Below are 63,994 nucleotides of genomic sequence, written 5' to 3' on the forward strand. Positions count from 1 at the left end.
GAGCAACGTAGGTGTTTGAAGGCATAGCACTGGCAGTGTAGCTTTGGCTCTGGAACTCCATCATTGTAGCTACATCTGTTGATGCAGAATTTCAGTCTCTGGCTCTCTATACCAATCTCTCCCTTTTCAAGGCATTGTTGCCTGTGTGGTGGCAACAGCCAATAAATGTTCATCCCTGAAAAATATATTCCTGCATTACAAAAGTAACATCCTATTATACCTCTACCCTCCCAGAGCCATGTACTAGCAATGTGCTAGTCCAAAAATGGTAAAGGGACAGAACAATCAGTATGTAACTCCTGCAGAACCAAGAATTACTGAGAGTTTCAGGTGTGTGTTGACACACCAAACCACTGAAATGACCAAAAGTCCAGAGGAAAATTGATCACCAAGCCTCTTCTGGTGGCAGATCAGAATTCTTTCATTTGGTTTCAGGTCTAACTATGGTTTAGGTAACCATGGAGCCTGAACAGACAGGCCAAAATAAAGCTGGTTCAAGTCACTTTGAAGTATGCTGTTTAAAAGACACATGCATATTAAGAGGCAAGAAGCTGTGCCAAAGCTGTGCTCTAGTCCTTAGGACTGAAGGGTGGCTTTGGTGTGGCTTCCGGCCTCTTAGGACACATGCAGCATTTAAACAACATACCTCCAAAGTGACCCAAAGCAGCTTTATATTGACATATCTGTTCAGGCCCCATGGTTACCTAAACCATAGATAGACCTGAAACTCATAGAAGAATTCTGATTTGATATGTTGTTGTGAAATGAACTGCTCTAGTGTTTGTATTGCTGCAGTGCTTTGATACTACTTACTAGTTGTTGTTGTTGTTTGTCTTCCTGGAAGTAGATAATGATTCCTTTCTAATGTCTCTCTTCTTTTATTTGGTAAAAAATTGCTTTAAACCTGCAAAGTCCACTATTGATTTTAAGATACACTAGTGGTGTGCTGTCCAGAGATCTGCAGGAGCTTGCATACATTCTGAGAGCATGCTTGCACTGAGGATCCTTTGAACCTTGCTTGACACAAGTCCAAAAAGATTGGTCCCAACAACTTGTATTCACACAGAGTAGTTTTTCAGAGTGTTTTTTTTGGGGGGGGGGGGTTGTGTTGTGTTTTGGTTTTTTGGCTACATGGTCATGATCTAGAAGAGTTTATTCCTGACTTTTCGCTGGCATCTTCGGAGATTGCTGGCATGGACGTTTTTCAGAGATTTGTTGTTGTCATTAACCAAATCATAATTAAGAAGAATCACAATCCACATCATGTCTCCAATGGCAAACATAAAATATTACAGCAGAGTATCTAATAGGTAATCTATTAGATTGTCTGTGACAAACAGCCCAATATGTACTAAGCAAATAATACAACCAAATGAACAAAATGCAGCTCCATTAGCCAGTCTTTTGCTTAAAGTATGGATAATTAACTCAAAGAGCAGAGACTGTGAGGTTTCTCAGTGCCAGGCTGTTTCTGCAGAGCTTAGTAGGTTGGGTGAGTCCCACACTCTCAGCCCCAGGAAACCCCGTGATAGGTTTATTTTAGGGTCATCATAAGTCAGAAATTACTTGAAGACACACAACAACAATAACAGGAACCATATTCATAGTAAGTGCTAACTTGAGTGATATTTACCACTGTTCTCCACAATAAAAAATAAACCCTTAAGGACAGCAAAACTTGGTATTTAAAATATTTAATATTGTTTTAAAACCCCACAAGATTCTATAAAGGCAACTGTTCGGAGCTTTCAAAACACACAAACAGTACTCGGAAGGGAAACCTGAGCCTGTGATCTGAAAACCATCGGGAAAAAGCAGGTAAGGCAAGCTATCATTTAAAACACAGAGGGATGCACATTACCTACTCAATTTTACCTGCCAGGTGGCCAGTTTACGAAGTGGTTGATGCAAGGAAGCCACGGCACTTGATAAAGTTCTCAGACTAGGCAGCACATTAGAATGTGTGGCACATTTGCATTAACAGAGATGATGAGGCAATCACTCAGCCTATTAAAATATTTTCTGTTATACAACTATTTGATACAAGGCTGATCTGTTACAGAGGGGGAAACCCAGAAGAAGCAATGATTGTGGTACAGCTTAATTTCACAAGTCAGGAACTAAAATAAGCCTTTTGGCATGGTTGCATCAGTAAGGACTTTTTTTTGCAAGAAATCAGAGTTCTGGGTAGTTGTGGTAGTAGCATTTGGCTTTGATTTACTCTCTCCTCATAGTAGTGGCAGTTTCACCAATGAAAAGGTTGTGGGTGAGGCAAAACCATGCTGGTGCAGTATAGTGAGTGTTGGATTGATTTAGGAGACTAGGGGTATAAATACACTATAGAAATGATGCAGTGGCACCATTTTAATTTGGCTTTCCCAAGTGTTGGGAACCCTTTTCTCCGCAGGGAAACAAAAAAAAACATTCTCTCCACCCCTAATCCACAGATAACCTAAAATGCTGTGTCTACAGGACGACTGGTGGCAATTTTTACAAGATCATGTCCACCACTCACTCCATTCTTGACTTCTCCTGTCTCACTTGTTTAGTTTGCATTGGTGAAGAGAAAGGATGGACGGAGGTTCCAGATGGCTCATAGCACTACCAGTCCAAAGATTCCAAATATTAACCCCTCATTCAGGAGAGTGCTGTTTGCTTATGGCTTCCACCCCGAATTTTATTCTTGTAAAAACCCTGTGAGGTAGGCTGAGCAATCGTCTTTTCTGTCTGCAGTTATAGGATGCTCTAAAGGGCCTCTTCTCTTAGCCATCCAGCCTTTATGGGTTGGTCGCCATCTACATCATCCTTTCAGTAAGGACATACGTGCAGAATGCCTTGCTAATTTTGATGTCTTTCATTGGTATCAACTCACTTTCTTTGCAGTCCTAACTCAATCATGTGCTGGTTGTAGGAGGTTAGGATTAGGCACAAGCCTTTTCTGGTGGCAGATTTCAGAGGTATGGCAGCAGGGAAGCGCTGCCTAAAATCTGCTTCCAAAAGAGCAAAAACAAAATAAAACACCTGTATAGAAGAGGAGTAGAAGAAGGAAAGAGATTGGCTTTGCTAGGTACAAGTTTCTTCCAGTCCAGAGATACAGCCACAATAATGGCACGATGTTAAAACCAAGGTAAGGATAGTCCTGGGAGGGATTTTGATGTAGCACTGGTTCAGATGACTTTTGGCCCAACTAACTGTTGGTCATCTTGGCTATTTAGGATTGCATTTGTTGTGCCTTTGTTTCTTTGCCTTTGCCTTGTCGTATTCCTGCCTGGCAATTGTGTCCAAACCAGCAGTGAGAATACTATTGTGCTGAACATATTAATAAAGAAATAGGATGGTAGATGTGTTTTGAGTTGAAATAAATAAATCTCTGTTATTAAATACAACAAATTATTAAAGTTTTGCTACTCAACAATTGTTGCATGACCAATTCTGTTTTGACCTGAAATAACTTGGATTAAGCTTTCGCTAAGGAAAAATGTATATCTGCTTCTATTATTTAACATAGAAGGAGTCTAAAGGTGGTGTATATGGCAACAGTGCCAGTTTTGAGAAAAATAACTGACGCAAACACCCTAGGGTGTTTTTTATACATTCTTCTCATAGTTATAGGGGACTTGGAGGGAATAATAAACACATTTTTGCTCTTGTTAAGGCATTGCCCAAAACACAATAACCCCAGATTGTTGAGTCTACATCACACTGTAAACATGCCCTATTAGCAAACAATACATTGAATAACTGTCTTTGTGTGACCTTCAGAAAGTAACACAGTGGCTCAGATTACTTATTATCATGGTGTGACTCTTTACCTTCATCACTCCCATCTTAACCAGAAGGCATTGACTTATTTGAGGAAAAAGGTGCAAAATTCATAATGGTCACCTTCACTGCAAAGATTTAAAAGCAAAGACAACAAAGTATGAGGCTGCTATTGAAAGGTTTTTCAAGCCAAGGAAGGTACCTCTATTTCTGCTCCATATCCATATTACAACCTTAACTGTACAATTTTCATCTGTGTATGTGACTCCATGAATTTCATAGGTTTTCTTAGGCAAGGAATACTCAGAGGCGGTTTTGCAAGTTTCTTCCTCTCAAATATAGCTTATAGCACCTGGTGTTTGTTGGCGGTCTCCCATCCAAGTACTAACCAGGGCTGAACCTGCATAGCTACCAAAATCAGACCAGATCTGGTGCCTTTAGGGTATTTAGGCCTCATTTTGTCTGCAAGGATGACTAATTACTATAGTTTGTTTTGTTTTGTTTGTTGTTTGTGGGGGAAGTCTGGCATCACATTTCTGTACAGTATTCTGCTGCTACTCACACCTTGCAAAGTATTTTGGGGAATTACTCAATGCAGAATTACAAATTATTGCTCTGTACAAAAACCACTTTTGTTACCAAAAAAGTAAGATTTGTGGGGGGTTTTGTACAATGTGAATACTGGGAGAAACTGTGCAGAAATGTTGCTGCTGCAGGCTTTCCCAAATGTTAGGATCCCCTTTTCTCTGCTGGGAAACAAAGAAGTACATTCTTTCCATTCCTAATCTACAGATTCTTGACTTCTCCTGTCTTGCTTGAAGATGGAGGGAGATTCCAGGTGGCTCGTAGTGCTACTATTCCAAAGGCACTGTGGAGCTATTTCATCTTTCCCTTTTAAACAGATTCTTCTTATTTTAGGAGGCAGTAGAAACTGCAGATAAGTACATGAGAATTGCAACTGAGGATCAAATGAAAGATACTGATGTTTCTAGACATCCATGAACATGACAGGACAATTGCAAAATTAGAGCTTCTTCAAGAAGCACCCTGTTAGGAATTACCAACTCACACCATCTGCAATTCAGTCATACATACTACATATACCCATTTGTCTTTTGGGGTGACCTTGGGCAAGTCAGATGCTCTCAGTCTCCTGGGAAGGCAATGGTAAACCTCCTCTTAACAATTCGTACCAAGAAAACCCCATGATAGGTTCGCCTTAGGGTCACCAAAAGTTGGAAATGACTTAAAGTTATACAACAACTACTACAGCAACGTTGTCTTTTGCTTGGTGAAATCTATCAGTCACACCTCCCAGTATGATGTTCTCACTTACAGGATAAAGGGTAGGCTTGTTGTTTTGGCCACATCGGCTCAACACAGTCATTCTACTTGGAGATGTCCATAAACCTCACTAGTCCTATCTAGTATTATGCTGTTTACATTTATTGTGTCTAGTACTGTGTCACTGATAGCATACATGATGGACGGCTCTCTTGGATGTACTATTTGGAAAGGTATCCCCACATCACTGGGATTTCTGTCCATGAAAATACAATACGGCAGATACTTTAAATTTATATGGTGTGGGTGGATAGGTTTAAAAATTCACAGGATGGAGTCAGGCTGGAATAAGATTCCTCATTTGTCTTTGGACTCACCATGGGAACTTGTTATGGATCCAAAGAAAAGATATAATTAGACAACCTCTAAAGGCCATTAGAACTGAAAAGTAAAGATTTGAAAGCAAGGGCAAAATCTTTGGGAGGCTACAGGGCTCAGCCTTTCCCTTTCCCCTCCAGATTTCCATATGAAGCAAGAAGCTCCCCTGAGGATGCCAGTACTAGGCAGCACTTGAAGGTCCGTGTGATGGCTGCAACGGACCCTTCTGTTGTTGCCTGTTGTTGTGTACCTTGAAATAATTTCAGACTTATGGCGACCCTAAGTTGAACTTATCACAGGGTTTTCTTGGCAAGTTTCATGAGAGAGGGTTTGTTATTGCCATGCCCTGAGGTTGAGAGAGTGTGACTTGCCCCGGGTCACCCAGTAGGTTTACATGGCCAAGCCACGAACCCTGGTCTCCAGAGCCATTGTCCAGTGCTCAAACCGCTACACCACTTCTCTCCCCTTAATTGCAACATTTGGGATGCCCCATGCTATATTTGTTTTCCTCTCTACTTCTATGAGAGGATTCACAACACAAAAAGAACAGCAGTAAACTCACATGTTTTAAATTTAACTTCTGAAACTTTGGAAGGACTGGCAACATTATTATGATCCTGGGGAGGCTTTGTAGGATGGTGGTAGTGCATTTTTCCTAAATGTCTTCAGAGTGCTCTAAAAATCTCCAAGAGGTAAAACCAGACAAGCGTTATGATGGATTTGAAACTTGAAATCCACATCGTAAGTATTAACAAAACAATCCTAGATCAACTAGTTAAAAAAAAAAATCCTAGAAGCAAGCTTACATATCTCTCAAACTTCAGAGCCATAAACATTTTAATAGTTTACTTGCCCGAGCTGATTTTCACCCAACTTCTGTCTGCTGCTTTCTAGAAAAAGCAGGAAGTTAGAATAGGGACTGTGTTAATTCAGGCAAGCTTAGAGGTTGCAATAAATGCTGTGCTCCAAGGGCAAAAGATACTTCCAGGCCTTTTAACACTAGCGCTCAAAGGGCATCATGCAGTTGCTTCTCTTTCCCTGCTTAACAAAAACATTTGGGGTAAGAAAAACAGTGGGAAGCACAGTGGGAAAACACAGAAGCTGATAGCCGCCCTCTCAAATTCCACATTTGAAGTGGGGCAATTGCACAAGGCAATTGGAAGAAACCCAAATGCAATGAGCAAAAACAAGGGGGGGGGGAAATCTACTAACCAGATTGTCAGATATTTTATGTCAAGCGGTATGGATTTGGGAGACAGCATGGCATGGTGGTTTGAATGGTAGTTTTGAGACAGATGGGCTGAAAGGGGCATGGCGGCAGTGATACTAGGGTTATGGGCTGTGCACCAACTGCACGGTCCTTAACCCTAGTATGTGCGGGCAGTGTCCTGATGGCGGCCTCCCATACACACAGGGACCACCATCTTTATGTAAGCGACACACAGCATCTGCCTGTCGCTGCGCGTCGCTTACATCATAAGTGTGCCATTGCCTCACTCATGACATCTGCCCAGAAGCTCTAAAAGAATTTTTTTTCCTGGTTCTTTTTACTCCAGAGGGACACCATGCGGTTTGGCGACTGTAGCGTCCATCTGGAGGGAAATAGGCCACCAGCAGGCCACCCTTTTGGGGTGGTCTGTCCCGGGCCATAGACTACAAATCTGGAGATCAGGGTTCAGTTCGCTGCTCAGCCATGAAATCGCCACTGGATGACCATGGGTAAGTCATATGGTCTCAGCCTCAGGGAAAGGAAATGGCAAAACCTCCTCTGAACAAATCTTGCCAAGAAGACACAATGAAAGGTTTGCCTTAGGGCCGCCATAAGTCAGAAATGATTTGAAGGCACACAACTTCAACAAAGTGTGGTTTTGGTTGAACAGTGGGCCCTTGGCACCCGCTGGAGTTTCATTCCAGGACTCCCCCCCCCCCCCAATGGATATCAAAATCCGTGCATGTTCAAGTCCCATGAAATATAATGGATAGTAAAATTGTGTTCCTTATATAAAATGGCAAAATTGTGGTTTGCTTTTCAGTTCCATGCTTGGCCATGGAAACCCACTGGGTGAGCTTTGGTAAGTCACACCCTCTCTGTCCCAGAAAACCCCAAGATACATTCTCCTTAAGGTTGCCATAAGTCAGAAATGGTTTGAAGCGACACAACAATATACAACTTGTTATGTTCAAAGCTCATTATTTACAGAATAAGGTGTTCCTGACATGTTACTTTTTGGAGTTTTTTTTAAAAAGGATTTAAAAATGCAAAAGTGTCCAAAATTCCCCCTCAAGTGACTCTCCAAAAGCAGCAATTGAGAGTAATAAGTAAATACTGATCATTGGACTGAAAAGTAAGGTATGGTATAGACCGCCCCAAAGGGGCGGCCTGCCAGCAGCTTATTTTCCTCCGGGGGGGAGCCACAGCCACCAAACCACATGGCTTCCCTCTGGAGTAAAAAACCCCCAGTATTTCCAGGTTCTTTTTACGGCGCCGGAGTGACATCATGAATGTGCCACTGGTGCATGCACAACATAAGCGACACATGGTGCCGTGCGGATGCTGCTCAATTCTTATGTCACAATGGCAGCGCCTGTGTACATGGGATGTTGCCATTACTATGCCGCCAGTCCGTGCTAGGGTTAGGGACCATGCGGTTGGTGCATGGTCCCTAATCCTAAAATTGGCACCAGCACGCAGCATTTGGCTCATCTGTTCCGGGCCTAACATTCTTACCTGTCATTATCTATTATTACACTGTTAGAGCTTTCTAACCCAAAAGTTACATAGGTTTAACAATGTTGGTTTTTTTAAAATAATAAATAATAATTTGATGACTTGTAATGGTGTTACTTTTCAGTTCAATGAATAACATTTACTATTACTCCTAATTGCTGTGTTGGTAGCTTCTGAGAGTGAGTTTTCAGTACAGGACCATAAGTGTCCATAATATCACAGTTTAGGGATGAGAAAAAGCTTCAGAAAGGACTGAACATTCAAAAATGCATGGAAAGAAAGTTAAAGGGTTAGAACCACACTAACAACCAAGAGACAAAAAGCCCTAAGATGCCTGTTGGAACAACATCCAGAGATCAAATTAGCTGTGGAGAGATGTCTCATAGCTGCATGGGGAAATACTAATGCATGGAGCAGCTCAGCAGGGTGGGGTGGACTTGTAGGGGTCAGGAATCTTATTAGTCAGGCAACCACAGATGAAGTAAAAGCGCCAGGAAACAGGCTTTAGGGACTTGAGCAGAGCGTTCTTTGGAAACAAATCTTATCCCATATTCTACTTATGGTCTCTCATTGATCCTCTGTGGATAAGCTAAGGTACAGGCCTGGTTTTGAGGAGTTTAGGAGGAGGATGATTTCTGAGCCTTTTCCAAAAAGGCTATCTTCAAATCTCCCTTAGATGAGGTGTTCAGAGGAAAATCTCCATCCAGTGATCAGTATCAGTATCTTAGGATACTGATACTGAGCAAGAGATGGGCTTTATTGAGTATTGTGGCTCTGAGCTACAAAAGTATATCTGAGTGTTTGTTTTCTTAAGTACCTTGATTTTGACTTGGAAATGTAGTGATAAATAGTAGGATTGTATACTCACACTGTTTTTCCAGTCTTCACAAGAAAGGAATAGAAAAGGATGTGTCTGACCCCCTCCCCCTCTCATTATTTGGTAGGTCACTCATGAGGAGATCTGCAAAATGTATGGGAAGATTAGATGGAGATCTCTGCACCAGCAAGTAAGCAAATGTTTGTGTGTGAGGAGGGAATGTGCACAAAGGTGACACAATACTGGTGGGATGGGAGGGGGAGAGTAAAACCAGTACAGACAAATGTGACAAACTGGCGGGGGGAGGAAGAGGGAAGGGTAGCCCAATCTAAACCCTCAACGCCAATCTCACAGCTGGACATTTCCGGAAATAAAAGATAAATAAAATAGTTTTATTTTTTCCTTCTCCATCATAGCATATTAGTGAGTTTGCCAGGGGGAAATATGTAGCTGGTTAGGCCAATGCCATCTCCATCATATGTCCGTATTCATACATTTAAAATTCCCTCGCTCACTCACTGGGGCAGCAAAGGGGGAAAGGAGATGGGATGGGGAAGCATCCAATCAGGACTAGATTGAAAGGCAGATAATAAGAACTATTGGTTGATAGGTTGATGGATGCTGGTAAGGCAAAAAATAGCGGAGCATCTTAGTGAGTTTGCCAGGGGGAAATATGTGGCTGGTTAGGCCAATGTATCTATTAGTGTGTGGCATTAATGGGTTGCTGCAGGATCATTGCAGAGCAGGAAAATGCAAGGTGAGGATGCTTATTTTGGTCAGAGTAGACAATTCCATAATCCTTCAGGGGAGAACAAGCCCATCGAGAACAAGATAAGCACCATTTCATCTAATCAGATAACAGCATTAACAGCAGTCTTGTTTGGATTAAGCTGCAGGTTATTGGCCCTCATCCAGTGCATTGTCACAGCAAAGCATTCATCTAGCATGTTCATCTCACCTAGGGTTGCCATAATTGTCCACTAAAACCCGGGTCAAAATGTGGAACAGAATCTAGACCATACTGTAGGACATTTAAGAAAAATGGAGGACCTTAAAGGTCCTACATTTTGGGCTGAGTTTTGTCCTGCCATTGTCCTACAGTTTTGTCTAGAATTTACCCTACATTTTGTCCCAGGTTTTAGTGGACAATTATGGCAACCCTAATCTCACCTGATGAAGAGGAGACACATTCCAATCCAGAACTTCAAATGACCCAATTTAATAGTTTCATGGAGATCAAGGCTAGGGAACAACTCCAAAAACCAGAGGTTGCCTTCAGGGGTTCGTCAGCCAGTCTATGAGCGTCTTCTGTTGTTATCTTGAACCAGTGTCTGGAGATAAAAAAGCCAGTTAATGCCTGAAAAGCTGCCATATGGAAATGAACTTTGTGTTGCAACTTGAGAACCTACAGCATGGAATCAAGAATTGGTCTGTAGCCCAGAGCTACATACAGTGCAACTCAGGATCCTGTTGTACACAACTCAGCTGGGCTTTGCAGCCTGAGAAAGTGTTCATAGAATCACTGAATCGTAGAGTTGGAAGAGACCCTCCTCTATACACACACCAAGTTCACCTTGCATGTGGGATTGTTGTTGGTGTGTATTTATCCTCTGGAGCACCTGCAGGGGCACATGTGAGTTGGTGCCTTTGAGGGGAGGAAGGGGGACTGTTGGGGGTAGTTTGGAATGGTAACTTGAGTGGCAGGGAATGGTTTAAGCTGCTTTCCTCTCACCACCATTCATCTGCTTAGCCTGGTCATCTTCTCAAGATGCTTTGTTTTAGAGCAGGGCATAGCTGGGGAACCCTTCAAATGTTAGTGAGTTCCCAGACAAAGTTCATCAACTTTGGGACTGAAGGATCTCCATTTCCGCATTAAATTAAATGAGAAGGATGTTGTGGCCTCATCCACACTGCAAAATTAATGCAGTTTGACATTGCTTTAACTTCCATGGCTCAATACTGTGGAATGCTGAGATTTGTAGTTTTGTAAGAGATTTAGCCTTCTCTGTCAGAGAGGTCTGGCGTCAGAGCAAATTACAGATGCCAGAATTCCATAGAGATGGAGCCATGGCAGGTAAAGTGATGACAAACTGCATTAATTCTGCAGTGTGGCAGCAGCCTATGTGTAACACGGCGATTTGCCCATCAGAACTGAATAACATACTGGGCATTTGACCACTCCTTAAATAGCATCACAAGCTGTCCAGCACCAATTCAGAGAGAAGCACATTCAGGATTACCTTCTCACAGCCAGTGTTTTGTCATGTTCTGAACAGACAGTGGCTAGCTAAGACATGCCTTGGTAATATTAGCTCCCTTGAGACCGAGCGTACATGATTATTTTTTATTTCTTAGGCAGCGTTAAAGGCAATTATTCAGGACCTCAGCTGGGAACTAACTCTTTTGTTTTCTCTTGATAGAACTTTTTTTTTTGCCAACCTGTTGCTAGATACAGTCCCTGTCAGTGATCCATTGACTCATGCTGATGATAAAAATAGAGGGACCTCCTCTCTAGCGCAGGCATTGTGATTATTGTGTGCTTTCAAGTAATCATTTTATTAAGGTTGTACCCGTTGTATCTGGCATATCTTGCCTGACACTTCCTGCACTTAAAGAGGAATATAAAAGAGAATGAAAGCACACTTACAAAAATAATAATCCCCAAACACATGTTAGAGAGCTATTTTACAAAATGCCCTTCCAAATGTTAGAATTTCATTTCAGTACTAAAAGATCAACATACCCTCTGTAAACATATTAATGTGTGTGTGTGTGTTAAGGCAGAAAGTTAATTCAGAGCTCTTAGGACAGCCTCTGCGGCATAAATAGCTCAAGCAAAGTGGAATAGTTTAAAAATTCAGGACCAACATCTGGGAGGAAGTCATCAGTCGCCTCCTTAACCAACATCAGCCACTTGAAGCGATCGCCTCCCTCTGTCTTAAGGCAGGGCTGGCCCTCAACACAGGCCCCTGGTGTCTGGTGGCACTATTTTAAATTGTTTTAATTAGTTTCAAGTTGTCTAATTTTTTTAACTGATAAGTTATTTAATATTTATATATTTATTTTAAAAATGTATATCCCACACTTTATCCAAAGAGTTCAGGGCAGTTTACAGTAAAATCAAATTAAAACAATAAAAAAATCACAAAAGTTTTTTTTAATAAAAATATATTAAATAGTTTCTCAGTCAATTTAAAACCAATTAAAACAATCTTGGAGAATATAACCACAAAACATCTGCAGCCTGGATAAAATCAGTTTGACTTTAAATTTTAAAAGCCAGGTTTTAGCTTGGTGCTGAAATGATTCCCGCATCAAACCTCTGAGGGAAGAAAATCCTATAACTGAGGTGCCACTGCAGAAAAGTCCCTCTCCCATGTCTTTCCACAATACGTTTCCCCTATGAGGCACAATATATTTTTAGCCTTTTAAAATGATGGTTATTATTTATTCTTTTAAATTGATTTTAACATAAGCTGCCCTGAGATCTTTAGATACAGAAAGGAATATAAACATTTTAATTAATAAATATAAATAATTATCCATAAAGGGGACACAAACTGCTCTGGGTTTTAATCTATCCTTTAAAACAGCTACTCAAGGTGCTGGACCCTCTCTCCAAAATATATTTAGCAACTTGGGCAGTTCTTTTAAAGTCTGAATTCACTGCTGCACTGACACAAGCCACCAGCTGCCACTGAGAATGGCAATGATAGAAGTGGCACAGTCTTTTATCCCACTTGGCAGTGGTGGTGAACCAGCAGCCCAAATGGCAAAGCTGAAAGATGTTGGGCCCAGGGTGACCAGACATTCTCCTTTTCCAGGATATCTACTATATTTCAACCTTCCATCCAGGAGGGATTCCAAAATGTCCTCCATTTTGTGCATATTTGACCCTTGATACGGATCATTTTTTAACACATACACATACCAACAAAAGAGATATCTTTGGTGTTCCTCTGGCATATCCACATTATGTACACTTGAGTACATAATAAAAATACAGTTTATGTAACACAGCTGTAAATAAACCATATGAAATTAATTTCTATTTATATTAGTGTTTTTAGCTTTTATTTGGTAATGGCCTAGATTTTTCTTGAATGTCCTACATTTTACGGTGCCTTCTTTGTGGTTATGAAATCTGGCCGCAGCTCCACTGGTGCATCTGCCCATCCATTCACATTCGCTTGGGCTGGTTGCCCAGGGATCAGTGTTCCTGTTGAGGCTGTGATGCCCATAGAGGTCAGGGCCTGGTGTTGGCAATAATGCCAATATGCTGGTCTATACCTCCATGTTGCATTGCCTTCTAGGCTGGCCAGTAGTATTTGCAGCTCCCTTAGCATTCCCACATCTGGACGAAGTGGGTGTCAGAGCGCTCACCTTGCTTTTGGGGCCCATTGTGGTGCTCCAACCACCTCTGCTCTTCAGCAAAGAAGCCTAGACTGCTTGAAACCTACCATAAACAGAGCTAAGTGGATGAATTGGGAGCTGGGAGAGCTGTAGGTGAGAGGCCTTGTATGAGTGGCATGGGTATAGTCGGCCCTCCTTATCCACAGAGTCTTTATGCACAGATTCGACCACCCGCAGCTTGAAAATATTTTATAAACACATAAATTCCAGAAAACAAACCTTGATTTTGCCATTTTATATAAGGGGCACTATTTGACAACCCCATTGTATTTAATAGGACTTGAGCATCCATGGATTTTGGTATCCACAGGGGGTTCTTGGAACAACTATATATGGGGGTGGGTGGGTGAGTGAGTGAGTGCAGATGGATAAAAATAGATAAACATGTTAATAGATCTCTGGATATGATTCTGTCACAGACAGTTGACTGCAAAGAGTTGCTCAGTCTGTTTGCTCTCGGCTTCTTTAGCAAAGGACCATTTCAGGGTTGCTTGGCGCCTCTCTGTTTTCGATCCTTTAGTAATGGGGATGGATTAATTTGGAATCATGGGCCACTGAGCTGAGAGCTCAGGTGTGAAAGGAATCCCAGCTGGCTGCTGCTGACTAGACAGCAACTGAAGGCACACTTCTTTGATTAGGCTCCCAGGAACAGAGTAATTAACAGAACCAGCTTGCCTTCCACTGCCTCATTAGCTGCAATACTGATGTTACTTTTAAAAGCTGCAGGGAGTGGGGGCAAGGGAGTTAACCTCCCACATGGGTAGCTGTAGGAAATTTGAACTTCATGATAGGAAGACTGTGGGCGTCAGCGTTTTCAGATTTCACCAGACAAGTCTGCCTGGTCACCGACATTAAAGTTCGGATACTTAAGAGATTATCAGATTGGGGGGGAGGGATCTGGGAGTAAAAGCCATACTTCTGGCAAAGTTGTGCGATCACGCTGAAGATTTTCAGACACATCGTGCTCATCCAGGACCTAACCCATGAAGATCTGGGAATGCTCTAACAACCAACCATTCACGGTGAAAGTCACATCGTGCTTATCCAGGACTTAATCCATGAAGATCCGGGAATGCTCCAGCAACAAACCATTCCCAGGGAAGTCCCGGGAATGATTTGTTGTTGGAGCATTCCTGGATCTTCGTGGATTAAGTCCTGGATAAGTGCAACGCCATCTAAAGATCTTCAGCGCGATCACGTGACTTTGCTGGGAGTATGCCTTTTCTTCCCCGATTTCCCCCCACCCCGTCTGATAATCTCTTATGGCATTGTGTGTATCCAGGCACTTCCAAAGATAGCATTGCAGGCTTTCACTGGGCTATTAGAAGGATTAAAAGGTTGGACAAAGACTTTTTAAAAAAGCCTTGAAACAGACTATTTCTGTTTTAAGAGCTAGGCCTAAATCCAGTTATTAATTCCAACCAGAGTAGCGCCATTCAATCAGTGGAAACTTGGTAAGTCAACACTTGAGTAAATTCCACTGTTTTAAGTCCTAGCAATTGAATTTAGGCCTTCAATTTCAGTAACCATTCTGTTTCTGTGCCTGCAATAAAAAGATGTTATAGCACTCCTGTGTCTGTGATAACATTTTTTAAAATCTTTAAATCACACTTGTCCCAGACAGTCCTTCAAAAAGTGGTTGTCCTGTCTGGACACCTTACTTGAAGAGAATAGTTTAACTAATGAGAGCAAAGCAGTCCTTATTCTATTCGTTTAGGGTCACTTCCTAGTGCTCCAAGCTCAAATTTCTAACCTCTAGGGTTGATCTTGGAAGCTAAGCAGGGTCAGCCCTGATTAGTACTTGGATGGGATGAAATACCAGGTGCTGTAGGCTACATTTCAGAGGAAAGAACTGGCAAAACCACCTCTGAATATTCCTTGCCTAAATAAACCCTAGGAAATTAATGGAGTCACCATAAATTGACAGGTGACTTTGAAGGTACGCATACACACACAAGTTTCGTATAGGTCCATAACACACTGTAGAAATAATCCAGTTTGAGACTGCTTTAACTACCCTGGTTCAGTGCTAGGGAATTCTGGGAGCTGTAATTTTGTGATACAATTAGCCTTCTCTATCAGAGAGCTCTGGTGCCACAATAAACTACAAACTATAAACTCTCTCTCTTTTAACTCAGATGAACATCTTACTTGACTATCCTGACTTCCCCTGGTAGCAGTGGCTACTGTCTCTCACATGAACTGGGATAGTGAATCCACTCTATTTGCTTGTTTGTTTTAACCATCTGAGGTGCTGGACTCATTTGGGGTCCAGAGTTCAGCACTTTGGACTGTTTAAAGATCAAAATGAAACCCAGAACAGATTCACCATTCCACTAACTTGAATGGCACCAGCCACTACCGGGCTTCCAGAATTTAGTACCTTCTTTTCTTGAATATAGCTCAAAAGGTTCTCCAGCTGGCTTAGAAAGTGAATAGTGGCCATGCTGGTTGAGCTATTTTGGGAGTTACCATTCAAAGATACATTTTCTAAGAACCCCCCCCCCCCCCCCCCCTCTCCAAAAAAGTCCCCAAAACAAAATCCAGCCCACACCCTCTAATAAAAATCTGCCCCCCCCCCCAGCCCAGTTCTTTTGCCAAGTCCCTTTGCTACCTATCCATTGACAACCTTAGGTAGTCCTCAGAGACAGAAAAGGCTTGGCAGAGCTGGACCAGCCACTTGGCTGGCTTCCCCCATTAAGCTGAGAGATGCCAGTCAGTCCTAGACGCTGTTGTAGATCTGTTCCCTTGCAGTCTTGATCCCGCACATGTTTACTCAGAAGCCACAAGACTTGTTCCCAAGACTTACTCCCAAGCAAAGCATGGAAAATATACTTTTAAAGACTAGAGTTCCCAGAATCCCCCCCCCCAGCTTTGCTCCCAAGCACACAATATTTCAGACCTAGGTGCAATTGTGGCCTATTACACTACCAGGGTAGAAGATGCAAGTTGACCATCAAGAAGTAGCTAATAACAAGTGTGTGTTCTACTTAAATGCCAAATGGCAGTTAACTTAGCCATGTGTTTCTCTGTAAACCTGACATATTGTCCATGTTCATAAATTACATTTCTGTTTTTGTGAAGGACCAACTCCCAACAATGTGGGATCTTTTGCCCTCTTTTGCCAATGTGAGATCTTTTGCCATCTTGTTCCTCTTTCCAGCCCTCTGATAGGGGACATCTCTTATTGAGTCAATTATTGTTAGTCGATTATATGTTATTATGCCTTGTATTGTATTTTGTATTATTTATATTTTTTTCTTTTTTCTTTTTTTACCTTGGTACTATGTTATGTTTGTAATTTGAATTTATTTAATATTGCTTTGTTTGGAGTTGTGTTGGGGGCTGGCGAAGGGATTAATTATGAGTTTTATTTGAATTGTAATGTATTTTTTCTTTTGATTTTCATTGATTTGTACTGACTTATATTGTACTTTTTATAGCTGTAACCCGCCCGGATTCTACATGATTGGGCGGAATATAAATAAATCATCATCATCATCATCATCATCATCATCATCATTATTAAAAAGGACAACTGCCAGTGCTAAATAAAGGACCTTTTTTTATAAAGGAACCCCGGAAACCGTACCTGTTTCCAAATCCCAAATAGCTTACTCTAACTACTTTTTGAAACAGTGTTGGAGCTCTGATTTAAGGCAGTCTGCCCTAATGTGGCATTCTCCAAAACTGCAACTCAGATCAGCCCCAGTTAAGGTAGCTGCTGGTGATAGCAGTTGTGGTCCAGCACATTTGGAAGTCACCATGTTGGGGTGAGGCTAAACTCAAGTTGGTAAAGAATTTTATTTGGTCAAGGCTGTCTGTAAAATTAACAGACATAATTATAGGTTTGCTGTAGTCTGCAAAACCACAGCTCCAGGCACATCGAAATTTAATGCAGCCACCACAAGCCCAGGGATCATCTGAATCAGCACAAAAAGATCCTTTTTCCATCTAACATGAAGCTCCCTTATCTACCTCTGTTGAAAGTCTGAGTGTAGGGAGGAAGAGAAAAACATCCCAGCTAGATAATGGTGCTGACCTGTCCCAGCAGTTATAACCCTTGTTGGGATTCATGTGTTTATTTTTATGTCAGCTTATCTTTTTAAAGTTTTATATCTTCAGACTGAATTGATATTTTCAGTATTTTCAACTTTATCTGAAAGGATATTTCAGTGCCATACACATAAATATTAACCATTCAGGATTATTTTTAAAAGCCTAAAAAGCAAAGATAAGTACAATAAAGTCAAGAGGTATAAAATTTATTTTATTTATTTATTGGATTTATATCCCGCCTTTCTCCCATAGCTGGATTCAAAGAGATTGGGAAAAACCTCTTTCAACCAGTTTAAAAATGCAAGCTCAACAAACTCAAAATGCTCAGCCATTTAGTAAAATAGCCAGATTCCTGCTGGGATCTTACATCTTCATAAGTAGATGTACATCTGCAGGAATTAGAATTGCAGAGCTGCGTAACATCTGTATTGCGTAGAGGTCGGCTGTTGTATTACTACGCAATAGAGCCAGCAAAGTGTCTGATGAGCATCAGTGTGCACAGCATTGATGTGTGATGCTGATGATGTGCATTGCAGATCAATGTACATTGTAAACTGATATGCCTCTTGGACTGTTGCACATTAAGCTGAAGTCCCATTACACAACTTCGCCATTCAGTAAAGGGTTTCTTAGCACCTCTTCTATATAGCTTTGTTGTTACTGCTGTATTTTTTCAAGCTGCTTCCAACTTATATAGACCCTTAGGTGAACCTATCATGGGGGTTCTTGGAAAGATTTGTTCACAGAGGGTTGCCATTCCCATCTTCTGGGCTGAGAGAGTGTGACTTGCCAAAACTCACCCATGGGTTTACATGGCCAAATTGGTATTCCAACCCAGGTCTCCAGAGTCCTAGTCCAATGCTTAAAGCATTACACCACACTTGCTATGCAGCTAGGTACACATAAAGTTATACAACATAATGGGTCATATAGGTTTCTGGCTGATGGTTTTAACTTGTCACTGAGAAGTGTACATTTCCAGCAGGCAATCCTCTTGCAGGAGTTGGTCCCACACGCACCGAATGTCTTTAATACTTTTTATTCTCTCACAAATCATGTTCTGCTGATAAAAAATGGCTATATGATATGAAAAAGAGAATTGCATGAGAATTATCTTAACTAAAACATCTCTCTCTCTACTTGCAAAATATTTATTAGTGTAGCCACAGTTGGCTTTGCTTGTTTTTCTGTTGCTATCTGTCCTGGGGCTTTTTCACACCACACACTTATTGCACTGAGATTCCACTTTAACTGCCATGATTTGATCCTATGGTATCCTGGGACTGGTAGATTAGGGAGGAGTAGTTGGAATCCTCAGCCAAGTAATGCCTCTGGTACCTCTGACCAAACTACAAATTCCAGGATCCCATAGGATGCAGCCATGCCATTTAAAATAGAATCGAAGTGCTGTGTAATGTGAAAGGATTCTGATCAGTCTCACCATTCATTTGTAGGGAGCCATCAATTCTGTTTTCTCCCACATTCAAAATCTTAAAATTGCAAGCCTCACTTATGAAAAAATTGGCTGCTCTAGGTAACTTTTTATCAAAAGTGCCTAAAGTAAAATGCTCATCTATCCACACTAGCCAAAACTGAATCGAACCAGCTGTCACTAACCTGGAGGAGACTACGTGTTACATACTACAGTATTAAATCAAAAGCTGGTCAGAAAATAAAACAACCTAATTCAGCACTACAAACATGATTACTCAAGACTCTAAAAGATGGATGACTAAGAGCTTCGGATGGGTCAATCTGGCTTTCTCCTTCATTTGATGTTTTTCTTCACTGTCTCAAACACTTTCTGTTTCATTTATGAAGAAAAAGGTGATCTTGGGAATGTCTGACAAAGAAAATGAACAAAATCCTCATGCTTACAGGGAGGCCTGGGAGTCGGCTGCTCCCTTAGCATCTATTTGACCAACACACATCTCTGACAGAAGGAAGCAAACCTTTTCTTGGTGGGCTAAGTATCACTCACTACTACAGGTCAAGATACTCCTAAATGATTTGATGGGAGCTCTGTGTGTGTGAACAGTGAGCACTGTAGGCCAAAATTACTCAAAATGATGGTCCATGGACCAGTGCTGGTCTGCAAGTTGCTGGTCCATGCTTGAATTTCCAGGTAAGAAAGAAAGGAACCGCTGGTAATAATATGGCACAGATATAGTACCGGCCTCTGGCACACCGGTGGGAGGGGGAATGCCTGTGATCCACTTCAGATTGCTTGAAAACATTATGTGTCCCAGCCTCTCATACATGCCTTAAAGCAGGTTTCCAACAACCTGGTGCCCTCCATACATTTTGGGCTACAACTCTCATAGTTTCCTACTACCAAGCATGCTGTATCATGAGACCTGAGTTCCAAACATTTGGAAGACACCAAGAAGCTTTGGAGAAGACTACCTTACAGTGCAGAAGGAAGTACAGTTCGTTTCAATGGGTCTTGACTTACTCCTGGTTAAGTACAACTGTAAATGGTTTAGGATGACATCAAAACACACACACACACACACAACCCATGACATTTTCCACTTATGGATGTACAGAGAGCAAGGGGAAAGTCTATGCACTCCATCGTGTAATGAGGTTCATGCACATATTTACTCTACTGCATGTTCAAACAGTATCTACAACCAGCCCACGCATAGCTGTGGTTAAGGAGAAGAACTTCCAGGGAAGGCAGTGTGACCTCCAGGTAGAATGGGGCCTCCATCCCTGCCTTTTTTTAGAAAGTATACATTCCAAAGGCTGCAAATGACTGTAAAACAGAAGCTTTTATCTAAAGCCTTTGTACAATTATGTTTATGGAGCCATGAAGTAGGTTTTAAAGTGAAGCTGGTTTTAATTCCTTGAGGACTTTTTTAAAAACAAACTTTTAAAACTGTTTGCCCTCTATAGAACAGCATTTCAAGTCAGAAACACAGGCTTCTTTCTTCTACATCAATCAGATGTCACATTTTGCAACCAGTTACTGGGCCAGCACTCAGAAATAACAATATTATAAGGTTAGGAACAGGAAAGAGGCAGAAGATCCTTCAAAGGCCATACTAGGGATTCCTTTGAGTTTCAAGTCCGCCGCAGCAAGAGTAGCCAAATATCCTGCTTCACAGGTGAGAGTCCCCTCTTTGATGCACTTAGAGAGTGGTCCTCTATTTAGAAGGTGCCCTCTTTTTGAAGGGTGCTCAGAATATAAGTCTTCTGTTTGAATATATCTTCTGTTTGAAGATCTGTCTGGTCTATGCCAAGTTTGGCTTAAAGAGAAAGAACCACAAAATGGAAGAACAAGTAGCTACCCATCAACAGCTTAAGCATCCATGCATCAGTGTGAGCAGAAACACATGTCACCATTCACTATGGTGAGATTATATATATATATAGTGCTGTAATTGTTTTCAGATCTACATTTAAACATTAGAAATGGCTTGCATAAACTTCATGAAAATTAGTGTCTTCATTTGTTTTTTCTCTTTTCTATTTTTTTTTACTTTCCTCTTTTTTAAGAGATGAATTCTAAGTGATTTCCCTCAATGCTCACAAGGTAAAGTTTAAAATGCTTTTTAAAAGCTGTGATGTGCAATAAGAAATATTTTGTTCCATTACTCTCTCTGAACACAATCAACCAGCGCACAGGAAACACCTCATGTACATTAATTTGAGGGATTTAATAACAGTGATAAGGATAAGGGTGAAACTAGCAATCTTGTGTTGTTTTTCCCATGTACATCTCCATCCCCCACCCCCCACCAGAAAATCTCAGTTCCAGAGAGGTGGATTAATGTAGCAACATTAATGTTCTTCTAAAGTTGTTTAAATTAGGTTAGTGGTTGGGAACCCCCAGCCCTGGGGCAGAATCCGGCCTGTCAGGGTCTCCAGTAAGGCCCACAGAATTCCCCATAAAAATCTGGGAACAAGGCAGGGCAATTGCATAGTAAAAGCCTTGTCTGGTAGCACTCAAAATAAACAAGGCTGTCTGATGACTGACGTTGCCTGTGGAAGAGGTTTTGTGGTTTATGAAATGTACTGATGAATGCTTTATAAGTAAGTAGTAGCAAAAATGGCCAAACGTGAGCCCATCTAATAACCACACGCAAGTTAATTATATGAGAACAGCTAACATGATTCACAAACAATTACTGAACTGCAACTTTACAAATATCATGTCTTCTTTTCCTGCTGACTCTAAAAATTAATATTTCATCAATACTTATTCACGGCTCATATAGAAATTCAAAATTTTGGCCCCAAAACCTTCCCTCAACTTATACATGAGGTTGACTTGTATACACGTATATACACTAATTCCAAAAATATGGTTCTCTTAACTTGATCATCCTTTCTTATTCTCATTCAGGAGTATGGGTGAATATGGGGCTGTACAAAATTCACCGCAGACGCAGCTACTTGTGAGGAATAATGTCTTAGGACTAAGCATGGAGAATCCTGTTTAGTCCACCCTGGAAATGAAATGCAAACTGTACTGTAAATCAGTTGTTTGCATTGTCCACCAGACTTTTTGAATGCATGCACCTATGTTTATCAGGAGCAATGTGTGCTATTTTCTGGACTCTGTCTTAGGGTCGGGTCTGGTTAGTACTTGGATGTTAGACTGCAAGACCCAGTAGCCCTTGTCAACACAGTCAAGGGTGAGAAATGTTGGGAGGTGCATTCCTGCAACATCTGGAGAGATGAATGACTCCTGCCTGTTTTAATGTTTCTTTGCTTGTACTGATATTGAGTATCAAATATGTATGTGTGGTAAAATCATGGTATCAGAAAGGTCAGTCATAGAGGATGACACACAAGAAAACCCTGCCTACTTACTAGTCAGTATACGTTGATAAAAGGGAACAGAAATTTGAAGTAGAAGCAGAAGCATGGAACCAAGCAAATGACAAAGAGAAAAGGCTCAGAAGCAGCGTAGATCCAAGCCATCACACAATAAAGCCAGAATATCCTTCATTTTAACATGACACCTTTGGATCCACCATAGCATAGCCATGTTGTGCCTTTGAGCATACATTTTAGCAGCACTTCATGCATTCTTTTAGTAAATTGGGATAGAATCATTAGCTATTTTGAAGTAAGTTTCTAATTTATTTGGGGTTTTAAATTTGATTTATTATTCTCATGAGGTGCTGATTTATCAGAGGTAGAAGAGGAAAGGGTGTGGAAATGGCAGAAGGCCACTGTGCTTCCAACCTTGTTTTGACCCTCCAATCTTTTATTTTCCATTTAATTTGACTGTGTCCACAAGCAGGCATCATCATATGACCCAATTATTTTCCATATCAGAGAGACCCAGTATCTTTAAACACAGACTAAGCCCACATTCTGTTTTCCTCTTTAAACATAACATAGTCTCTACCAATACAGATTTGTAGTAACAAGAGGTTCTTGCCCCCATCAGCTGCTGCTATGCAGCTCATAACAATCACCACAGCTAGGAAACAACATTTTGGTACAGTGCAGATCCCAGACACCTAAACACTCTTTATGGATTTAAAAATAAAACAAAAATGCAAAATATCTCCCCTCCTCCCCAACAATAAACGTGTGTGTGTGTGTGTGTGTATGCAGGCAAAGGCAAAATGTGTCAGAGATCTTCATACAAAAGTCAATCTGTCTCACCTCTTATGTATACAGATATAGCTATAGCATCATACAGTGCATACGTCTTGGAAGAAAAGGATATAATTTGATTTTTTTTAAAACTGATTTTAAAAAATATTATCAGCATCAATATGAACAAACATCTTTTCAAAGCTCCAAACCCAAATGTAATTTAAATTTAAGAACGCAAAGACTGTTTTTAATTCTTTAACATGAATAATCATTGGAAAAGTTCCTAAGTGAGTTTGGCCATGGACACACACACCCTGATCTAATTAGATTTCAACACAGACTCCTTTAGGTTTAAGTAGATCTGCGGTTGTGTTGTGCACACAGCTGAAGCTCTCCTCACTGCTTTCTTCTTTCTCTAACCTATCGGGTTGTTGTCCAAAGTACCTTGAGGGCACCAGATCCCATCTGTTCTCAGATGCTAAGCAAGGTCTGGTTAGTGCTTAGATGAGGAATAAATACCTGGTACTGTAGGATGCATCTCAGAGAAAGACAATGGCAAATCACCTCGGAGTCTTTCTTACCTAAGAAAACCCTGCAAAATTAATGAGGTAACCATAAGTTGACAGGTGACTTGAAGGCACTTCTGCTACAACTGCCCATGCCTGCAGTAGCAACCATGGAGATGGAAGAAGGCAACACTCAAGAAGGATTTGGAACAGCAAATCCACTTTTGATAAGATTCCACTGCAATTCCCATCACTTACTCCAACATGGAATGGAGGGGTGCCATCTTGTCTTTTACCTCAGCCTTTTGATGGATTTTGACTGAAATAGGCAATCTTGGGCCAATTCTCACTGTAACACAACTTAACTCAATTCTTGAATAAAGGATAAATCATCAAAGGACTTTGCCGCCTTGAGTCCCTATATTGGGAGAAAAGAGAGATATAAAATATGAGAAGAAGATGATGATGATGATGATGATGATGATGATGATGATGGTGATGGTGATGGTGATGATGATATATCACAGAATCCCCATTCTTGCCACAGTCATGTTAATGAAATGAAATGAAATGCATACATACCAGTTTGGGAGCACTCCCTATTGCATGTCTCTACAATAGCGTAAGCAGACTGTTGCTGGTTGTGTATGCTCTCTTCTGCCCTTACCCTTAACCCTGACTTCATGTCCTATACCCTACCCAGTCTGCTGTTTTTGTGTGTATATATTGTTTTTAATGCAATTCCAGAGTTATGCTAATATGATTTAACAACAACAACAACAAAATCCAGCCAAAATAATTAAAAGAAAAGTAAGTTTTTTAAAAGGCTGTACTGAAATAGTGAGGGAGGGCCATTGACACCAAATGACTATCCAGTCCTGGAACTGTGGCAGGAGTAAGTTATCACACCTGAAGACTAACACTATACCAGCAAGATTGGGAGCTCATTGACACTTTTTCTTTGTCAATGGCAAGGTGGACTCTAACAATGATTCAAGGTCAAGGCAGAGACAAAACGGATACGACATAGTGCAAAAGGTATCACAATTTTGATGGCAGTTTAAAAGCCGTATGTGATAAAGCCCTAAGTGTAATTTAGATAACTGGAAGATCCCCAGACATCAGTGCAAAGCTTTTGATCCAGAGGAATTTTTCCACTGGCTGAACTTGGAAGAAGAGGATTTTGGCTCATTCCCTCCTTCTTATGGTAGGCCAGAATTCTGTATCACCTGCTTAGCTACCAAACCACTTTGGTTACCACCATCACAAGCGCAGTTGGTGGGGAAACAAGAGAGGGACTTCTTGGTGGTTGTCCCCAGATTCTGGAACTCCCTTCTCGGGGAGGCCAAAACAGGCCCCTTCTTGTTCTCCTTGTGACAATCTTTTTGTTTAGACAAGCATTTAAAACAATTTTTTTAAAAAGAAAGTATTGGGGATGGTGTATTGTTTTAAAGTGTATGGTGTTTTCAGTGATTTTATCTTTTTAAAGCTGTATCCGATGTTGACATGAATGATCTTTTTAATACTGTAATAGTTTAATACCATTCTAATTGTCAATTTTGTACGTTTTTGACTGTACTGTGCTTTTTAGACTGTAAGCTGCTTTGGGTCCAAATCCTGGGGGGAAAGTGGGATTTGAATAAACAAATAAATAACATAGTGGAGTAGTATCTCCCAGCCTGATCCCTGCCTTCATTGTCACTTACTGGACTGCAGCTGCTGCAAGCAATAGGGATCTGTTCCCATATCAATTGAGAAGCAGCAGACCAACATTTCCACCTCTTTTGATGAGCAATCTCTGGTGTGATGGTTAGAAGCAGGGTCCCTGTTGCAATTCCCCCAGGTACTGGAGGGGTAAATGCATATCTACCAGTAAACAAGGACTGGAGGACTTTCACAGTCCCTACATAACCCCTAGACAAATAAAAAATGCATAATTCTAGTGAATTCCAGCTGTGGTGTCCTGTGTCTCCTGCAAATCTCCTCCAGAAGCACTGGAGGTGCCAAGGGAATTGGCAAAGTCTACTCTTCCACCCACATTTCCCACCAGTGTGTGTGGGACACTCTTAGAAGGGCTCCGTTTGGGGAATGCTCTTGCTAGTCGAAAAAGAAGTTGGATTCACCCCAGTGTGATTCACCAAGTAGAATCATAGAATCATAGAATCATAGAGTTGGAAGAGACCACTAGGGCCATCCAGTCCAACCCCCTGCCATGCAGGAAATCCAAATCAAAGCATCCCTGACAGATGGCCATCCAGCCTCTGTTTAAAGACCTCCAAGGAAGGAGACTCTATCACCCTCCGAGGGAGTGCATTCCATTGTCGAACAGCCCTAACTGTCAGGAAGTTCCTCCTAATGTTCAGGTGGAATCTCTTTTCCTGCAGCTTGCATCCATTGTTCCGGGTCCTGTTCTCTGGAGCAGCAGAAAACAAGCTTGCTCCCTCTTCAATATGACATCCCTTCAAATATTTAAACAGGGCGATCATATCACCTCTTAACCTTCTTTTCTCCAGGCTAAACATCCCCAGCTCCCTAAGTCGTTCCTCATAGGGCATGGTTTCCAGACCTTTCACCATTTTTGTCGCCCTCCTTTGGACACGCTCCAGTTTCTCAATGTCCTTTCTGAATTGTGGCGCCCAGAAGTAGTCAGTGCACAGTTTGTTTTGCGAAATCTCTGTATGACAAAGAGAGCATTGACTGAAAATCAGCTGTTTTGGCTGGTGATTTAAATCAGCGTTTTCAAATGATGTTCAGCAGTAGGACTCTGGGTCCCATCAAAGCTCAGCAGCTACTTCATGATGAAACTAAAAGCAGAATTAAGGCATCTTTTTCCTGTTGAGAGCTGTTAACCTACACAGGGGGGAAAGGCAATTAGGCACATGACTCAATGGTGGTGATGTCAACTTCTTAAATGGGAGAGACGGGATACAAATAAATTATTATTATTATTATTATTATTATTATTATTATTATTATTATTATTGTCAAATTCAAAAGTAGGTGGTTTTCAAGGTTGCAGGATATTTATCACCCTCCCTTTCTTTCTTAGTGTACCCCTAAAGATAAATTAAGCCATGCTGGTGCACTAAACTATGCCCAGTTCAAGAGGATCTATAATGGGATGGGCAACTATGGTGGAACCGGGGGCCAATTCCTCCCTCCTTAGGGCTGCACCACTCCTAAAAGCTCTGTTTTCTCCTGAAATCCCTCTCAAAATGGCAAAGGAAGTAACCTTGATCGCATCCCTCCTTGTTGCCATTTTGAGAGGGACTACAGAAGAAAAATGGAGTTATTTGGGACAAGTATAGAATTCTGGGATGCTTGTGGAAGGCATTTTTGCATATTTTCATCCATTTGGAGAGCTTTCTGTGTGATCTGGGGGCAAATATTGCCTAAAAATCATGCTATTTTTTTTTAATTGGGAGGTTGGGAGATTTGGGGGGCTGGTAGAGGGCTTCAGAGGCTACAAAAGTGGGGTGCAGGGACTGCATCCTATGCCCAACTCATTCTATAGAATTACACACACACACACACACACACACACACACACACACACACACACAAAGACTGTATTATCCTAAATATCAAATTGGGTGTTGTTGTTGTTGTTGCTAGAGGTTCTTCATATCTGGGATAGACCAGTACAGATGAGCACATATGCTTTTTATTTCCTCTAATGCTGGTAACTGTCCAAAAAGATCTGCATTACTGTAAATAATGTACACTGTAATTAAATAAATTGGTCATCACTAACTCTGCATAAAGGCTCACTACATTTCGCATTCATCTGTGTTCAGTCTGGCAGCTAATGTTATTTATTCTTTTCATTGGAAGTGAATGGTATAATTTTCCAAATTCAGACTCACAAATGCTTATAATAAAAGGCACATTAGATGTAGGGATGCTGGGGGATGCTGGTACAGATTACTGGGGCCAGTAGCCCAGAAGGGCCCAATTATGTTGCGTCAGCTTTTGTCTTGCTTGGAAGTGTCACTATCTGCTGATTGTTTTTGACACCAATGGTAAAAGTGGGGCATTACAAAGAAAATAATAATAATCTACATCCATTGTAAAGATGTTTAGTGAGTGTACCAGAGGCTCAAAATTGCCACCAGACTGATCAGGAAAGGAAGCCACACTTCGTGGGAGTTGCTCCCACATAGTCATAGTGCATAAACTGTAATAGAAGCGTCATTGGGTAATAACGGAAACTCCTGTTATTACCCAGTTATGTGTCCATTACAGTTTATGCATGGGACACGAATGGGAAAAGTGTGCAGGGGTGTGATAATATTCCCCCCTGATTGCGTATTACAATGTGTGATGAAGTCCACTGGTTAGATCTCCCATATCCAGAATTCTGAAATCTGAAAGATTCCAAAATCCCCAAACGGTCCACATCGGTGAGATAGTGACACTTTTGTTTTCTGATGGCTCAATGTACGGTGGGCCCTTGGTATCTACTGGAGTTTGGTTCCAGGACCCCCTGTGGATACCAAAATGTGTGGATGCTGAAGTCTCATTGAATACAATGATAGCAAAATTGTGTCCTTTATATAAAATGGCAAAATCAAGGTTTGATTACTGAAACTTATATATTTAAAAATATTTTCTATGGATGCTTGAATCCATGGATATGGAGGGCTGACTGTACACAAATTTTGTTTCATGTACAAAATTATTAAAAGTAATGTATTAAAAAGTACATTTGGGATATGTGTATAGTCATTTATATTTTGTTTATGCAAAACATAAATGCATTTCATGTTTAGAACTGGGTTTTGTCTCCAAGGTATCTTATTATATATATGCAAATGTTTCAAAATCTGAAAAAATCTGAAATCCAAAACAGTTCTGGTCCCAAGCATTTTGGAGAAGGGAGGCTCATCTTGTACCTTCCATCTCTTAAAGGTACTGTTCATCCAATATGACTCTGAAAACAAGGCAGAAAGTTTGATCATATGCCATGTGAGGGGAAGACCTGGGACTAAGATGGACTTCTAACCCTGTGCAGGTGAGCCTGTGTGCATTTTATTTCTCTATAAACATCTGGGCTTTGGAATCTAAATAAATAAATAATCTTAATATGGAAAGGCTGTCTTTTAGAACTGAGTTAATGTGAAACTCAGACCAATTCATTATTTCTCACATGTTATTGCTCATTTTTAAAAAAAATTGTAGAAACCAGCGAAGTGGAGAAAAATGCTCTGCTGGAATGTTAAAAGCGAAGGTGGAAATCTTAAAAACGTAGAGTAGGACTCTTCTTCCTCCTCTCCTCTTCCTTCTTCCAATATGAAAAACATGTGTGAATAGCTCCTGCACAACTTTGTAGACTGAAAATTCTGATGTCATCACAGTGTCTATTCCAGTGGCTTTAGGAAAGGATGTGTAACGGCCGCAGATTGCATCAAAATAGTTTCCCTCTCAACCTTGCTTTTGTGAAGAGAAACCAAGGAGGAGGTGTTGCTTGGATCACTGGCTCCTCTGTCATTTTATTTTGCTTGCGCTATTGCTCGATCAGACGACTGGTAAACAACGTAATGGGAGTCACACACAAGTAGCAGAATGCTAAGTCTTTTAACCAAAATTTACCCAGCCTGACCCAAACAAGAGGAGTCTGAAGGGGAGTCTGGGTGTAAAGAAGCAGCTTTAAATGTAGCCAAACAAGATCCTCGAAGCCTCCCAGGGGAGCATTTGTGCCCATTTCCTGCCACACCTCCAACAGATACTAGAGTTTAAATCATGTATTTCCTGCTGACTGTAGGGAGAAACTGGATTTTATACATATTTCTTTGGACATGTATGTATGCAGTAGATGTTTTGGAATATGATTGTTGAGCCACTTCCAAGATTCACTTGTTATCCTAAGATATGTATCTTTTGCCTTGTTTTGCATCTGGAAACAGGCCAGGGATAAAAAGAGGCACAGATGCAAACTATAAAAAGGCAGACAACACAAATCCACCCTTCTCCCTGAATAGTCCTGAGGGAGGGAACAGCCATCCACCTGCTCTCTCTGTGCTCTGGGTTTGGTGAGAAAAAGGAAAATAAAAAGAGGCAGGTTAGTATGGTCACCAAGCATCATTCATCCATACCTGTCAACTGTTCCAATCTGGCAGGGACAGTCATGATTAATCTTCTGCCATTCCCCCTTTTCAGCTGCTTTTAAAATGTCCTAGTTTTTCCCTCCTCCATCCACTTTCCCCCTTTGTCCTCAGCTAGCTTCAATTGCTGCAGACTGATGTCAAAGTGCAAAAGTAGCTTGAACTGAATTAACTCAGGGCAAGGGAGAGGAGGGAGCAGAATCTTGCTCTTCCCTGAAGATTCAGGCAAAAGCAAACTGCTGTTCCTCCTGTCATAGCTCTGAGAAGCTGCAGTCATTTTGGCAACAGAACTCTTTCCTCACTTATCTGTCATTCCTTGTGATTAACTTTTGTCATCTTGACCATTGTTGCCATCTTGGCCACACTCTGATGTTGCTTGGTCACATGTGCCCCATTTTTCATCTGTGAAATGTTGCAAGGAAAATTCATGCTATAGCTCTGAGATGCTGCAATCATTTTACAACAGAAGTGATCGTCCTACTGGAAATATAGAATGGCAGGGAAAGATCTGTTTTTGTTTCCTTCAAGCATTGGCCCCTGTAGCCCCCAAAAGTAACTTTTCCAAGCTTTGATTCCATGTAAAGGAGCTTCCTGTGTCCCTATGAGTTTGTTGTACATTATATCATGCTGGGCACATTCACACTACAGACTTATAGTGCTATGATTCCACTTTAATGGTCATGGCAGTGTCCTGTGGAATCCTAGGATTTGCCATTTATTTTATGAGCCAGCTTGGCCTAGTGTGGACTAGGCTGGACTATGACTTTGGAGACAGCTTGGCCATGAAACCCACTGGGTGACATTGGGCAAACTACATGCTCTCAGCCTCAGGGGAGGGCAATGGCAAACCTCCTCTGAACAAATCTTACCAAGAAAACCTCATGATAAGCTTACCTTAGGGCAGTGGTTCCCAACCTTCCTAATGCTGTGACCCTTTAATACAGTTCCTCATGTTGTGGTGGCCCAAACCCATGAAATTATTTTCGTTGCTACTTCATAACTGTAATTAAATAGGTGTTTTCCAATGGTCTTAGGTGACCTCCATGAAAGGGTCAATTGACCCCCAAAGGGGTCCCGACCCACAGGTTGGGAACCACTGCCTTAGGGTAACTAAAAGTCAGAAACAAATTGAAGGCACACAACAACAACAAGCAAGAAGCATTTGGAATTCTAAGCCACACTGCTCAAGTGCTTCACCAAACTACAAATCCCAACATTCGTTAGAATAGAACCATGGCAGTTAAAGTGGAACAACCATGCTATAATTGTGTATTGTGAAGCATCCCTCTGTCTCCAAGCATTTTTTGCTTCTTTGCATGTATAGGGATGGCTCCCAGTGAAAATGGTTAGGTGACCTGACAGACCCTCCTTTGCATGTCTGCAGATCCTTCATCTTCTATTCCATCTGAGGACAGCATGCAAACAACAGGGTGGAGACATACTGGATTGTAAAGGACGTATCTTTTTGTGTTGCAAATGGATGTTAAATTTCCTGGACTTTGAAAATCTCCCAATTGCCACATGGCCAGAAGGAGGAGGTGCAAGCCTGCAGGAGAGACCCAACTATACCATCTGAATGGAGAACAAAAACAGCAAAATGCAGGCCTATGTAACATCTTCAATTTTTTTTTCTCCTGTTTAGCTTGTAACACCTCACCAGATGAAGAAGCCAGCTGAGCTCTGAACATGTATATTGTTGATTTTGGTTGGTCCAACAAAGATATCACTATTTGGTGGATTTGTGATGTTATTGATCGTCATTCTGGAGTCATATTATTTTGAAATCAGGGTTTTGCTTTTTGTTTCATCCTTCCATTCATCTCAGCTACCCCAAACCCATTTTTTAATAAAATCTCTTGCCTGATGAAGAAATTTGGATATCACAAAAACTTGCACATCTTTTCATGGCTTTCGGGTTGGTATTCCTTTAATATGATGTTTTCCTTTGGCCAATATGGCTACTTTTTTTGTGTTTCTTAGTCATTTGGGCTCACTGTTGTTACGCAGCCTCAGGAGTGGGTGGGAGCATCTCCTCAGGAAGTCTCTTCTGTCCTCAGAAAACCGGCAACATCTGTGGAAAGTGGGCAGTGCACTTTTTAAAAGAGAAAAAAGATCTGTCAGGATGAAACAGTCGCTGGAACGCAGGAATTTATTTTATGAGCTGCCTGAGAGCAACTGGCAAGCAGCAGCCCTGACTCACGCACTGCACTGACCATGATGTGAACCACTGTGGCTTGAGAAAAAAGGGAGGGAGGCAAGGAGAAGGAGAGAAAGAAATCTGGCAAATCGGCTTTCTGTCACTTTTATTCCCCTGGTGGCCTCTCAAATTTCAAATGACAGACTGAAAATAAAAGTTCTAGAGAAATCGAGAGTCTGATGGGCTTAAAGGTCTTTGAACCAGCTGTGCAGCAGCCTAAACAAAGTCAGTTCACATTGGCATCAGGACCAGCAATAGAAATGTGCAAGCGGCAGCTGCCATGGGGGATCAGAGCTCTCAGTGACATCATGGCGTGAAGAACACAATTATCATCCACATTGCACAGCAGCAGCAGTGGCATGAGGATCAGCAAACATAGGTGGTGGTCAAATCAGAACTTAGGGGAAACAGTGGGTGTATCCCCACTGCAGAATTAAAGTAGCTTGGCACCACTTTAACTGCCATGACTCTATCCTACAGAATCCTGAGGGTTGTAGTTCAGCCTGGTCTGTCAGAGAGCTCTGGTGCCTCTTGTTGTTGTTATTTGTTGTTAGCTGCCTTCGAGTCCACCATGACTCATGGCGCCCCTGTGAATGTGATGTCTCCATGCCCCTATATCCTCTGCCTCCCTGCAGACTCAGGCCCATGGTCTCCCCATTTGAGTCGATCCATCTGACCTGTCATCTTCCTCTCTTTCTGTTGCCCTCTACCTTCTCCAGCATTATTGTCTTTTCTTATGAGTCATACTTTCTCATGATATGGCTGATGTATGACAGCCTCAATTTCATCATGTTGATTTCCAGGAATATTTTATAATCCTAGAATCCTGGAGTTGGAACTTTAGTGTTCAGCTGTCCAAACTGCAAATCCCAGGGCTTTGTAGGATAGAGCCACAGCAGTTAAAGCACATCAAACTGCTTTAATTCGGCAAGGTGGATACACCCAGTGGCATCCCAGACTATTTTGGGAGGTGTGGTCCAAAAAGTAACATTTTCCAACTCTGGGTCCAAAGGAGGTAAGCAGTTCAGACTGCAAGAAGGGGGATTACAGTCTTCAAAACAAACACACAAATAACCCTGGTCTACTAATATGAAATTGATGTTTTACCCAGGTATGATGGAAAAAATCCTGCCTTCATTTGCAGCTTCTGTTACTTGGGCCCAGGAGGGGTACAATAGTTACTATTTTGGACAACAGCTCCCAGAATCCCTTAGCTAGATTCAAGAAATAGTAATCCAAAAAATAAATTGCCCTCTGGGTTGGTGTTCAGTGATGCTCTTCTAGGGCCATGGATCCCTATGTGGCCACTTTCAGGGCTAGCAAGAAAGAAGAGATCATCAGGGTAGGACTTTCTGGACCTCACTGTTTCCTCTGGGCTTCCCATAGTCTCTGCCCCAGAAAGTACTGACAAGACGGAGGAGAAAGTATTGATAGCGCCTAGCCCAGTGAGACTTATGGTAAAACACACCAGGAACATCCTGTTCAAAGGAAAGAGCAGAAGATAAAATACAGTGAAAACATCAGACCAAAAGATGCATTGAGATGCTTCATTTCTCACTCACTGTTCACCACTGAGGCCTTTCTTTTTGCCGCTTTTGAAAGTTAATACAACTGGCCCTGGATTCAAGCATTTATGGTTTGAAAATATTCATATATATATATATATATATATTCTAAACAGCAAACTTTGATTTTATCATTTTATATAAGGGATACCATTTTGCTATGCCATTGTATATAATGGAACTTGAACATCCACAGATTTTGGAATCCATGGGGGTGATAGTCCAGGTGGTCCAGGAACCAAACCACTATGGATACCAAGGGCTCACTGTATGTAATATCATCTGGGCACCCCACTTTTCCCAAGTGCTGCAAATATAGGAATACAGCTTTTACACAGATTGACAGTACCTTGTAATACAGGCCCCTGTATTATAATACAGTAATACAATACAGGCACTTAGTAGCATTTGGAGGGTGAACATCTCACCAAAATGCAAATCCCAGGATTCTGTTGGATAAGAGTCATGGCAGTACCACACAAGATTACAATACAGTAATTACTGTATCCCCTGTGGATACCAAAACCCAGGGATGCTCAAGTCCCCGTTATATACAGTGTTTTAGTAAATTGGTATCTCGTATATACAATGGCAAAATCAAGGGTTGAAATGTTTTCAAATATTTTCAAGCCGTGGATAGTTCAAGCCGTGGGTTCAGAATCCGTGGATGCCTACTTATCTACATATATTCATGGAGGGCTGGCTTGAACCTGCTTAGCCGGCATCCAAAGTCCATTGCTTCCTATTAGATTGGCAGAAGGATAGTCAGCACCCCAAGATGCTAATATCCAAAAAGTCAGCTTTCTCCTTTTCATCTCTGTCTGTCTTACTGTTTATTCTTTTCCTATAAAGCCATCTTGCCTCTGCCCTCCGGTGAAATCCAGTTGAGTCATCTCCTCTGACCATCACCTCCCTTGCCTGGCCATTCTAACTCCCATGGCAACATATTGCCTGTAGTTTACCTAACAAATGATGTGTTCATCCAGACATGGCCCATTAACTTTCTCTTGACCAACCTCCTAACAGCTTTTTGCTTTTTTTGTTTAGAACACCAGGTCAGCAAGCAAAGGAAAGTTTTCAAGCTCAGTGTATTCTTCCACCCACACTTCTTCAGTCTGTCATAGATATTAAGGGGCATGTTTATTTACTACATTTTAGACCTGATTTTCCTCCTAGGGCAGGATTCCCATGGAGCTGCATGTCTCAGCAACCAGACATGCAAATGAAACTCTTGTTTTGTCTTCCAGTGATCAATGGCAAGACAAAGCACACTAAACTGAGTTTAATCCTTCCTTGTGATGGAGCCCCAGGAACTTGAAACACAGGATGCATCTACCTTGCAGAATTTATGCACTTTGACACTGCTTTAACTGCCAAGGCTCAATGCTAATAGGATTGTGAGATTTGTACTTTTGTGAGATATTTAGCCTTTTTTTGTAGAGAGTTCTGGTGCCACAACAAACAACAAATCCCAAGATGGCAGCAAAGGAGGTGTCAAACTGCATTGATTCTGCAGTCCGACAGCAGCCACAAATATTCTGGCCAAAGCGATTATTTCATATGGGAGCAATTAGTTCTCATTTGTGCCAGAGGAAGCTTACTATATACATGCATACCTCAGTTATCAAAGCATTTGACAAAGGTCCAAAATACACTGCAGAAATAATCCAGTTTGAGACCGCTTTAACTGCTCTGGCTCAGTGCTAGGGTATCCTGGGAATCATAGTTTATTGTGGCACCAGAGCTCACTGACAGAGAAGGCTCAATGTCTGACAAAGTGGCCTCAAACTGGGTTATTTCTGCAGTGTATTTTGGACCAAAGAAGATTTTTACAACGTTTCCTTTTTCCTTTTTGTCTTCAGTCTACATGGAAGCTTTTTAGCAGCATCAGCATTAGGGGGATTGGAGAAACATAGAGTTTCAGTGCTGGTTTGCAGTAGTGTGTTGGCCGTAAACAATGCAAAAGGGCTTCAGCTAGAAAAGATGTGGGATTCTATTGTAGCTCATCCTACTGTGACTGTATTTCCTACCTACAACAAGGAAGGCAAACAGTTTCTGCATCCAGAATCCCTTACAGAGCATGTGGGAACAGCAAAACAGAGAAAAGGAAAGCAAGCAAGCCAGCTTTATCAGCATGTTAAAAAAAACATATTAAGAAAGCATAGATCGCTGGCCACCAAAATGGCAAGAAAAGCTGGTAACAGAAAGAAATATCCCTGGGTGCATTTTGGAAGAAGCTCCAAAGATGTCTCTAGAGGGTTCAAAATAGTTTTGTGTTCTTAGGCCAGGCTTACCTGACACAGTTGTTTCATTTGAATAGTACACGCATTGTTAGTGCTGAATAAAACATTTGGTGAAACATGTTGAGCTGCGCTTCTTTCTTTGTGGTGTGGGAACCTATCCCTTCTTTCCTTGCTATATTTGCTGCTGGTAGCAAATTTTCTGTTAAAGAAGTAACACCCAGGAATACATCTACAGTGGACCCTTGTTATACGCTGGGGTTTGGTTCCAAGATCCCCATGGATAACAAAATCCATGGATGCTCAAGTCCCCTTAAATATAATGACATAGCAAAATGGTGTCCCTTATAAAAAATGGAAAATCAAGGTTTGCTATTTGAAATTTATACTTTTTATAAACATTTTCAAACTGTGGATGCTTGAATCCATGTATAAAAAATCCATGTATAAGAAGGGCCGACTGTACTTGTTTAACTGTGGCATATCTGTAGGTATATGAAAATTAAGACAGAGATTTAAAATATTTCCTCATTCTAGCTGTAGTTGCCAGATTATGAGAGACACTGAAGGATAGTGTTTGGAGGGTGGAACTGTGATTGCGGAAACCTGGGTTCTAGTTCCCACTGAATGACGAAACTCTCTGGGTTATCTCAGGCCAGTCATTCCTTCTCTCAGCCCGACTACTTCACATGCTAGTTGTTGTGACAATAAATGGAAGAGGTGGAAAGCTCTGTAGGCCACCTTGATATCATGGGGGTGAAGGCGGAGGTGTATGTACAATTTAACACAGGAATAAATCATTTCAAAGATCTGGTCGTGCCTCTTTACTCTTCACTCTTTTTTCACCCTGAAGTTTTCTTCAGAACTGTGGTTTGTGTTTCATAATCAGGTTGTATGAGGAAATACCGCATAGGGCTCTGTTGTCATACACTTTCAGTTTTGGCCTCAAAGAATTAAGCAGTAGAATTTTAATTAACTTTGATATATGCTACATCAAAAAGCCAGAAGAAGGAGAGGGAAGAAGAGGAGGAGGAGGAGGAGCAGTGACAGCAAGGGAGCAGTGCAGTTTCATAACTGATTCTCTTCTCAGCCTTGCATTTCCCCCTAGTCATATTGTACTAATGATAAAGATTGGGAAGCCTCCTTACTCAAGCATTCCCCTGGGCTGAGTAACACTCTGTGATGCGTCTGGAAAGCTCTGCGGACACCACAGTGTCCTCGCCACACCATCCTAAATGCCTCAGTCCATGTGCAAGCTTGTAGAGTTACACTGGTGCAGTGTTAGGCTATGCTTCCACTCAACAGGATCTAGGTCTAAGTCTCTCTCCTCTCCATCCCCCAAGCCTTTTCAGTTTGCAGTCAGCCCTCCACATCCACAGATTCTTTATCCATGGATTCAACCATCCACTTCTTGAAAATATGCAAAAATAAATATTCTGAAAAGGAAGCTTAGATTATATAAGGGGCACCATTTTACTGCTCCATTGTATTTAATGGCACTTGTGCGTCCACAGATTTTGGTATCCACAGGGGGCCCTGGAAACTGTTGAATCTGATGAATAAAATCTTCAAACTGGAAGACACTACAAATGAGGCCTTACAACTGGGGATCTCCAATGATATAATACTGTAGTTCAAGAGCTGCAAATGACCACTTTAGATCTCCAAAATAAGGTAGAGAATTTGGAAAATCAAAATCAGAAGAATAATTCAAGAATGAAAGGGGTTTCAGAACAGGAGAAGAGGGGAACTCGCCAAAATGAATATTATCTGGCTGAATGACTTAAGCCCTGCTCTCCAGTTTTCTATTTCTGATTTTGATGGAATATGACAAATTGTTGGCCCTAAACCAAAAAAAAAAAACAAAACCCAGTATCAACCAAGAGATACAGTATGGTTAAAGTTCTTAAGTTTCTCAGAAAAAGCACAAAATATTTGAACCTTGAATAGCTTTCCATTCCTTGAGATTTTATGGGTGCAAAAGTTTTGATTTTCCAAGATGCAGCCCAGTGTACATGGAGAGACTTTAAAACCATCAGCAATAAAAGGAATCAAGTATGCCTGGGAATACACACTTAAGCTTCTGTTTTTGTTTTTAAATATGTATTTCTGTTTTTGTTTTTAAATATGTATTTATGTATTTTATTAACATATAAACAAATTGAACACTGTGCAATATAAAAATTCCAATACATTGCAGTAGATTACACTAGTACATATACATAAAAGTACCCTTCGCCCTCCCTCTGCCCCCACCATAACCCACAAAAAACCCAAATACTAAAAAAAAACCTACATTAAAACAACACTTTTGACTTCCCAGCCTCCAAATCAAAGAATATAAAGCTAAATTATAATAATGAAATTCTTTATAATACAAATTTGTTATAGTTTTATCATAAACGCAGTTTATTCCACTTCTGGCCTAAAATACAACATAGCACAAAAAGCATTAGTGTTACGCTTCCGGTTAGGAATAACCCTGGTGGCACCAAACAAGTGGCAACTAGTTGAAAATGTGAAGCAATAAACATACCGATTCGGAGAGGTTTTGAAGATAATGCACAATGCATTAAGACCAAGGGGCGGAAAAGACAATGAGGAAATCAGATGGAAAAGAAATGAGGGATCATACATGAATACCTTCTGGGTGAGCAAGAGGAAGATTTTAGAATGACTGCCATTTTGTAACCTTTGCAGTAAGACAGGGGGAGAATTTGCCATCTTGTTTGCTCTCCACTGCTGAGATTTCTTCTAATGGTGTTAAATTCCTTTGGGTGGTCTCCCTTTATATTAGATTCAGGCTCTGAGTTTACATTTTAATTTATCCAAGATTGTAACTTGTCTTGTTTAATAGGGAGAAAGAAGGGCAGGGTGGATATTTTTCAACAGAATAGTTGTACAGTGGACCCTTGTTATACGCTGGAGTTTGGTTCCAAGATCCCCCGTGTATAACAAAATCTGTGAATGCTCAAGTCCCATTAAATATAATGACATAGCAAAATGGTGCCCCTTATAAAAATGGAAAATCAAGGTTTGATATTTGAAATTTATACTTTTTTTGAACATTTTCACACCGTGATTGCTTGAATCTGTGTATAAAAAAATCCATGTATAAGAAGGGCCAACTGTACCTTCTTTCCTTTTGCCAGACTGCCTCCTTTGTGAGATTCTGGAGGAAAAGAGGCACTTACAGCCCATGACTAGGGATGGTTATTTGCAGCCATTCACTGGACTGTGGGAAGGTGGGGATAGGAAGGGGAAATGTATTCTGTGCTTTTGCTAGTGTCATATCAGTTTCAGAATGACAGATAGCAAAATGAATACTTGTTCAGCTCTAATTACAAGTTACAATTCTGGGTACATTAGAATTGATTTCTGTCAATGTCAGTGGGTTAGGGTCTTAGGAAAATTGAAAAGAATCTTAAAAGCTCTGAACTCATGACTTCAAGATATAATTTTATTATAGGAAGCACATATAAAATATATTACAAAGTTACAGTTTAGCAGAGCAATATTCCACTTACCAGACCACTTTTTGCCAAGAATTTATTAATCAGCATTAGGATCTTTTTTTCTTGGACAATAAAAGACCTGATATGTCTTTAGCTCCTACATGGGACACAATGAAGAAAGTAGCCAGGGGATTGTGTATACAAGAAAAGTCAAGATTAAAAACGATTAAAAATCAATAAAGATAAACTTTAATCTCTTGCATAGATAATTTAACAGGAGAATATGCTTCCACTAACAAAAATAAGCTAATTTTAGAAGAATTAAGGAAAAAAAGATGAACTGGCTGCTTTGAATTTTGAAGAAATTAAGATTTATTTAATCGTAACTAAAAGAGCACCGCAGAAGATGAGATTTAATGTCATAGTTCATTTAAATCAGAAAAATCACCAAGCATGGATGGCTTTTCAAGAGAGTTCTATAAAGCATACTCCATAATATTAATCCCTAAATTATTTAACAATATTCTGAAAGAAGGAAAAAATCTCAAGAGCTGGAGAAAAAGCCAAGTTGTAGCCATCCTTAAACCTCATAGTGACCTAAATTTAGTATCAGTTTACCACCCAATAACACTTTTAAACCAGACTTAAAGATTTTCATGTCAATATTTACCAAGCATATAAATTATTTTGTTGAAAAATGTGTACACTTGGATCAAACAGGCTTCATATCAAGTAGGCAGCTACCAGATGCAGTGCGCTGAGATGATTTGAACATTGTAGATGATTTGAACAGTTAAACATGGTTCCAAGGTGTTTTGGACTGGGCATTGTATGAGGAATTGACCGTGAACATAACGTATATCAAAGGAGAAACCAGACAAAACAATTCTGTTGAAAAAGGTTTCCAATTTATTGACTATTTGACCAAGAAGAGTAGGCATTGGACAATCCTCTTATATCACCAGAGCTTTTGGAAGGACCTACCGATAACATAATTACACTTGTCCTTTTGCTGGAAATGTCAATGACACTCTTAACTGGCTTGACTTCAATAGAATCTTAAAAGGAGATTTGTGATATTCCTGTGTTAGTTATTTGCTTTGTTTACAGGCTGTCATTCTTGATGTTTTGATCTCAGATTACCATAAATGCATAACTACTATAGTTTCCTAGCTATGTAGCATCTCCTGGCCCAACCCCAACTCCAACCCCCACTTACTGGGAAGCAGCTGCTGTGATCGATGGTAGTGGCCTATCCCTGGATACCACTTTACCAAAAGTGACAGGGGAGAGCTAGCATGATGTAGTGGTTTGAGTGTTGAGTGAAGATCAGGATTTGACTCCCAGCTCAGCCATGAAACCCACTGGGTGTCCTTAGGCAAGTCATATGCTGTCAGCCTCAGGGGAAGGCAAGGGCAAGCCTCCTCTGAACAAATCTGGGCAAGAAAACACCATGATAAGTTTGCCTTAGGGTCGCCATAAGTTGGAAATGACTTGAAGGCACACAGCAACAGCAACGATAACAAAGCAGTTCAGAATAAACCAGGACGAGAAGAATATAAATGAAAACATCACCAAAATTACAATAATGCATTCCTTCTGCGGAAGAATCAAAAGAGTTTCACAACAAATATGTAACAAAACACCCATAGCAATACAATAAAAAGTAATTTCATTACCAGCTGAAACAAAATGGAAGCATCTTTTCTAGTTAGCTCTAGCAGCAGCAAGAGCAGAGAGAAAGAGAATATGACCTTTGAAGAGTTTTGGGAAGACTATTTATGAGGAACGACTCAGGGAGCTGGGGATGTTTAGCCTGGAGAAGAGAAGGTTAAGAGGTGATATGATAGCCCTGTTTAAATATTTGAAAGGAAGTCATATTGAGGAGGGAGCAAGCTTGTTTTCTGCTGCTCCAGAGAACAGGATCTGGAACAATGGATGCAAGCTACAGGAAAAGAGATTCCACCTCAACATTAGGAGGAACTTCCTCACAGTAAGGGCTGTTCGACAGTGGAACACACTCCCTCGGAGTGTAGTGGAGTCTCCTTCCTTGGAGGTCTTTAAGCAGAGGCTAGATGGCCATCTGTTGGGTATGCTTTGATTTGGATTTCCTGCATGGCAGAATGGGGTTGGACTGGATGGCTCTTGTGGTCTCTTCCAACTCTATGATTCTATGATTCTAGACCAGACCAATGGTCAGTCCCAAGCATTGCTAGGAAGAGATCAATAGTTTTCAAGCCTAAATGGTAAGTGGTTCTGCTTCCTCTGGTGAGGGACCTGCAGTGTTCTGGTGAGTGCAAAGTCTCCTTCCTTAGAGGTCTTTAAACAGAGGCTGGATGGCCATCTGTCAATGGGGATGCTTTGATTTAGATTTCTTGCACAGCAGGAGGTTGGATTGGATGGCCCTTGTGGTCTCTTCCAACTCTATGATTCTATGATTCTATCAATAAGGACTGTAATTGATAGCTTGGACTGGTGAATACTAGATGCCTTGCCCTGTTAGAGTGGTAATGCTTTCAGTTAACCCAAGCTACAGTGTCACTCATTCATTCTTCCACACCTTCGACACATCTGACAACAATCTCTGCAGAAAACATGGGCATCACATGTAGAGCCACTCTGAATCCAAAGCCTATCAGCAGAAGGAGTAAAAGAAGGAGTTCCCAGAGTCACCCAGCAAACCTCATTCTACCAGATATCAACAACGTCTGTGGTTATCTCTCAGAAGAAATGAAACATTAAATGACTTTCCACTGGGAAAGAGGAGGAAGGGACAAAAGCAAACATCTGAGTAACTGAGGAACACATACACATAGCTTTTTTTGAGGAAAGGTTATTTTTCCCAATTGTTCTGTCCATAGGTAGCTTTCTCCAAAGGGGACTACTCTGAAACTGTCAGAACATGGCACCTGAAGGATAATGCCATCTTGACTTTGACAAGTCAACTTCCCTCCTATTGACATTTCTCTTTCTCTGGGCTAGGGGCACCAGCATGGCTTTGCATTTCATAAGAGATATTTATGAATTTACAGGGCTCCATGTGAATTTGTATTTAGCTTCAACCTGTGGCATTGTTTCCACACGTCACCCAGTCTCCAAGTACAGGAAATGAGCAATAAAGCAACCTCATGAGGGTTATAGATAGACGCTTGGTATAAAGTTGACTAAAAGAGCAAGCAGTGTGAGTGTGACAACTGCCAAGCTGAGTGGAGTATTGGGCTCCTCTGCAGAAACAGGTGGTTACATTCACTAACCTTGTGATCCTCATGAATAGGTGAGAATTTTATTTCAGTTTGTTCTTAGTAACATCAAAAATTGCAAAGCTTGAAAATGTCTTCCTGCTGATGATGACAAGAACGTGACGTTGTTTTTTTTTAAGGAATGTGGAAAAAACCCCAAACTTTCTTATCTTTTTATTCAACCTTTCAATTATGATCACCATATTTTTTTTTACTGAAGTGCACCTCATTTTTTTATACTTATATAGCAAGCAAATACAACACAGCCCTCACCATGATAGGAATAGCTGCGACCATTTCATTTGTCTGGCTAAGATGGGAGATAATTATTTTAGATATAATTTCATCCGCTTTCATGGAGCTGAGGCAGAACTAGAGCAGTGATACCCAAAATCATGACCCATGGGGCAGTGCCAGTCCACAGGCATAATTGCCAGTCCCTCACATCAGGTAGCTTGGAAATAACTGACTTAGCTATGTAACCGAGAGGCTAAAAAATCCTGTTAGTGAATGGCAAAGATGTGTGTCAGAGCATGACCAAGGATGTTCCACTGTGCATCAGGCTCAACCAATGTGCATCGGCACTCCCTAGCTTGTGTTCCAATATGCATTGGTCCCACTACACATCAGTTCAGTTGCACATTGGTCTCTTTGCTGGCTCCCCTACAAAGTTATATCATAGCAGCCCGTTGCTAAATACAGGCATTGTGAAAGTGCTCAGTTCTATTTCCTTCAGACATAAGTCCACTTATGACGATGTAAGCTCCTTCCTGAATCCCAGCCTTATTGTATAAATGCTGTGTATTTAGAAAGCTTCACACTACTCTAAATTTGTTAAAGTGACATGATTTGGGTGTAAGCTTCAGCAATGATTCATCAAAAGTAGAAGGAAAACAAAACAAATCACATGGGAAACCTGTGGGAGAGTGTAGCAGAGGTTCAGTGTGTGCACCATACTAATCCATCCCTTCAAAAATGATCAGAGGGCTCTTTTGCCATGCTTTATCCTAGGTAAGCGTGCATAGGAGTGTGATGTGCATTCAATAGAAGTTACATCTGATTAAACATGCCTAGGATTAGGCTGTTAGTTACATGGCAGCTAATGAAGTGATATTATGGTACTTGGCTGTTGACACAATTCAAAAGCTAGTGTGAGAAATCCTAAGAAATTTTTCATTGTGTGATAGTCTATGGCTTTTTTGTGCAACAGGTGACAAATACACATTTTCTATAAGAAAAATAAACCAGACAAATGTGCACAGAACTATCCTATTCTCCTAACATATTTGAATAGCAAAAGTCTCATATAAAACATGGAGTTTGTTGGTTAAGATGTAGACCTTACCAGGCACATTGGAAAGTACATTGTGGGTAGAATAAAGGCAGTAGGGAAGCTAACTGGAAACCAAGGCCTGAATCCTATTGGTATTTCCTAATAAAGTATCTAAGAGCCAACATGGTATAGTGGTCTGTGTTTGGAGAAGGATTCTGGGAGACCAGGATTCAAATTTCCACTCAGCCATGAAAACCCATTGGGTGATCTTGGGCAAGTCACTCTCTCTCTGCCTCTGAGGAAGGTAATGCCAGCCCCCCTGAACAAATCTGGCCAAGAAAGCCTTATGAAAGAGTTGCCATAAGTTGGAGTTGTCTTGAAGACATGTAACAAAAACTAGAGTAAACCCCTGAATCAATGGGATTTATATAAGCGTGATTTCACCATTTAGCAATTTAATTCAGTGGGTTTACTTAAGGATGGATTCAGAGTTAAATATCTTAATCCATCTGATTGAACTTGAAAGAATCGGCAATCTTGTATTCAAGATTTTCTGTATAAACATAAAATGAGCACATCTTCTTTCCTGTTGTTTTTTTTAAATGAAAGAAAATGGAGCAGAGCTTGAGTTCCCACAGGAGCCATAATTCACTAAATTATGTTCTAGCTGTGTATGGTATGATGTCAACTGTGCTACTTTCTAGACCACTGGAAATGCAACCAGTCTTGTTTCCTTCAGAGATTTGCTTTTTCTTAAAGTTGCCCATTGACTTCAACTTGTTACCAAACTCTGTTTTGCTTTCTCCCACCAGCCCAGTCTTTTATACATTTGACTAGGAAAGCTATCAAATTTATTCCAAAAAAAAGATTTGGCCCAGGATTGTGTCCAAAAAATGAAAATAGATTGATACCTCTCTGAGAGTTTGAAAGGGAAAAAAAAGTTATTTTATTGCCCTACGGTGTGTCAGCAGAGCGTATGGTTAAATCTAAGCTGATAATAGGGAGAGAGGCTATATTAAGCAATTATAGTAATAACAACCTTGTTAAGAATGAGTTACTTGATATGAGACAGAAGCAATAACAGTGCCCACTTTCAGGAACATGTGCAGGCTTGTGTTGTTCCAGAATAAACCACCTGCAGTTCACCCACAGGATTAACTCACAGATTCCTGGGAGAGACATTCAAATGTCATGTTTTCCATTTCCTTCTGAGTACTCCAGAGCAAAAAGCACAGAAGCAGCTATCACTTTTCCACTGGAACTATGCTGTCAAGATTGGGTAGAACTACTACAGCAGATTTGACTTATCTTTTCATTCAAGAAGGAGGCGCAATCAAGAATATCTTAACTTAACAAAGCTTGTTTTCATTTTCTCAAACATTACAGTACAGGATCGCTCTTTGTATAAAAAGGAATAAAAATGGCAAATAATCAATGTATTGCTTTTTGTGGGTTTTTCAGGCTATGTGGCCATGTTCTAGAAGAGCTTTTTCACCAGCATCTGTGGCTGGCATCTTCATAGCCTGAAAAACCCACAAAAAACTATGGATGCCGGCCATGAAAGCCTTTGAAATACTGTAAATGCATTGATATTCTTTAAATACCCATAGGGCACAAACATTTTTTTAAAAAAATTTATTAACAAATTTTACAACACAACATATCAATCTTTTAACATACACAACATAACAGGGCACAAACATTTGACTGACTGTTAAAAGCTTGGCCTTCAAATCAAACTAATTTGGGTGGTTTACATGTAATAAAAACAGGGTAAATGTAAGAGAATGCCAGAAAACTATAACCTACAAAACTAGAACAGGTTAAATGAGCAGCATACAAATGGCGGTGCCATCAGGACATGATTTTGGGTCTGAGATTCACTCAGCAAAATGAGAACAAAGACCTTCAAATACTGGATTTGGAAGGGAGTGAAGTAGTGCGCGTTGCCATGTAAAGAGGGAGACTCCCTTAAGACCGTTATATGCAAAGTCTAAAATCACCTAACTATACCATTGCTGGTATGAAAAGAACGGCAGCATGAACCCAGATCAACGTCTGCAAAAGCACGCTCTTTCAGTGCTGATTAGTTTGAATAGCAACCACAGGGTGGGTGTGTTCCTCTCATACTCTGAGAAAGCACATGAGAGAGGAAGGAGCGAAATCAGTCCTCTCATCTCTTGTGGTTGCATTGGGGCAAGGTTGCTTTGAGGACATTATGCAACCTTGTTAGCGTGATCTTCTTTCCTGATCAACTTCTATTTTTTTATATAAATGAAAACTGATTCTTACAGCCATTAAAACAAATCGTCCATAGCTATTAGAGATCTCTTTACGTGTCTACAATGTTAGGATCAGAAACACAACTAGTTTTTCTTCTGAAGTTGCTGAGCTTAGCATTTGAGTGTTCTGCCTTCTGAAGTACAACAGCATTTGTCGTTTTGGGAGGAGACACATAACTGCCCCAGCTGGTCCACAAACCACTTCTGAGTACATCCCTTCAAATGGTCCTGCATATGTCTATATACAGTATTTAAAAGATACAATTGGTGACAGCTTCTGTCCAGAGGCAGTATTTTCCCTGTTCTAGATGGGGCCATTCTCTAAGAAATTAGCATGAATATCATGGCAAATCCAGCTCTAAGGAATTAGCATGGGCATGTTAAAATCTAAAGCTATGTCTCTGGAGGCCAAGACCACAGATTAAAACATTATGCTGTAGACATATATTGTTACAACGGTTTTTATTTTACATTTTAAGATATAGGCCCTGTCTTCACAGGACAAATAACATATCCTTTCTCTGGTCCTTTTGATGAGGAGTTTGGACGATGCATGGCCCAATCCCTGAGTCTGGTGCAAACACTACAGATTACATCCAACCAGTTAAACACTAGACCCAGGGTATACCCCCTGCCCCATAATAGATGGAACTTACTATTTATTCTGCATTTCCCCAGAAGATCAGGAAACCTCTGGAGCAATTCCAGGCAGCTATTCACATGTATTTGTTAAATGCTTGCCCTGTTGTAAGTTGCTTGTTGTGACCTCAGAGCAAGGGACTTGCTGCTGATGTGCCCACACCAGATGGCACAGTGCAAATAGCTGTCTAGGGAAATGGGTGAGATTGGGACAGTTCTGGGACTAGAATATTCTGGGCTGCTCCCGGAGTTGCCTGGTCAGTGCAAACACTACCATAGGGGGAGCTCATAAGTGGAGACCCTTATTACACCATTACTTGCATTACACCACTTCAGTACAAAATGACAACTTTGCACAACCCAATGCACATTGTACACTGCACAAATGCACAACACGCAACCACATGCAACCATGAAATCAGTGTACAATGCAGAATGAGGTGCATTGTGCAACACGGAAGACATAATGATGTGCCATGGGACCACATGCATAAGTTCAGTGTCTTAACCTTCAATAGACATTATGCATCAGTCAACAAAATACAACCATATGCGCAGGGAACCTTATACATGCAAAAAGCACCAACAGAATGCCAGTCTATTGTATTGTATTGTAGTGTAGTGTAGTGTAGTGCATTGAATTGCCCTCCCTTGCTTCATGTTAATAAACACATGTTATCAGCACATATAAACCACTTTACTGGATCAGAATACAGTTCTCCTTAGTGCCAAATATGTCATGCTGGATTGTTTGCCTTTCCTCTCTCCACTTGGGCTTCAGCCAAATTTCACAAATTGGCAACGTCCTTATTTTCACCATCCCATGACTGCCAGATCATTTTGATACAAGAGCTTTTATCTCAATGATGCCTGCTTGGAAGTGGGTCTTACATGGCATGAGTCGGACTTAATTTTGGGTTAAAATGATTTTATTTAGTTCTAAACCAGCCTTCTTTGGCAACTGGAATTAAGAGACATTTACTCAGAGAAAAAGACAGTAAATCTACTGGCAAAGACAATTGGAGACATGGCTTGAAAAATATAAGTCATGCCAGCAGGGTAGAAAGCCCGGTGTTTCCACCAGGAATTAAATACTCAACAGAAAGATACTGCACCCCAAAAATTACATTTTAGCAAGATGTTATTCAAATTAATTGGTGAAAGATTTGAAATCAAGTAAATCTTCTTTTAGTAATATTGATAATTAAATGCTTTACATCTTGAATATGCCTCTGCTTCCCTGACCTATATATTACAGTTAATGTCTCAGCATTTCACTGGATCCATGAGAATAGACTGGTTATGCAGGAAATGCAGTGTATTTTTCCACACTGCATATTTTGTAGTTTCAAATTACCCTGCATCCCTTCTCATCATAGACAAGTAAAATACCCAATAAGTATACTCTGGCGGAAAAACAAACCAGGAAACTGGGTTAAAATTCATATTCGCAAAGTGAACTATTGCTGAACTTACTGCCTCAGGTCATTGCTCTCTCATTTGACAATGTTTTGAAAGCCTCTTGGGAAACAAAGGTCCTTAGAATGGATTTTTAAATGCACTTATTGCCTTGTGTTGTCAACACACTGGCCAGGCTAATAGGACAAGTTGTGGTTTGGTAAGTTCTGGCTTGTTGTGTTGCAGTCTGTCCAAACTAATCATAGTTTGTTGGCCAGGACGAACCACAACTAGATGTCAGGTGTGCTGTTGGTTTATGAAGTCTGATTTACTGTTATCTCTGAATCTCAAGCCATGGCTTGTCCCAGGAGTATTTCCTTAGATGCCTGTCTTCAAAACTGGAGCTGACAAAAAGAGTAGGGAAGAAACAGACCACACACGGCAAACCAAACTGTGTTTTGTTGGGTGGTCTATGGGATAAATCATGGACAGAGCAATGAGCTACGGCTAAAGTGGATGTAGTTTTGTGGAGTATTTGACTGTGACCAGTAATGCGTGTGCATGTGCATATCACTGTGTGGGTGCCCTCACAACTGCAGCACAAAAGCAGTTAAAATGTGATAACCTAAGTGTTGGATCACACCACATAAAACCCCAGCTCCCATCCCTGATTTTGCCTGACATGAAATCTCTTCACTTCCTTTCTCTGCATGGTAAATGCAAGAGACCTTGAGAGAACCCTTCTGTCCAGCTGTTCCCTTCTTGTCCAAACCTTCAGCAAGTAAAAAGCAAGTTTACCAAGGGGTCCACTATATGTTGCATGAAAGCAGAGTCAGGCCAAGGCATTTTGCTGCCTATTGTGAAGGATACATAGCACTCCCCCACACGCTATTCCATATATAAGAGCAAATTGTTATGGTATTGACAGTGCAGGATGGTTTAGAGGCCAGTATATGTGGCATCTGGCTGGGGAAGGGAGTCCCCCACTATCTCTGATCAGTGAACAGTGATTAAAGTGATTAAGACTTTACCACATATACAGTCCTCCCTCCATTCTCATGGTCTTCAGACTTGTGCCCCTTGCTTATGTGCGAGGGATGGAGGGAGAATTAATGGGGCGCATGCCCATGGTGCATGCTTGTACGCCCCGACGCCTATATTCAAGCCAACGGGGCTTGAATATAGGTGAAACTCCATTTTCACGAGGGGGTCTGGAACGGATTCCCCGTGAAAAGGAGGGGCAACTGTAATAGCAACAGCAATAGCAAGTACATTTCTATATTACTTATCAGTGAACTAGCACTCCCTAAGCAGTTTACAATGTGTAAGCCAATTGCCCTCAACAAGCTGGGTACTCATTCTACTGACCTACAAAAGGATGGAAGGCTGAGTGGACCTTGGAGCACTCCTCAAGGAACTTTATTGCATTGGCCCCGGAACGGGCCTGTAGCATCCCAAAACGGAACGTTCTGGGGATGGGAGGCACCGGGGAACGCATTTTACTGCACAGTGAGAATGCTGCTGCCGCCACCAAACAACCCCATCCAGTTCCGGATGTGTGTCCCCAGGGGGTGATTTCTGGGAACGCTTCTCAAGCGTTCCCGAAAATCGCCCCCTCTGGGATGCATCTGGAAGGGGATGGGGATGCTCAGAGGCAAAGGCAGCGTTCTCGCTGTGCAGTAAAATGCAGTCCCTGCTGCCTCCCGTCCCCAGAACGTTCCGTTTTGGGATGCTAAAGGCCCATTTCAGGGCCAATGCAATAAAGTTCTAGGATTGAACTTACAACCTTGTGGCTGTAGTACTGGCTCCTGGTGAATCATGCAACCATAAAATTGGCACGGAGAAAGCCACTACTCCCCCTTTTGGCTTTCTTTTCTCATACAATAAGGCTCTAGGAGACAGTGGGGCACCCTTTCCTGCTCTCAGCCAGCCCTTCCAGAAGTTTCTCTAATAGCTGACTGAAGGCACTATGTTTTCCTCCACCACCTCTGCCATATGTGATAGAGGACTTAAACAAGAAAGTTTTTATTTTCAAAAGAGTACTTTTTTTAGGAACAGCTGTTGCTGCTGCCGCTGCTGCCACTACTGCTGCTGTTGTTGTTGTGTGTCAAGTCGTTTCTGTCTTATGCCGATCCTAAGGTGAACCTATCACAAAGTTTTCTGGGGCTGAGAGGATAGGATTCAACTAAGGTCACCCAGTAGGTTTGCATGGCTGAGTAAGGAATCAAATCCCAATCTTGAAAGTCCTAGTGACCTAGTCCATCCCTCACACCACCACACCATGCTGGCTCTCTTGGGAAGAGTACCTCTCTTTAGAACCCAAAATGACTAAACTGTATACTTTGGACAACAGGACTCACTGAAAAAGACAATAATGCTTGATAAAATGGAAGACAGTAGAAAAAGTAGAAGACCATATTAGATTTTGGAGGTCTACCATTCATAGAGTCACAACTGCCTTGACAACAATGAACAACAGTGACCTCTTGCTTGGGTACGCAAACATATATTGTCCATTATGGCTTTGATATATATAAACTATTTGAAGTAAGAAATCTGGAAGACCGACAACCAGGACTGTCACCAAGTTTGAGAAAACATGCCATTGTTTGGGCCTTCTTGCATCATTACAGACTAGGCTGAAAACATATGGATGAGACAAGGAATTTGGCTGGTCCAAAACATTTTGCTACCTGAAACAACATCCAAGATGATATCCTTTCCATTCCATGTGCAGAAGCCAACTGGACTGGCTGTGGAGTCTTACTTCATTTCTGGCAAGGTGATAGGATTCTCCACCTACATCTGATAGGCACAGGTTAACTTATGGGGCTTAGGATAGACAATGTGGAGCAGGGGTAGGCAACCTTTTTGAGCCGGGGGCCGGGTTGCTGTCCCTCAGACAACTGGGGGGGCCAAAGCCAAAAAATAAATAATTAAATGTTTTTTTAAAAATTAAATATATAAATAACGCAGGACAAATGTAGGACAAAATTTTCAAATGGAAGACACTTTTTTAAAAAATGGAGGACACGTGAAAAAAAATTATTTTTAAAAAAAATGTTTAATTATTTATTAATTATTTATGCATGTTTCTGAGGCTTCTATAGACAATTGCCCCCGAAAGGCCATGGCGGCAATTGGCGGCAGGACCGGGCTGGGGCCGGTCCCAAGGCCTTGCCGGGCCGCATCCGGCCTGCGGGCTGCAGGTTGCCTACCCCTGGTGTGGAGTATACAGCTTTTTCCTCCAAGAAGGAAAAGGCTATGGGAACTCAAAGAGTTACTGACTCCTAGTATCTGTTACATGAGGGGGGAGATGTCTCTTTTGTGCATGACTGCTGGGCCTACCCTGATAAACAGACGTGTGTGTGTGTGTGTGTGTGTGTGTGTGTGTGTGCACCTTTAAATCATCTGTCGACTTATGGTGATCCCTAGGATTTTTGTTGGGAAAGAATACTCAAAGGTGTTTTTGATGGTTTCTTCCTCTAAAATATAGCCTACTGTGACTGCTATTTGTTGGCGGTATCCCATCCAAGTACTAACCAGGGCTGATTCTGCTTAGCTTCCAAAACCAGATGGGATCTGGTGCCTTTTGGGTATTTAGGCCATGATAAGCAGGCCCAGAAGCTGAGCTTTGGAGTAGGATGATGTTAAGACCCAGTGAGGTAGTTGTGGTAGGATTTCCCCCCATCCTATTCTTCAGGCAACAGGAGGCCTTGGCCTTTTAAGAAAATCCCCCCAATGTCTCTCTTTCTCTCTGATGACAACTCCAACCTGCTTCCTCATTGCTTCACAAAGCTGACTTCATTTGTCAGCAGGGAGTAGGTTATTAGTAAAACTAGGAAAGCTTTAAGGGATTGCCTGAAGCCCTCAGGGGCAGCTCACTGCCATGTCACATTAATCATGCAAAAGCAGCATGGCTTTCCCATTCTATTTTTATACTTTTAATACAGAGCCAAAATAGTTTCCTCATTCAGGAATGAGGTACAGAATCAGAAATCCCATTGCAAAATATGCTATGACTGTACATTGAATGATTACAGTGGATCTGATGTCAATGAGAGCAATTGGCTCAGATGTCAGTGGGCTGGTGAATCTGCTCTGGGGTTTAGTCTAAACTTCAAAGACGTTATTATGGGGATGGGCTTCAGCACCTGGATAGGGCCTTCAAAGTTCAAACTTAAACCCACGACTCACCACAATGAACAATGAAGGCAGGGGCCAGCCCTGTAAAAAGTAGAAGAAATAGGAGTAGTGTTGGAAGGGGAAAAAAGAACAAAGTTAATGGGTGCAACTCTTGGTACAAGGGGCAAATGGGGGGGGGGATGTACACAACTCTGATACAAGGGGAGCTCTCACAAGGCATCCCATTTCTACCTCCAAGGGGAATACCTTCCAGACAGGCTTTTAATATAAAGCAGTAGCTCTCAACCTTCCTAATGCCATGACCCTTTAATACAGTTCCTCATGCTGTGGTGACCCCCAACCATAAAATCGTGGTGTCTCAGTTCCTAAGACCATCAGAAATATGTGTTTTCCAGTGGTCTTACGCGACCCTTGTGAAAGGAGTTGCGACCCACAGGTTGAAAAATAGTGCAGGTGGAATCTAAAAAAAATTATTTTGGGGGACTATAGTTATAGCTGGGAGATTCTGACAGTTGTAATCCAAAATGTTTTACTTTCCAAACTCTGCAAATCAGTAATATCTACAGATTATTCTTCATACCACCATCAGTAGCTGTTTGTGCAGCTCTTCCAACCCTTGGTGCCAATCATGTTGAAATCACTGTGCCATGTCTTTTGACTGATAGAACTTGGCACCCACTGTCTGGACAAACACTACCAGTGAAAAGAGGTCCACAAAGGTTTTTTAAAAACCATCATATTGGATGAGATTTCTCTTCTGGTGTGCTGCACGTGAGCCTGTTATCTTGTGATGTTCATGCTGCACAACCTTCTTGGAAACAATACCACACACAGCTTGCTTTCCGAAACACATCTGATGCTTCTGTTTGTATTCACATAATAGTAAGTAAGCCGCCACTGAACTCACTTCCGTGTAAACCTACATAGGCCTGTGCAAAGGAAGAGAAAAGAAATGGCAGCTGAACAGAAACTGGCAAAGAAGTGGAATAAGCTGTGAAGATTCCAAATCCTAGATCCCATTGTGGGAGTGATCCATGCCTTACAATGGCCTGTTACAGACTGCCAAAATAAAGCTGCTTCTGGTCTCTTTGGAGGTATGCTGTTTAAATGATGCATGGGTCCTAAGAGTCCGGAGGTCGCGCCAAAGCCACACTCCATTCCTAAGCACTGGAGGGCAGCTTTGGTGCAGCTTCCGGATTCTTAGGGTGCATGCATCATTTAAACAGCACACCTCCAAAGAGACCCGAAGCAGCTTCATTTTGGCAGTCTGTAACAGGCCAATGTCTGCTTTCATGTTTTAAAAATGGTGTCTCAAGATGGCTTGTAAACTCACCTAGTAGAGCTGAAAGTGGGTGGAGAACACTGTTACAGGCCAGGTTATTTAGTGGACATCTTTGAGGCCTGGGGATATGTTTATGAGTATAAAATGTAACCTAGTATATAGAGTATAAGAGGTATAACATGAAAACTAATTTAAGAGGCCAGATATATTAGGATATATGTCTCATTAAACAAGCATCAGCTACAATCTGGGGAAAATGCCAATTGAAATGTAAATCGAGACAAGTCTGAACACTTCAGGAAAAATGAAAGTAAATGACTGGCCTAGTGCCAGGCAAATTGCCTGCTCAATTGTACTTAAAAAGAAAAGACATTCATAAGATTTGACTGAGGATAACCCCACAGCTAGTGCGCAGGTAGATGATAGGCAGCCATAAGACTCCAAACGTACAAGGGCTGGAATCAGAGACGAATCATAGATAAGCATCTCTGTTCTAATGGGATAGGTATGAGCAAGATATAGTAAATAACTTTGTTTTGATTGGAAATCTGATAAGCTGGATGAGGGTAAGGAAAGAATAAAAGGAGTTAAGATAGACCCTCAAGTTAGATTGCCTTTGGTAGTCTGCAGTGGGGAGGTTTTCTGTCTCAGACAGCTAAGTTGTTCCCAATAAATTAATAGGCTGATAAATTGTCCAATATGTTGATATATACTGGTGCTGGTAAGGTTATAATGAGATATATATGTCCCATGATGCTTATAATGATTGCCTTAATGGGCTTATGATGTAACAGATTCTGTTAGGATTTAGCAATGCTCAAGGAGATTGATCCTTGAGCATTTACAGCGCTTTATAAATAAAGGTTAATAATAATCCTTGAATGCCACTTTAGAAATGTGATAGTATTCTTTAGAATTGATAAATGCAAATGGTATGATATAAGGGGCAGAATTCTGTACATCTAAAAGTGTCTATAATGTCAATATAAAATTTTAACAGGCACTATGGAAAATTCAACAGAACCTGATGGTGATAATGGGGAAAAAAATGCTATATCAAATGGCTTAGAGATACAGAAAGATAAAGGCTCAGTTCATTGAAAGTTGACATCCTGATAGCTATATGATATGATGCAATATATGTGAGGATGTCATACGTATAATGGAAAGGAATGGAAGGAAGCTTAGCACCCTGACAGTGACATGTCTTTGTTTCTCCCAAAGGGGAATGTATATGTTTGTTGTTGCTGCTGTGTACATTTAAAAGGCATTTTGCAGAGTACAAGCATATTAAACGCTCGGGTTCAATGAAGCATTACCAAATGTTGAAAGAATGAAGCCTTTCTGTATATTTCCAAAGAATATTACAGTAATAGAGAAACAGCAAGCATTCTGTGACTGTGTCTGTGACTCAGAATATATTCAGCAATAAAGATACTGGGCTAGATCCAGAATGGATTAGTCACTTCTGTTAGTTCCACTGAAATGAATGGAACTTCCATTAGTCATACCGAACTGGCCCAATTGATTTCAATGGGACAAAACCATGACTAACTTAATGTGAATTGCACAATTCTGCAAATCTTATTGCAAAAGAATGTTAGTAGCTTCATACAAATCATTATGGTGCATACATACTTACTTCAACTACAGTTTATATTCCGTACATGTGAGACTCTGTGTGTGTGTGTGTGTGTGTGTGTGTGTGTGTGTGTGTTTGCATTCATACTCTAAAATCCTAGGAAAACAAAATTACACAAATATGGAAAAACAACATTTTTTTTAACCTGAGAGAACAGCTCTCTAGGAATTTCTAAATCCTCCAATGTAACTCTGTGGTCAATATCCACTGGAAACTGACCATAGAATTGTACTGGAGGACCTACAAGTGCCCCAAAAAGTGTTCTCTCTAGGAGTCTCTAGGTCTTCCAGTGTGAACTCTGGTGGATACTGACCATAGAATAGCATTGGAAGACCAAGGGATTCCTGGAGAGAACATTTTTAAAAACAGTGAATGATCAAATCTAGAAACTTCAAAGCTGCAAATGCCGAGGATCAACTATATATTGAACCAGAAGATATCCATAGCTGTGCATCCACAACTGGCAAAAGCTAGTGCTCCAAACTCAAACCCACAATTCACATAAAAATCTCAAATTTCCATGGGAAAATTGTGTTTTAAATCCTGCATGGAATACAAAGATTATCAAGCAACTGACAAACTGCACCAACATCACAGTCATTTACTCAGGTGTAAGTCTCCCTGTTCTTCTATAGCACTTTCTCCCTACTCCCTAGTAAATATGACTTGTGGTGGAATAATATTTGTAATTATTAATTCCTAGGGCTAGTCAGCATATAAGTGTATTATGTGAATTGCTGCAGATTTTTGCACATTCACACCAGTGGTTCGCTGTCTTCTTTCCTGTGAAGTGGACAGTTTGCATCTATTTGCATCTAATTCAACCTCAAATGCCAAAGTTGAATTTCTATTTCCACTCTCTGTCCTTCCTTAACCTCGAAAAGCCAACTTTCCCACCATTACATACCAGTAGTGACTAACCATTACATACCAGTAGTGACTAGTAGTCTAAAGTTAAAAGGATCTATCCAAGGTGTTGGACCAATCTCCCAAAGAGGTTCAGCAGCTAAGATACCTCCTTTAAAGTTCAGAGGAGATTCAGCACCCCACTGGTATAGAAACCATGGGCTACTTATACAGATAGCTCTGTTTAAATATTTGAAGGAATGTCATATTGAGGAGGAGGTGAGCTTGTTTTCTGCTGCTCCAGAGAACAGGACCCAGAACAATAGATGCAAGCTGCGAGATTCCACCTCAACATTAGAAGGAACTTCATGATAGTAAGGGCTGTTCGACAGTGGAACAAACTCCCTTGAAGTGTAGTGGAGTCTCCTTCCTTGGAGGTCTTTAAGCAGAGGCTAGATGGCCATCTGTCGGGGATGCTTTGATTGTGATTTCCTGCATGGCAGGGGGTTGGACTGGATGGTACTTGCGGTCTCTTCCAACTCTATGATTCTATGATTCTATATCACTGGCTTATTTTGAGTACTACAAAAATCATGGGGTTTTTTGTACACAAAAATCTGCTCCTGATCACTCTCTCTCTCTCTCCCTCTTTCATTCTCTTTCACACACATATGCGCACGCACACACACATGCTTTTTCATTTTAGCCAAAAAATTTGGATGGGAGAGCCTTTTGTTCTGGAGCCAGGAATCCTTAGCTATCAATGTCAAACAATCCAGAAACCTACCAGTAGATCCTGTCTACATTTTGCTCAACCAGGGTTCAAGAGATCCACAGTTTCATAAATTCAGGCAATATGAGGAATTGTGTGGTTTAAGCATTGAAATTGACCATTTATTATGGTGTGCAACAGACAAAGCATACCAGATACTGTCTGATCTTGGAAGCTAGGCAGGGTCAATTTTGATTATTACTTGAATAGGAGACCAGCAGCAAATATCAGGTGTTGTAGGCTATATTTCAGAGGAAGAACCTGACAAGACCACTTCTGAGTATTCCTTACCTAAGAAAACCCTATGAAGCTCATGAGGTTGCCACAGGTTGGCAGGCAACTTGAAGGGATTTATATATACAGAGAGAGGGAACTGCTAATTCTTGTAACAGAAAACAGCTGCTGCAATCCCTTCCTCTTGTCATTCCACAAGGGCAACCTGTCCTGCAAAGTGCCACTGTTTTACATCACAACTGTTGTGCAATGTCCATAATACTCATTCAGCTTATTCAGTGCTTCTCCTCCTGGGAATATGGTCATTGTCCAATGTTACATTTCCAAAACTGCAATCAGAGATAGTTTACCCTGCTATAATTCTCAACAGAATATCTGCATATGGTTTCCCATTACACTTGAACTAGGCCTTGGAGGTATGTCACTCTGCAGGCATAATGCTATTTCATCAGACATACCTAAATGTGTTTGTTTGTGTATTTAAAAATGTATATATTATTAATTCATTCAGCTTCAAAAGTAGCTGTATAAGGGAGATTGCTCACTCAAACACAGGCAAGCCTCAGTGACTGCCCTGCCCCTTCTTTCTTCTTCATCCCTTGTCTAGATGGAGTATTTTTTAGCAGCATCAGCACTGAGAGGATAGTGAAAGAGGGATGGAGAAACACAAACTTTTGCTGTTCTGTTGCAGTACACAATGAATAACCAAAGTTTCAGCTGGGAAAGAATGGGATTCTACTCTAACTGATCCTACTATGTTTGTTAACTACGGGGTCATTCACACTATAAAAATAATCCAGGATGGATCCGGGTTGAATCTCCGTTGTTCACATGCATCCCAAATGCACTCGATTAAATTCCAAATTCATTTGCATAATTGATGCCATCTTTATTTGAATGTTTGCACATGTGAGCAGCCAAACTTAGATAGATGCGCATTGGTGCGGTTCCATAGTGTGCATAACAAACTCGGAATGTGTGAGTGAGATGATTCGCATAACTGCACTAAAATAAATGACGTTTGAATGACCTCCACAACAGGTAAGCAACAGCTGCACCCAGAATCCCATACTGAGTAGGTATAGATAGCAAAACAGAGAGAAAAGGTGAGACTAGATAAACCTACCTCAACAGCTCATTCCAGCAGATCTATAAGTCTGGCCATCAACATGAAAATCATAAGAGAAATGGAGGTTGATGAAAGGAAATATCCTGCTGGATGTATTTTGGAAGAAGCCTTCAAGTGGTCTCTAAGGTTCAGATGTTCATGTTCACTTGGGCAAACCTGGCCCAATCTGGTTGTTTCATTTCACATGTGCATATTGATGGTTTTGAATAAAAGGTTTGCTGAGACATGTTGAAAGTAAGAACCTATCTCTCATCCTTCCATGCTATTTCTGCTTCTGAGACAAATTTTCTGTTAAAGACGTAATGGCCAGGAACAGTATATTTGCTCTGTAAATTGAAGCATACCTGTATCTTGCTATCTTAATCTGAGGCTTGATCCACTCAGGGCTCATCACAACAGAAGGTTAGAATAAGATACTGGTATATATAAAAAAGAAAACTATTGACTATTTTAGTATCTAATCTGCCTTTGGTACCACATTTTCTATTGAGGAAGTAATGCCAGGGACACCTTTACTTTATTAACTGAGGTAAAGTTGGACTTCAGATAAACATTACAGGAGCAAATGAAGGTGGGCAACCTCTCCCTTTGGCATGCATTCAGTTGGGGCATTTCTAGTATACCAGTCAAAAGATATTGGGCATCTATTCCATTCCAACCCTTCTTACTGGATTTTCTGTTGTAATAAAAAACAAAGACAGATGAAAAGGTGAAAAAACATGGATCACATATGGAAAATGACAATGTCTGGCCACTACCATCACCTTTTTCTCCAAAGTAAAACCTAAACCCGGACACACATTCAGACCCAACACAATGAAATTCATGCCCTCTTTCAAACCTACTTTAGCAATGAAAAAACATTGAAAATACAAAGGAACAAAGGGTACTAAAAGTCTGAAATAAAACATATCCTCTCTTCGGGGGATTTTCACCAACTCTCATAGAAAATCAAAGCCAGATAAAAATAAGATCAAAGTACGAGTCACATAGCTGGGTTATGACCAATCTCCCTGCTTTCCCAAATCTAATTTGATTGTGGTTGCTTCAGACTGACTAAAACGCTCATGCACACTGGGTCTATTATTGGGCAAGATCAAACTGAAAACATCTCACCGCAAAAGCTTAAATGAGACATCAACAGCAGCAGCAAAAAGAGACATAAATGTGAAGAGCTTTTGTTTAAATATAAAGTTTAATACAGCCCAAAGCTGCTCTTTCCAAAGGGCTAGCCATGTTAGTCCATTGCACCAAATAAATAAATAAATAAATAAAATCCCACAGCATCTTTAAAATCACCACATATAGTATAGCATGAGCTTTCACAATATATTCTATAGCCATTAGATGAATGAATAGTTGTGTTGTAATAATCATTTATATTATGCCTTTCCCCCAACAATGAGATTCAAGGAGGCTCACAACAAACAATGTAGATTAAAAACTAATGATGAGAATGTCTCTTTTTGCTACTGACAAAACTGTTGCCGATAATGAAAACACCCTTGAATTCAGAGCTTGGAACTTACTACTTAAATAATTAGAGTTTGGCCATTAGTTAATTTCTTCAGTAACTAAGGTGCAACAACATTGATTATAATTATAATCTAAGGAGGGCTGACTGCAGCCTTTCTATAATAGTAACTTTTAGTTACTTTCATAGTTACGAGGTGTTGCCTTCATAAATGTAGGGGAAGGAATATCACACAGTTCAAGTGCTGGCTGGTTGTGCTTCACGCTATGTTGTGGCTGTTAAGGCAATGCTGAAGTGGATAGGAGGACAGAGTGTTTCATGGTGTAGGCCAGCACCTTGTACGATTCTGGTGTTTGTTTTTAAGCAAAGTACTGTTAAGAAATGAGTAAATGTATTTCTTCAGAACTATAATGTTAATGGTAACTACTGTAGGTGGTAATGGTTGGGTGATAAAATGTTTTGTCGCTTGCTTTTAAAAGTAACTTTCCAAATATTATATCAGTCAACATGTACAGTGTGATGAGAATCTGTTGTGCCAATTCAACCCTCTCGTGCAGTGATGGTGAACCTTTTAGAGGCCGAGTGCCCAAACTGCAACCCAAAACCTACTTATTTATTGCGAAGTGCCAAGTCCCTCTGACTTTCCAGTAACAAACTCTGGCAAACTCTGTGCTGGGGTGACAGTACATGTGCCCACAGAGAGGACTCTGAGTGCCACCTCTGGCATGCGTGCCATAAGTTCACCACCACTGCTCTAGTGATAGACTGGAACTTCCTAATTTACAGTATTATATCTCATCATTCTCTAGCACTGATCTCTAAAGTGTCTTTGCTCCCCAGTGGCTACTTTAAAGGCGTCCTGGAAGGTTGAATAATAATAATAATAATAATAATAATAATAATAATAATAATAAATAATTTTTATCCTGCCTTTCTCCCAAAGTGGGACCCAAGGCAGCTAACAACATATATAAAAACATATTAAAACAAATATTCTACTACTAATATGCTCTCAGCCTCAAGGGAAGGTCATGGCAAACCTCCTTTGACAAATCCTGTGCCCCCCCAGAAAAAAAACCATGATAAATTGCCATTAGTTGGAAATGACAAAGGCACACAACAACATCAAAGGTACTGAACACCAGGTTTGTGTCACTTTATTCTCTTTCTACATAGAGGTTGGCTGTAAAAGAGAGACCAAGTTTTAGGATGTATGAAAACGATTGGGCTGATTGGATCTAATTTGAGGATAAACCCCTTTTGCATTAGATCCCTGGTGGTGCAGTGGCTAAATACTTGTACTGCAGCCACTCACAAACCATAAGGTTGCGAGTTCAATACTAGCGCAAGGGCTCAAGCTTGACTCAGGCTTGCATCCTTCCAAGGAGTTTGCTAAAATGAGCACCCAGCTTGTTGGGGGCAATTAGCTTACATTTTGTAAACCGCTTAGGGAGTGCTTAAGTGCACTGATAAGCGGTATAGAAATGTACTTGCTATTGTTATTGCTATCGCTAGATCCTGAGATTTGGTCTCTTTTGTACACCCAATGCATTGGGTATTTCCAGATCCTATGGAAAATACAGAAGGGCCCTGTTGCCAGTCTATTATCACACAGTACACTCGGTGTGGAATGGAGTTGCCATCTGCAGTGCCCCACATTCCGAATCTTCTGCCAAGGGTGGTAATCCTTCCTAGCATTCTGGTCCTTAAAAAAGCTTCACTTTCCCCAAAAGAAAGAAAAGTGTGTGTGTGTGTGTGTGTGTGTGTGTGTGAGAGAGAGAGAGAGAGAGAGAGAGAGAGAGAGAGAGAGAGATGTTGGTCACCCAAAACAGGGAGAAGTCTGGTCAACCAGGGCCTTGCCTAGCCTGTGCGACATTGTGTAGCCATCCACCCATTCCAGCTGCAGATCTGGCTGGCATATCTCCCCCAGGAGGGCCGGGGGGGGGCAGTCAATGGGGCCATTGTTCCTGCCTGAACAGCTGCCATCCAACGTACAAAACTGGCTTCCCATTGGAAGCCAAAGGCAGCGCTGCTCTGTGAGCTCTGAAGGGCCATGCACAAAGACTCTTTGCTTGAGAGGAGGCCTTGAAGAGAGCTTTATTCACAGGAATACTAAACATTAGAGAACATTAGAGAGACGAATGTGACTGACAGAGCTTCCCACCCTACCCACTCCATTTTAACACTATTTAACCTAGGGTTGCCAGAGAGAAAACCGGAGAGGGCTCCTGTACCTTTAATGGTTGTGTGGATGAGGGAATTGCAGAGGTGTTGTTTGCAGCCTTGTTGGATGACAAGCAACATGTGCTGAAATTTCCCTCTTCTACACAACCATTAAAGGTATGGAGGCCTGCTCCAGTTTTCAGTCTGGCAACCCTAATTGTAACCATATTATGGCTATCGAGTGGTTAAAATACACTTCACTTTGGTTAGTCTGATAAGTAGATTCTGGTCCTTTATGTAGTCTGGCTCCTTCCCCTTCATCTTCCTCTCCTCACTTTCTCCCAACTTCCCTCTTCACTTCCCCACACTTGACCTAACACTTTTTCTTCTCCCATCTTTCAGTCTGCCTGACACCCCTCCTACACACACATGTGGTCTGATCTTTTCAGTCTTTTCCTTCCGCTATTCAATATACAAAAGTTGACCAGACTGGCAGTTAAGTTTCACTTCGACACAATCACCTTTACTGTTCCCAAAGGAAGATGGCACAGGGAAGGCTCTGTGGCACACACACCTAGCTCCAGCTAATCCTTTGGCAAGTTTGCTGTTTGATAGGAGGGCCAGCCCTGGCAGAGCCAACCATTTCCCTTATTTATGCCACACAATGCCCTTGGTATTAGACGGACTGGGGAAATAAATGGTTTAAAGTCAGATACACTAATATTTCCTCATGCTACTTCTTCCTGTCCCTATCTACCTTTCAGCGTTCTCTCTCCCCATAAGCCTCTTTGCCACATCTCACCCACTGAGATCTCTTTTATAGTGCCAACCCCTTGCACTAGGCCCGACAACCACATATCCACAGACAAAACATGCACACACATTCACAAGCACGTATGCTCAGACAAAACATGCACACACATTTACAAGCACGTATGCAGACAAAACATGCACACACATTTACAAGCACATATGCACAGAAACACACACGCACCTCTCCCTTCCACCATTAATACACTGTCGCTGGAATCACTGCCCTTCCAAAATGCCTTTCCTCAGCCTCACTGTTAATATTTGTCCTGCCTTCTCACCTTCTCTCTCTCTCTCTCTCTCTCTCTCTCACACACACACACACACACATCATATGACACACACCTCAGCCAGGGTGTTTTACCCTTTGTCCAATGCATACTGACAAAGTACCTTTCACTTCTCTTTATTAATAATAGCAAGAGATGGTTGCAACCATTAAAAACGGTGCGTGGTGAGTTACTAGAAAAAGGGTGGATGTCAGGTTCTTAGAGAAATGCCTATATTATAGTGATTTATAAGGAAGATACAGATGAGACAACGATAAAGAATTATAGACTCATTTCATTACTAAACAATTACTGTAAGATATTTAATACTACTTTGGTAAGTGGATTGAGAAAACATATTTCTCAGAATATCCACGAGGATCAGAATGGATTTTTGCCATAAAGATAATTAAGGAGCAATGTAAAAACTGTTCTTAATATTACTGAGTATTTGGAACATCATAATGACATAAAGGCTGCTTTACAGAGAAAGCTTTTGAAAATATTTCTCAGAATTATTTATTTCAAATATTGGAGAGAATGGACTTCGATAGAAATATTATTCAGGCAATAAAGACAATTTATTCACCTTAAAAGGCCCAGATTTTGGCAAATGGTAATCCAACAACACTGATTGAAACGCAAAAGAAAACTAGATATGGTTGCGCCTGCTTTCACCTTTGCTGTTTATTTTATATGTTAATCCCAAAAACATTAAGGCAGATTTTGTAACGATACCAGAAATGGTTTTGTTGGGCATTATGGATAAAGAACAGGACAATAAGTATGGATTACGTCTTTGATGCAAGACTATTGTTTGCTCAAACGGGGAAACGGACTGAAGCATCAACAATGGAAGAATGGATTAAGTTTGCTGAGTTGGCCCTAATTGCCAAATTAACATTGGTTCTAAAGGATAAACCAACTGAAGAATTCAGGAAGATTGGAAACCATTTATGGACTTTTTGAGCAATAAGTAATCTAACAATATAATAAATGTTTGGTTATTAGTAATTCTAATAGAATTATTGAGCTGGAACTGAAATGTAGAATGTATTTTTTCTCTTTTTGAATCTTTCTTTTCATTACTGTTATAATGGGGAGATGGGTCAGAGTCCTGCTCTATTTTAGGCCCCATACAGACAGGCCAAAATAAAGCTGCTTCAGGTCACTTTGGAGGTATGCTGTTTAAATGATACATGCGTCCTAAGAGTCCAGAAGCCATGTCAAAGCCACGCTCCAGTCCTAAGGACCGGAGCACAGCTTTGGCACAGACTCCGGACTCTTAGAACACATGCATCATTTAAACAGCATACCTCCAAA

At 41.0% G+C, this 63,994-nt stretch overlaps 1 long non-coding RNA gene across 1 annotated transcript; it reads left to right on the forward strand.

Moving 5' to 3' along the window:
- The first annotated feature begins 1,630 nt into the window (after nucleotides 1-1,630).
- On the forward strand, nucleotides 1,631-31,437 carry LOC121918886. Its single transcript, XR_006101333.1, has 3 exons — nucleotides 1,631-1,818; nucleotides 28,424-28,526; nucleotides 31,259-31,437. It is a non-coding gene; the product is annotated as an uncharacterized LOC121918886 (long non-coding RNA).
- The last annotated feature ends 32,557 nt before the right edge of the window (nucleotides 31,438-63,994 follow it).

The sequence above is a fragment of the Sceloporus undulatus genome, chromosome 1, assembly GCF_019175285.1.
Source record: "Sceloporus undulatus isolate JIND9_A2432 ecotype Alabama chromosome 1, SceUnd_v1.1, whole genome shotgun sequence".
Taxonomy (NCBI): Eukaryota; Metazoa; Chordata; class Lepidosauria; order Squamata; family Phrynosomatidae; genus Sceloporus; species Sceloporus undulatus.